We start from the raw sequence: 64,837 nt of genomic DNA, 5'->3' as shown, positions 1-64,837 counted from the left end.
TTCATGTATTTTATTTATTCATTTGCAAGAGCCTGCAGATGAAATCATGAAGAGACGCTGTTGCTGGGAAAAAAATACATGGCTAGCTAAGGGTTATGCTTGTTCGCAGACCTTCCAGAGCTTCAGGGAAGCAAATCTTACTGCTGAAGTCAATGGCTGTCTCTGTGCAGAGCCAGGATCAAGGTCCCTGAGTGGGTTTTCAGCCTGTGCTGGAGTCAGTGGCTCATTCCATGCCTTCCCCAGCAGCTGCATGGGCACAGAGCTTCCAGCTGCAGCTGCCACCACTGTGTCCATGAGATGGGGAAGAGCTTCCTGCCACCAGCAATGCCAACCAGCCTCCCCTGCACTCCTCTTGTGCATATTATTAACCAGGCACCTTATTTGCTTGGATCTCATCTGCAGAGCTGTAATGTGGCTGTGGAAATATTCACTGTTACCATAAGCTGCGAGGGTGGATTCCCTGGTGAGTGTGGTGGTGCAGGTCTTTGCAGGACATGGAAGCGAGGTACGAGAGTACTTCTCCAGAAGATAAAATGGCAAAGCCACACTGGGGTAAGAAGTCAGGAGGAAAATTGCTACTGATTTACATGGAGTTAAAATTTAAGCACTGTTGTGGAAGGCATATTGTAAATTGTGATGGAGCTTTTGTTGTACACATGGTTTAATCAGGTTGTTTGAAAACCAATTCTCGCCAATTCCCTGCTAAAAAGAGCTTGAACACAGAGTGCTCTGTAAGTGGGCTCAAGCAAAAACTGTTTAAACATGACCATTAAGAAATGGTGTTAGTAAGCTGCCAGGCAGGGGGATTGCAGCCCAAGGACTGAAATGCAAACCTGTCACGCTGTCATGGCCAGCAATATTGTTGGGTTAGTAGACTGCTCTGAACACATCACAAGGGATCAGAGGGAGATTATACAGAAATGAGAGCTCCACTCTTGGCATAAAGTTCTCCTTAATGCAACGAGCATCTCAACTTTCCAAAAATGCAGTAGCAGACAGGCCCTGTGAAAAAACTCCTTGTACTGCCTTCTCAGGAGTGACCTAAGCTGAGAAGAGTCTAAAGTGAGGCCATTGACCTGACACAGGCACAGGCCATGAGCTGGGGGCACTGTCTGACCCCCAGTACTGTTTCTGCAAATGGCTAACAGCTGCTTTTTCTTTTCTTTAAGAGAAGGGTTTCAGGTGTCTAAAGAAACTGCACTCACTCTTGTTTTTAGTATTGAGCAGGAAGTTCTTGTAGGTCTCCTAAACTTCTGCATCCGCAATTAAAACACAACACTTCGTAATTGCAGCAGATGGAGTCTTTGAAGGCTTAGAAAGAAGAGGTTTGGTTTAACTTCAGTGGGCATTGGATAAGGGCCCAAAATAAGAATTGTGAAAAACAATTAATGTCTGCCAGTATTTTAGCTCGCTGGAAGTGTATGTGTACATAAATCACACATGGCTCTCTTTGTGGGGCAAGGTTATTGAGCATTCAAAATGGTGGGAATGATGCACCAAACTGTTCGTCTCAGGGGCTTTATTTCAGATTTTCCTTGTGTTGCTTGTGATTAAAAGTCATTACCATCTGCTCAGTAGCTTATTTGAAATGAGATGTTTATCTCCAATGATTCCTAGCCAAGCCAGGATTCACAACAACCAAAAGCATGATTCGAGTTATTGACTTTATTTGCACCCTTAATAAAGTGGCTCGGTAAATGGCTGAAAGGATGATGTTGTTTTGTGCGTAGAACATGACAGGTCTGGTAGAGGCAGGCCAAATCCTCCACTCAGGTCACTGGGACTGCACAAAGCAGTGCCTTGAGGGTCTGGTGCAATTGTACAGAAGAGATAATGGGTAGTAGCTGCTGTACATGCAAACAGCAGATGAGTGCTATTGCAGAAGAGGAGAAATCCTGACTTGTTCATACAGAACAGATGCAGCACTTCCTTCTACCTCCTCCAGCAAGATGTTCCTTGCTCTGTGTGCTTTCAGACTGGCTTCGTATGAGGTAATGCTCACAGACCACTATGCAGAAGAAACTGGTGCTGCATTAGAGCTTTGGAAGCAGATCCAGCAGCAATAGGCTGTTCCTGTGTTTGTGCTCACTTCATGATTCCAGCTTCATCATCTGTACCCAAATCACAGCAAACAACTGCAAGGAGGTCAATCACAGCTCAGGGTCTCCTGTAAAACAAAGAGTTGCAGCTGTTTGGAAGTTCAGGTCACAGTCACGTAAACAGCTCCCTTGTCAGACAGAGGGATTCTGTCTGGAATAGGGACTATCAAAGCCTGAAATACTTAATTTTTTTTCCTCTAACTGCTCCATCTGTTTGGATAGTAAGTTGTAGATAAATAACACCGATTTGTTAGTTCATTTGGTCCCATTCAGACAGACATGAAGCACATCATCCGTCGTGTGTGAGTGGTTCTTCTGAACAAAGGCAGGTTCTTCAGTATCTTGTTGAACTGCAGCAGGTTTGAAAAAAGAATGTCAGCTACTGAATGCAAGGGAAAGATAGAACTACCCACAGCATACACCAATCCTAGGTTTGGCAATTAGTCATTCTCCCCATGAAAAAAGATTCCTAAACTGCAAGTATTTCATGAGCAGATTTTTGCATTTTGTCCAGAAGATCAGTAGTCAATGTTTACACCAGTTTGGAATTTAAGTCTAGACTTATTTATATATAGAAATAGTTTCTTTAGATTTTTATGCTGGATTCTCTGTTATTAGTGGGATTCTTTTTAAATAATTAGACAATAGGAGGTTTTGGTGAGCTGATTTAATGCAGCATTATAGTGCCAATTTGAATTGAACTGGACAGACTATAGTAGGATCCAAATGGTTTTAGCCATTCCTTCTCTATGTGAAATGCAGTTTTGGCAGTCAGCTAAATAAGAAAACAGCAATTTTTCCTGACCACTGGTACATGTAGCAATACAGAAAAATATGATAGTGTTTTCAATTGCTCCTTATGGACCTTTTGTAAACATACTGCACTAGTGAGGACAGATCTGGAAAGTTACTTTTAATCTCTGATACATGCCCATGTCTGTCTGTAATGACAGAGGACTAAGCATGGTCTGGAATCAAGAAGATTCAGTGATGCTGAGGGGAAAAAAAAAGAAAACACATTTTTCAGATCTTTGATTTTTCTGCTAATAAAAGTCTCAGTGGGATTCTCAGTTCTTGTTTAAATTTACACAGTTTCTTGCTACTGTTTCTGTCAAATAAGTAATTTTCCACCAACCTGCATCGTAATTAGGAATGATGAAGAACTCACCAGATGTGCATGTGGAAGAAGGCAACGTATGAGAGATTGTTTATATGGACAATTTAAGTCCAACCTGCCCCTCTGTAAATTCAGAACATAAGGTTAAAAGGATCTAAACACTTTTGCAGCTGAGAAGCTGCTAAATGCCACAGCTAGAAAATAAATTTAGCAATGAGTTGACCTGGAGTATGTTTTCTTAAAAAATATTCAATCTTGATTTGGAGATTCTGGGAGACAGGGAAAAAATAGATCTGTATCTTCACTAGCAGTTCACATTTATACCCGTTTTCTCAACTGGCTTTGTACAATTTCAGCATTCAGATAAATGTGTTAATTATCAGCCCTTTGGCAACTCTCTCTCATCTTGTGAGCACACATACAGACTCTGATTAATGGTTTATGATGAATGTGCAGAAAAGAGCGTACGTGAGCTCCTCAAATGACCTGTTCTCCTCACCTACTCACTCAAGGAAGAGATTGTACCTCCAGAACAAAACCGCCTTCAACATCTACCATTAAAGTCATGTTAAAGTTAAATAAATGTTGTGTAATTTTCTTGGCACAAGAAAGCTGAACTCTGTGAAGCCCCCACCTGGGGAGAATGAAGAGCTTCTCTCCCCAAACACTCCTGCACTTCCAGGTTTGATGGGCTGTCACTGCAGTGGTGGCAGAGCCATCTCCTCTGCACAAACAGAGGCAGCTCAGGTCCCAGTCCCACTGCTGGAAGCCTGAGAAATGGCTGGGGAAACCAGAATGAACACTGCAAGGAGTTTCCTTCTCCCCTTATATGCCCTCCTTGCCCTCCCAGCTTTTTGTGGTCAGCAGCTGGAGGTATTTTTAGCCAAAGCAGGAATGTGGACCATTATATTTGCCCCTTACCCACAGATCTTCTGGCTGTTGTCTAATCTGTGTAATTGCTCTGAAGCCATTAGTACATTCAGCTTTTACTTTCTGCAGTGACTTTTTCAAGTTAGTTGGAGGTTCTGTGAAGGAGTCCTATTTATTTTGGCCTTTATTTTGAGCTACCTTGGCTTGCACTAAGTACTTCCCATTTCTAGTACAATGAAAAATGAAAAATTCACACATTCACTTCCTCCATCTCTCTAATGATTTGAAAGGCCTTAAATCATACCTTGCTCTTCCCCATCTGTCTCTTCTCAATGTGAAGAATCCTATCAATTCTTTCTGAAGCTTCCTATTTAGTCACTCCTTGACAGAGGCTATTTTTTGGCTTATAATATTCACTATGATTGTATGTTCTCCATCTATTTTTAGATTTTACAACATCCTTCTTGATGTGGGGTGGCCAGTATTTTACTAAGCAGTTAAAATCTGGCCATGCTCTGGCTTTATAGCAGGACCTTCTGTTGTGATTTATGTTCCTTCCCAAAATTCTTAACACCCAATTTACTTTTTTGATCTCTTTATGAGGTGCAAAGCTTGACCTCCTGGGCAGAGCTCTCGAGCCTCTTTCTGCACCTGTAAGTTCATGTAGCATCATTAACAGAGCAGGGCACAGATGGTTGCAGTGTCCCTGGCCCTCACCACACTTCCTGACTGCCTGATACTTTCAGGCATTGCAAGGGAAGCTGCCTGATCCCTGATAGCTCTTCTCTTTCTCCCTGCATCCTCCATCTTCCACTTCATAGATGCTCTTAGGGCGACAAACACAAATGATATTATTGGGGGAAAGAATAGTTCTCTGCAGAAGTAGGATATCACACACCATTATTTTTTTAATAAGTCTTTCCTCCCAGACTGCCAAGCCTTCACACTCTTCCTGAGAGCAGCCTGCCCTGGGTGACTCCCAGCAAGGAAGTGAAGCAGCTGAAAAGCATTTCTGCAAAAGGCAGGCAGAGGAAGCACAGAGATGAAAGTTCACTCCACATGAGGGTGCATGAATTACAGCCCAAAATGTAACAATTGCTTAAAAGCTCTGCTCTACCCATATGCTCATAAGAAGAAAGAAATCTCTCTCCTCGCACTGAAGAGGAAGAGCTGTCCAGAAACCCTGCAAAGGGCAATGGTTAAGCATCTCAGGTTCTTCCTGCCAAGAAGAGTGGGATCATAAGTAGATGACCACCCCTCAGACATGACCTCAATGAACAAATCTCTCCAGAGATATCCCCTCAACAGTCATCCCACACATGGGCACAAACTGGACTTTCTCACCCTGACTAACGTGGCAGTTTTACCAAGCCACCTTTTTGGTGTTGTATTCCCTCTAAGTATTCAATCCTTTTGGCCCTCTTTCAAAGAAAGACAGTTCCCATATTCATCTGCTTGATCATTCACCCCTTGCAGCAGCTTCCTACTGTCTGCCCAGCTAAACATCTTTGCTGTGAGAGGCTTGTAAACATCACCAGCAACTACCTAGGATAAGAAAATCAAAGCTGTGAATTTGCTGTCCATTGTCCCAAGAATGAAACTGGAGCTGAGGAAGTGCCTGTTGTGTTCCCTGGCCAGAGGAGTCAGTGGCCATTCCAGCAGGTTTGGCCTGGAAGATACCCTGCTGGCATGTGCCATAGCACACTTCCTCCACCCCCTTTTATTGTCACAATCTCACCCTGAATAAGCGCGAGTTACCACGAATTAGTTACAATTAATTCAGAAGTGCAGGTAAACGAAAGTAGCCATTGCCCAGGGGCAGGGGCAGCAATTGCATCACTAATGAGAACTCCAGGATCAATCATCGAGCAGCTCCAGGCAGTGAAGTGTTACTTCAAATGCATGTTATAATACTGTTGACAGAAATGGTTCCATTTGCCATAAATTATTCAACTTTTAATTGTTTAGGCTTCAGAGTCTGTAAAGATGCTAATTGCCAGCTGTAGGATTAAATTGATAATGCCTGCTTTTTATTTTCATAAAGTTGCACTTAAAATTGCAGCGAGAAGAAAGACTGATTTTACAGGTACCTTGTTAAAAACAAGGAGATCAAAAAGTTGATGAGTTCTGCTTTTCTATTCTGGGTTGCAATCATTAAAATTATGTTCCATATTTATCATGTCTGTGTGAACAAAGTAATAAATATTTTGACCAGCACACATACCTAAATCAATATTCCACTCAGTCTGGCTTATCCCATCCCATATCTTGATCATGCACAATGAGCACCCTGAGACTATATTTTTGCCTGTCATATCTGAAGACCTATACTTTTCTTTGAAATAGGAAAGTAAAGTGGAGTCAAGTATTTCTCAGTTTTCTGACATCTCTTCCAGGTTTTCATGTATTTTTATCATTCTTTCTTTGGCTATTTTATCTTGCAGGATTTCTAAGGATATTGTCTAGACAGCTAGACAAAGAGAAAGTCTGGGGTTTGTAGTAATCACTGTGGGGAAGTAATAATGGAAGTTTATTCAGACATATTTTTGTTTAGGAAAAAACCAATTTACTAGAATTATAAATCTGATAACAACTAGAAAGTCAGTCAGTTTTAACTGTTTTTGTTTAATTTGAATCTCTGTTTAAACTGTTTGATGAAGGAAGGAATTGCTGTTCTGGTATCCTGATTCATATCCCACTTCTGAAAGGAACATCAGTGCATCTAATCTCAGACATACAAAAATAAGCTAAAGAACCTTTTCGTCTGTTAGATGTTGAAAACCCCTTCCTAGAAAGCTGAAAAAAGGCCAAAGTATATTTTTCTTTTAGCTCAGAATTTCCCTTTGAAGCAGTATTCACTTACACAGCTGAAGAGCTTGATCCCAGGAGTGCTATCTGTTGAAGTCAGTGAGAGGTAAAGGATGCTCAAAATCATGCCCTAATTGCTAACTTGGCTTGAAGGTACGTGCTCTGTCCTACTAAGGAGAAGTTTACAGCAATCTCCCTGTGTAGGGGTGAAATCATGGCAGGCTGTGGTGGCTGAGCTTACCAGGGTATAAACACAGCATTTAAAAGAGGCACTAAATGGGGCTACCATGGCAGGGTGTTTTGAAAGAAGATAATCAAGAGGGATGTGCAAAAGATGATCTGCTCGAGTTAGAGCTTCGATGAGGATACTCTGCTGGAGCATCCTTTTGCTTTAAGCCCCATCGTTCATAGGAAGGTCATTAAATTACTTTGTTTCTGGAGTATATTTATTACTTTTAAATCCAGTGCAGTCTATTTAGTCTTTCATGATGCTTCATTGTGAATCATTAATGAGAAGCTCATGCACACAGTCATAGAATTTGTCTGATTACTCCATTCATATTTAATAAGCTTGCTGCTTACACTTCAGAGGAACAACAGAAATTAGATAGTGCAATACTTTAGTCCTGGAGTGCCCCTAAATTTGGCTCTAAATTATTCATTATACTGGCTGAAGGCAAGAGAACTGTTGTAACCCTAAATTTAGCTAAATCGTACATTGTCTAATCTGTGCCTCTTTGTTGTTATTCTCACTTTAAAAAATAACTAATTTTTATTGCAACTGAAAACATCTAGTTTTTGTCTGTTGCAGATTTATCATCATTCTTTGCAAAAGCACTGCAGTCAGCTAAAAACAAAGATCATTTAGTTGGATTTCAGCTATATAGATAAAATGTGAGCCCTGCAATCAAGTAGGACTGTGAAGATGTGTTTTGTTAAAGCAGGCATTGTATTTTCTAATTAAGACAGTATTTTTTTTAAACTGTCAATTAGACAAGAACACAGAGATTAACCAGCTGCACTCCCACATTTTTAGAGTTTTATTTTTTCATTCTATAAACTAAATGTCTCTTTTGTATGGGTTATATCTAGAAACACACTATCAATGTAATATTTTTAAGGTCTTTAAAATAAATAAACCTTGTAAGATAAAAGGTCTAATCTAAGCCTAGGTGGGCCCTCAAGCTGAGTCTAAAATCATAATGTAAACATTGATGGGCTCATAACCTATTTACCAAAACAGATGGAATCTGCTATACTTTCAGATTTATCACTCTGAATGTTCCATTCTTAACAGTCATATCTGAAAACTGGACTACAAAATATGTACCCCAAATTCGACAAAAGCAGAAATTTCATATGAACAGGTCACGTAAGGAGACTTGTGTCCTCTGACCCCATCTTCTAGTAGGGATTTCCTGTTCTCATGGGAATCATTTATGAACCACTTCTAGGTTTAAACCTTTAATGAATTACGTACAAATGCTCAGCATCCAAATGGATCAGGTACTTATGGCACTGGCTTTGAAGTTTGTCTCTCAGTGTTACTAAAGTCCAGCTGGCTGTCTAACACTTTGGCAAAAACAGGCTTATGGGGAGGGGTACTGAGCATCACAGAAATACCAGCTCCTCCCAAAACATCTTGGAGGAAAATAAATATGGAAAATAAAGTGAGGTTTAACTAAATTACACACAACCAAGAAGCAGTGCAGCTACCCCCACTTCTTCCTCAATGCCTGCACTGCTGAGTGAAATGGCCCCTCTGTGGAAAGCCCGGATTAGTGGCAGCACAAAAACTAATCATTCATCTCACACCTCAGCTAGACCAAACAAGCTGGTCTAATAGGCCAAAATGAGGGAATAGCATAGAAAATGTTGTTACACTGTTCCTAAAATGCACTAAGTCTGCATTAGAAGGTTGGAACCTCTTTGTACTCATTGCCTTTAAAGTGACGTGCATCATAAATGTGTCATTATCATCACCTGGTCTTAAGAAATGAAGTAACACATGTAAGAATTGGAGGCATTTAATCACATCTCAAGTGCAGTCTCAGTGGAACACTCACAGAGACAGATTGCATATCCTGACAGCAGTCCAAGGGGGAAAAAACAACTTTGGGAAGGCAGCACAATCTAAATTTCTTAGAGTTGAGCCAACAGACAGATGGCAGGAACTAAACGTCCTTAAAAAAATCCCAAGGCCGTGGCTATCCTGGCATCAGTCTGATACTCTGCCAGAGTGAGAGCCCCAATGAATGAACTGCAAAGAGCTTACAGTTGTTTCAGTCCAAAAGAGTTTAAGGGGTAAGAGTTGGAATAGATGAACTGCTGCAAATGACAGCAACTCAGAAACTTAATGTGGGAACCTGCCTATTCAATACTGGCAATGGGAGAAAGGGACTCTGAAAGAAATCTGTGATTTGACAGTCAAATTAATAAGTTACTTTTCAGCAATAGTGGATTAGTTACTGTAACTGCTCCATGGCCAGCAGCTCCAGCTGCTGGAAGCTTACCTCTTGTGCAGAAAACAAGGACAAGGCTTTTCCTCGCTTAAATCCTCAAAAATAAAGCTTAAATTAGATTTGTCTTGGATATAGCAGAGGCAGATTTATGGAATGGCAGCCTCTCTGCTCTTCACTCCCCAGGACTGTCTGCACAGAACACACTCCTGAGCAGGTACCAGTCATGCAGGTCCCCCAGCCACCCCTGCTTCTAACACCATAGCAGAGCTTAAAGATTTCTCTTTCAGAGAAATCCCATTTAATAATGCCTTAGCTTTCCCCTGTGTCTTGCAGAGTGGGAAATACCAGCTGGGGGAGGAATGAAATCTAGAACAGCAGCTTGAATTAAACAAGACTTTTGAGACCTTTCCCTCATTCTTTTAAGTACAGCTTAATGGTTCAGACACTAAAAGGATCTGCTTTCCTCCTCAGAAGCATTCATCTGGATTTAGCTTCAAAGTCCAACAGTTTTAACACTGAAAACTGTGGGTTTGTGAGATTCAGCAGCACAGTACACTTGCTTTTTCCCCAGGGAGCTCCACAGTGTCTGACCGTCATAAAATGAGAATGGAGCCAGAGGAGCTGCTCACAGCAAGATATTTACGTGTCAGAGAATCACCATCATGGCTCCAAAATCAGCTGTGCTTTGTGCTTGGGGTCAGCAGCCAAAACAACAGCCTTGTATGATGCTGGTAGGCCATGCTTCAGTTCATAGGCAGACACTTCCAAATGTTTCTGAAAATCTTCTGAGTTCATTCAGAGGTTTCATGGGGCAGGGAACAGATAGAAAAGATGACCTTCCCTCAGAAGTCCTTCCTTCAATGGGTAGACTTGGCAATGTCTCTCCATCTGTCCTCTCATTGAAGGATGAGGGTGAAAACATGCCTGGGGGAAGGCTGGCCACAGAGCTATTATTGGTTTTCACTGCATCATTGCTGTCCAAAGTGAAGGAGACATCCTGGCCAGTGGCAGGCGGGCAGAAGGGGCTGCAAACACTTACAAACCACTGAGCTGATTAAACTTCCTTTGATCATCACAGTAATTCTGCATCAAAGATGCTGTGTGGCAAATCGCTGCATTGCACAGATCACTGTGCTGGAGCCATTCCTGGGTGAATGTTTTTCTCCCCAGTGCCTGAAAATGGGCTCTTTATTCCACAGTAAAAAGGAAAAGATTGAAGCAAACTATGAGTAGAATGAGCAAGCTGCAGGGTCTTCTCATTTCCACTGGGGCCAGCCTTACACAGCCTGTCCAGGCTCAGGGAGCAAAGAGGACACTTAAAGCCACTTTTCTTCTTCCTGGTTTTGATTTCTGTGTGCTTCTTGCCTGCGGATCCAGGCCTTTGCTGTTCTGTTTACCCTTCCCAGAAGTGCACTTAGCCATTAATGGAAGATTCGAATTCAGGCATTCACTCTGGGGAAAACGTAGGTTACAATAAATAATGGTCATAGGTTAAGTCATCCAGGTATTGTGTATACTCTTAATGGGTATCTGAGAAAAAATATGACATCATGCTTGCAAATAAATTTCCCCCATCACACCACCATCCATTTTAACTTATATCTCTTGAGAGTTTTCAGCTATTTTCTTTGCTTTCAAACACAGCTTCCCTGTGTGTCTCCAACTCTGAAGTAGAGAGCTGAATTCAAACTGCAGAGAAATCTGTTAGAAGATGCCTGGAGGTATATGTGGCACAAAGACACGAGAACTTTATCTTCTTTTCTGGCTGCTCTGAACTGATTGTGGGGATTAATGATTTATCTCTCTTTAAAGAACTCCTTGGAGCTACATAGTCTCAAATCAGATAACGTATATACTATTCCTCAATCAGGCACCTGCCAATTTAGGTTCAGGCTTTAATCTGGGCAGTTGTAATTTTACAAAGATTTGACTTCAAGAAAAGTTTCCTGAGTGATATCATCAGTGTTCATCACTTTTCCAAAACCTGTATGATATTCCTTCTGTTAGCCTGGAATGATTATGAGAAGAAAGGAGAAATAGCAGAAATCTACCTTTCTGCTGAGAACAATGCACAGCCACACCGCTGTCCTGGGTAAATCCCTTGAACAGTGTGTAGGGCTTGAGCTGGCTTCTGACACAAGGACAAATGTTGCCTTGGAGAGTATCACAGACACATTTCCTCCAGTGTTGGTTACCAGCAGGTGCAGGGAAAGCAGGGAGCTCCCTCATCCAACCAGTTCCAGTTTGCTGCAAATTTACGTATCTGTGCAAAAAGGGAGCAAGGGATTAGTCAGAAGCAGAAATACACCATATTGGTCCATAGACAAGTGTTTAAGAGCTCAGTACAGGTGTTTGTGGAAATGCACCAGAGACAATGTGGCTCAGTGACATTAAATCTGATTATTGACTCCCTTGTAACAAAGTCAATGGGAGTCATCTTGTTGAAAGCATGTTTGGTCTAGATACTTGTCTGATTCATGTCCTTATTTATATGAATCCAGAGTGGGATTTTCTGGGTAAAAAAGTGGGATCTGGGGTAAAAAAGAAAATGAGCCATTTATCCACACATACAATAAAAGAGAATTCACACACAGTCAGAGGTCTGCCAAATGCAAGACAGCTCCAGAGAAAAATGGCATTGTAAACCACTTCATGGCTTAAAAGAAAATAAGCTGGGTGTACAACAAGGTAGGAACCATCTGCTTGGCTTCAGTGGGAATTTCCCCAGAGTAATCATTGCAGGGGTGGATAGATCATGAAATAAAGGCATTTTTTCTCTCTCTGGTAATTAAATTTACTGGGTTTCCGCAGAACAGTTCCTGGCACAGAGTAAGACATGTAGATGTAATACCTTATCATTGTAAAGCTACGTAATTACAGTGATAAACAAGCCCATTTAGTTTAGCAGAGTTTCACATTTTGTCTGACTGAGAGACCTGAATTTGTGACAGATCATAAATCCATTTTTTGTAGTCATGTCAGATTTCCCATTCAGCCACTGCTCCATGCACCAAAATGTCTTTCCTTCTCACAGCATCCAAGACAAATATCTGCTTGATGTAGTACCAGATCTAGGAAGCTAAAATTTGAAGGGGTGACCCTATTTGCTTCATTCTTCTTCATGACATTCAGACTAAGCAGTTGACCTTTACACAGGTCTTCTGTAAAGCTGGGAGCTGAGAACATGAATCAAGGAGGTGGAGGTCTGTATGACCTTGTAATAAATTAATATTTTCCTTAGACTTGATGCTTTTGATCCTGCACCATAAATTCTTGATCAGGATGGAAGTTCAGACCTACTCCTGGTTTGCTTCTGCTGCAGAATCTGGAATTAATATTGCAGGTAGTGATTCTGTTATAATGCAATTGGAATTAAATATTGCTGTCAATCCAAGTACATTTAATTAAGCAATATTTACAGAGCAGCTGGATGCTCCAAGGACTACGATATAGCGGCCTGGAATTCTTCAAGCCTTCTTTTTCTTTCTTTTGTATTTCCATACTTCTGCATTTCAGCTTCTTTTGCCCTGGTAATTTAACACTGTGTCACATCCTCACAGCTGACCTTTAGAGGACAAGAAGCTGGGACTGTTGTGTTGGTTCTGTGCTTTTCCCCTACAGTTTCATATAATACATATTAGATTGACTTTTATTTTCTATGTGAAATGAAACCAATCTCAAGTGCTACACAGTGTCAGAAATAATATTTTGTTGAGTATTTTTGAATATGCTAAGATTTACCTTTCCAGCTTCTGTGCTAAGTGGAAAAGGCCAAAAGAAGTAACAATAATTATCCAGTGTTGTCTGTATTATTAATTAAAAATTAATAAATTACATGTTGAAACAAAGATGAATAATTTGTCTCCAAGGAAAATCCACATCCTGGCCATATTTTCTCAAAATACTTGAAATACAGAAAGTAATTATGTCCCATCAAAGAGTTTAAAATTATATTGATTATGTATCTGAAATGTAAATATTATGAGTTTACAGAAAAAAAACAGAAATAAGGAAATAATTTTAGAATAGATGCTTCTTGTATCTTTTGGAATGTTTGATTGACTTTCTACTGTGCTGTTTAGCAGTATCATTCTGAGTAATCAGAATCAGAGGAAAAATTATCAATGAGCAAGAAACCAGCTTTTCTAAAATGCCCTGTACTCCACGAGCAAAGTTGTTGAACCTCAGGGCTCTGGCAGCATTTTTCCCTCCAGGAGCACAACGAGGATTTTTTGCCTCGTGGGTGCAGGGCTGAGATTCACTGGGGCTGTCTGAGCTCTGAAGGGCACAAGAGGAACCTGCAAGTCCTCAGACAAACCCAGAACTCGAGATTTTGCTCCACTTCTTTTTCTCTAGGCATCCTGATTGTTGCACATTTACAAAACATAAATGTTAGCTGAATTGAGTTGGACTGTGAACAACCTGCTTATTTCCAGGGCAGTCCCACTGCTTGAATCCATCCACAGAGAATTCCCAAGCTGACATATACCCTAACCCACACAGCTTGAATGGTTTAAAGATGCTTCTGTGTACACAATATTTGGGTCTGACATGACTTTCAGGGTGACTTTCAGCCCACAGTCTTTAGTAATTTCCTGAGCTCTTTATCAGTGTTTACAAACACAGTGTTTTGCACTAGGAGGCTGCTTAAGAGACTCAGAGTCCAGCTCCCGTTAGAATTCAGCAAGGCAGAGATGTTCCCACCTTCTCAGAAAGCTGAAAGCTCGGGCTGTCTGTCCTGCAGTGTAACACGGCTGTGCTACAGTTCTGCAGGATGTACCAGATGTATTCAGGGCAGGAGCTGGCCTGGGAACCAAGGGAGGTGAGGAGCAGATGCATCATCCCCTTCTGTCGCGTCTGCTCTGGGGAGAGATAAGCCGGGAGCTGTGGGGGGAGAGCAGCCTCTTGAAGCAGCGCAGCAGAAACCCCCAGGGAACACTGAATCTGTGCTTTGGATCCTTAGGGCAAGGTGTTGCAGATTTTTTTCTCTGTAATGCGCATTTTGAGATAAATACCAGTTGCAGTGAAGCGTTTTCTATGAACCAGTCTGTTAGAAAAGGGTCAAACTGCTGATGTGCCCATTACCATGATAACCCAGGGCTGGGCAGCGGCCACGCAGCCATGTGGAACACGAGCCGCCTCAATTACCGGGGAACACTCCGAGTCGCAAGGGGCTGGCTTTAACAGCAGCAGAACGGCCTGGGCAGGGAACGGGGCTGGCAGCCCCTGACTGATGATGAACTGGCTGTGCAAGCTTTAATTAGCCAGCGACAAGGCAGAATTACAAGCACTGTTTTACTAGCGCAAAGTAAATACTTGCTCTCCTGCTTTGCCCATCCCTGAAATTTATGAGGCACTTGGATGTGTCCCTGCCTCAGAGCCAGGGAGGCAGATGCTGGGGGAGTGAGAAGACGCTTTTGCAACCTGACCCCTCAGGAGGAATAGCTGCAGCCAAGCCTTTTATGCTGGAACATTTTTCTGAAATATTTATGCCTGATCACCCGTTGTTGTTTACCTCAGTGCCTCCTCTCCTCGCTCACCCAGGGCTGCCTTATCAGACAGTCTTTGCGATTTAGGAAGCAGAGAAAAACAGGAGTCTGAAATTAGAGAACAACCTTTTTGGCACACACTGAAGCTTCCTCTAAGACACCTGTGGGGAATTAATTGTCAGGCAGGAAAGGCTGGGAGCGGGGACTGGTGGGTGCCCCAGCAGTGTCATGGAATCATGTGAAGGGCAGAATTCCCTCATCTCGGCAGGCCCGACTGCTGTGGATTTAGGTAGGAACTGCTTTTCAGGACCAGCTAGTGTTATTTCACCCAATCCATGCTGGATGCCTTCCCCTTGGCTGCTTGCAGAAAGGGCAGCTGCAGCCTCAGCAGCAACTACAGCAGCCACCCACAGCAGGGACACAGGGAAAAGCCTCAGAGCAGGAGGCAGAAAGTAGGTTAACCTGAAAGATGAGAGGGGAAACACTGCTCTTATAGACATCTTTCTTATAGAGTTTGGTATACTCACTTTTTAGTGGCTCAGAAGCAGAGGGCGTTGCTTTGCATTGTCTGTGAGGAGGGAGCTGAACTCCCTCCCTTCATGCTCCCCTCTGTGACCTGTCTGATTGCTGTAGAAGGGACGCCCAAAGAAAGTCAATATGGATAAAACCCTGTTGAATCCTGGTATTGGTCAAATTGCTGGTGGAAGGGTACAGCCTCCCTCGGGTCACAGATTTAGCTGAGAATAGCAGATTTGTCCTTTTCAACAATTTTGCAAGATGAGGTGCTCTTGCTGTGGGATTTTGGGGTTGCTTTGATCAGTTTTGGGTTTGTTTTTTTTTTTTCTGTGTCTAGATCCAGGGTGCCTGAAGGTAATCATGTTTGCCAGTGATCAGTGAAATGGGAATTTGACCTTGAAATATGCTGAATTCACAGGCTATATAAATTACAGTATTTTGTATAATTGCTCTAAATCCAGACAGCCAGAGAGCTGATGGTACATTTCCCCACTGCAAACACATCTGCTGAAAAGCATGAACCTTGATTTAAAGGAAAGCCACCATTGCTGATTGTGTGTCATATCTTAGATGGGCAGTGGAAGGAGAATTGAGATCAAACACACTTTATTGACTTTATTCCTTCCTTAACTAACAGGCGAACTTCTGAAAATGTGCACAGTAGCCTTTTTATGAAATATGAAAGCGAGCACTAAATTACAATCCTCAAATCACCAATTCGGAGCCCACAGAAATATTTTTTTTCCATTTCTTCATCTATAATTTCCGGGCTGAAGCTCTAGCCATTAATAGCAGCTACATCATTACAGTGCTTGACACTTCAGCAGCACCCTCATCCATTTCAGTCATTGATCCACTAATGTGCGCCGGATGAGAAAGGAAAAGGGCGGCTCATTCATCCTCCCCCTCCTTCCTTCTCCTCTCACCAGGTGGCAACCATTCACCCATTGCTTTAAATCCCTATCAGATTTCAGAGGCTCAGTGTTAATTGTCCCTGTACAGGGACTGACCCCAGACAGTGAAACTAAAATTAAAGTAACGGGGCCATGGAGTGGGTGAGGTGCTACAGGAGGAGATGGATCTGCACCTGCTTTCCTTGGCCCACAGACTGCAGACAGCACTGGAAATCACAACAGAGCTGGAGCTGCAAAGTGCACTGGCAGGCATTGGGTTCTTCCTGGAATATGAAGCCAAACAAGGAAAAGAGTAGGAAAAAAGCTAAAGAATTTAGGCAATAAGATTAAAGGTGTAGCAAAAGAATGGTACTTTGAGTAGCATAAGCTGCACAAGTAATTCTGTAATTCCAGTTGCATATGGAGCAAAAAAATATCCTTCCCATGGATATCCATATTGCAGCCCTGTGTTTGAGTGTTCTTCTGACTTACAGAGATACTGAGCTGGAAGATACATTGCTTACGCCTGTAGCTTGATGCATTTTTCTAATCCAGAAACCTGATTTTTAAAATTTTTTAAAATCTATCCAACTAATCTGTAGACACATTCTTGCTTTCCCTTTCCACTCTTTGCTTGGTACAGATATTCTTTTGCTCTGATATTCGTTATCTCTATATTGCTCATTTTGGGGATCAAAGGGCAAAGGAAATAAAAACCCTGTTATTTTTCAAAGGTCCACACAGCAGTAGATAATTGGTTTCCAATCAAGCCCAGACATCTTTGATCTCCAGTCCTCACAAAGAACATTTTGCTAAGACACAAGCATGTGTTTGGTAGCACTACCAGGAGATCTAATTCTGAAAGTCTGCAATTACCTGAGCAGTGACACTTACAAAGATGATAGGGACTGATAACAATGCTGTGTTTTTATACCATCTTTCATTATACTTGCATTAATGACACATAACTACACCCTTCTGAGGAAATACTTTCAGTAATATTTCTCTCATGCTGTAGTAACAGAGGTGATGGGTCATGCAGCAGGGTCAGGAACAAAAACCAGCCTCTTCCAGCTCCCCAGGCCATGGCCCAGGCACATGAGCACCCTTCCTTTTCAGAGATTGCTGCTCTTTCCAGTTCTGCTCCATGGAGACAAATGGAAATGTGGTGCCCATTCCCACCCTGGTTCACATTTCCACCTCTGTGCAGCAGTTTATAACTTTGCCTGTGCTGGTTGAACTTTCTGGGCTGTGGTGCAATGACCAGTGTAATGTTGTTTATATAACACAATGCCCAGCAGCTAAGGATATGAACTTTTGAAAACCAGCTCTGCCACCAGAAAAACTGTGATGTGAAACTATGCCCGTGTTCATCTTAACAAGGACTTAATCTATTCTGTCACTTTGAATCTTGGTGACCTTCACCTCAACTTCCCTTATTCACTAAATGCCCTTCTCTCTCCACCCACTCTTATACCCAACAAAATATGAGTGGGGGTTGGTCTTTTCTCCCAGGTGACGAGAGGAAATGGCCTCAAGTTGCACCAAGGAAGGTTTAGATTAGATGTTAGGAAAAATTTCTTCACAAAAGGCTGGTCAGGCATTGGAACAGGCTGCCCAGGGAAGTGCTAGAGTCACCATCCCTGGCTGGACGTAAAAGACACGTAGATGTGGCACTTGGGGACATGGTTTAGTGGTGGCCTTGACAGTGCTGGGTTAATGGTTGGACTTCATGATCTTAGAGGTCCTTTGCAACTTAAATGATTCTGTGATTCTGTATGAAAAAGCAAAATATGTTCATGCCACAAAAACATGAGATATGGTAAAATGACTCATCTTCGGTTTGTAGGAATCTGTTTTTTCTTTTCCCCTTTATCTTTTCTTCTCCTTTTTTCTTTTTTCTTTTTTTTTCTTTTTCTTTTTTCTTTCCTAGTCTTCATGCCAGGGCTGCCCAGAAACAAAAGTGTTTTCTATGTATCAAGGCAGCATTATTTTGTACAATCTGGAGAGGCAGAGCACACAAGATGCACAGGTGTATACTTGTGCATGCATACCAAAATCTGTAACTGACTCTTCTTCTTTAAACAAAGAGAATACATTCATTTAACTTAAAATAGGACTCCTGTCAAGCTCCTGCCCAAGAGCAACTACCAACTGCACTGTCAAAATCACTCTCTGTGGTTCTGAATAGGTTTCTTAATGAAAGAGCAACATTAGGTCTTTAGAACATTTTGTCCCTGAAGGATGCAGCAGCAACAGCCACAGAATGATTTCTGTCTCAGACATGCTTATAAATGGTAGAAAACATAATGGTTTAAGTGATTATCAGCTCCCTGGAAATGCTTCACAACAATGATTCAGGGAACCGAGAGACAAATGGATGCTAAGAATGGTACCCACTGATGAGAGCTTTGTTTCCCACATGCACACTGACCCCCTCAAGAACAATTATGGTGCTAGTATTTTGTCACTGAAACAATGCAAAAACCAGGGAATGAAATTATTTGCGACCAAATCCAAAGAAAAATATGTTCTGGTGAAATGAAATTTTAATATTTGCTGGATTAAATAATGATGAACATCTGAATGAAATTCTGTGTTTCCATTTTAGCAGTCTGGTCATACCGACTGTCACAGTAGCAATTTTTTATTCTGGATAAACCTGGAGGCAGTAGCAGAGTAGAATATTGCTCAAGTAGATATGTGTATATTCAAACCAAAGAAAAGCAGCTTTTCTTATAAAATGCATGGTTGGAAACAGGACTTAGGTGTTCTCTTGTTTCTTTAATAGGGATGGTGTGGCTGCACTCAGCTAAAGTCTCCCAAATGGAGCTACAGCACCATTTAAATGTTGAAGAGTGGTATTTACCAACAGCTTCATGCATATCCCCAGTCTGGGCTCCAGACAGATTTCAGATCAAATGTCACTGTTCTCATGCAGGAAAAGCCCTCAAGCAGCTTTTCCACAGCATGGAGTGTATCAGGATCAAAACCAACAACAAAACAGATGACATTTTTCCAGAAGATAGAAGTATCTGTCCCTGCTTTGCCAGAGTCTTCTCCCTGGCAGCAGGAGACTAAACTTTTCCTGGTGCATTTGATCCTCTTACCTCCTATACCTGTAGTCTGTTCCAGGAGCCACTACCAGCCCAGATACAATTATCACAGAAAGAAGCAGCTGTGTCTAGGCACAAAAAATTTCAATGCTAATAATAAAACAGTTAAAAGTGCTCTTCCTACTTTTTCCCCCATTTTCTGATGTTGTGGTCCTTTTCCCTGCTCCTCAGGGCTATGCAGTCCAGGCTGTCATGGTGGTGGTGGTGGTGCTGAAGGTCACTGGTGTCTTTCACTGGGGAGCCTTTCCCCAGGACTGTGATGATCATGGTGATAGTTTTGTCTCAGTCTAACACCCTTTTGGGTTCATTGATATGTTTGCTAACCCATTTCATACCTTGCAAACTCAGCACTAAACTTATGGCCCATTACTTATGATGGCAATACAATACAACAGAGAGACATGGCTACATTATTATGCTATTTTAAAGTTTCTCATTTGTTTCTCATCCAACTCAGACCCTGCTAATACATTGCTCAAGGTAGGGGATCAGCAGAACATCAGGAGTTAACTTAATGAAAGCCAGCTCATTCCATACTGCACTCAGGATTGGTGTCTCCTTGGCTGTTTATAAAATTCCATGGAGCATCTGGAATAAACGGTACTGAATTAATACAAAGCTATAAATAGGTTAATCAGGTGGAATCTTCAGCTGCTGAAATAGTAGAGTTACACAATTATACTGACCTTGGCTCATTATGGTGCAAGTTTTCATTATCAAATTTCAGTTCCAGCCCGGAGAACTTCTCTGTCTGGCATCTGGGTCAGTTTGCTCTTGTAGTCCACACTTTTCCACTGATGTAATAAACGAGGCCAATGTTGGAGCAATTTGTTAGTGGTTTGTTCATATAGTCACAGAAAGTTTATCTAGAAAACTGAGTCAAGACTAAAAAGTCAAGCCCCTTCCACCAAACAGTTAATACCTGAAGAGCTGAAAAGATGAATTTCACCTATACAGCTCACACTTTAAAAATGTAAATTAAGTCTATACATGTAATTCTTCTGTGACAGCTTCCTCTATTAACAGACTAAGTCATCCATCTGTCACAGTAAGAAAAAAACCTATTTGCCAGTCAAAACCACAAACTCAACAAAATTGCTCAGAATACTCAGCATCACCTCAGTGCATGGTTAGTAAGTAAACTGCTTAAAAAGAACTAAACAATTGGCAGCACCAGACAGTGATCAGGGCTAAAGAGCAAAATGTGCCTTGAAATGGCATCAACTGCTGCAGATGCTGGCTGGGATTATTAGCATGGCATTATTTACAGTTCCCACAACTTTGCTTCTTCCCAGAACAAAACGAAATATAAAAATAATGGTTTTCAGGATAAGTATATATATGTCGTAATCCCAAAGTATCCATCATGATATATTTCCATCTTCTACCCCAGAAGTAAAAGGTAGAAACTTTTTATATTGCAACTTTCCCCTCTTAGACAAGACCAGCCAGAACAGTCCTTGCCAGAATCTCACTTGAGAGACATAAACTGAAGAGAGAGGAAGCCGTGGGCCTGTCCCACTGGTGACCAGATCACATTTAATCACATCAAGGCATCTATTTTTTCATCATTCTGTTTGGTTGATATTTAGAAACAAAAAGGCAACCCCATTTTAGAAATTTGGCAATTAGAATTATATTAGTAGATCAAATTGACATTTGGAATTAATTATAAAAGGGGGAAAAAGGGGTTGTGCTCCCTCTTGGTCTTTTAGGATGTAAAGATACAGTGTGATAAGCATATTTGCCATCTTGGAAATATCAAGGTTTATTGTGATTTATTGGCTGCTATTAAACCAACTCCTTATTTAATGATCTAAGTTGAGATCATGGCTCCAGAGAAGAAGACATTTAACATATATATATAAATAGCATGAAACTGCTCACACAATTTTGATGCATGATTTAGCCAGTATTACCACTACTTTTCCTAAGTTTTGGCGAAAAGTCAGGGAACAGCAGAGTTCTAAGCTGTTAATGGAAGGTCTTCTTTACCAACAGCAAAGCAGCTTTCTGGTGGATGGCTCTGAGAGGGCAATGCTTCAGTTATACTGGCTGGAGTATGTATCATATATGATCCTAGTAAGTTTTTGCCAATGTAAATGAGGATGGGTGTGTGTTATTTCCATTCCAAGTTCTTCAGGCTTCAGTTCCTTAGTAATTTGTGTTTGATTGTTGGAACAAAGAAACAGCATAAAATAGAAAATTTTTGAGCAATTGGAAATATTATAGATATGAAATATGTATTTACATCTATAATATATATGACATACATTATATAAATATATATGAAATATGTTTCTTCTCTCACTGGTTTATCTTTACATCCATGGTAACTCTTTAAAATGCCCTCTGAGGGTTACAAACTGTTGTATTTCCCTTGGTCCCAGACAAGTTGTCCCACACATGCCAGTGCTGATCCAGGTCCTGTTCCTGTGCTGAGCTGGTACCAAACACAGCTGTTGGGAAGCTCAGAACTGCTCCCAGGTCAGTAGAAGACTCCTGTTTAGGTGTCTTTCTTTTAAACATGTCCAGGCTATCCAGTTTTCTTCAGTAACCGCTTTTTTCTTAATTTTCATTCCTTTTTTTCCTTCTGAAAAAAACATTATCAGAAATGCCAAGACGAGTTTGCAAAGCAGAGTGAAAACTGTGTGCATTTCTAGTGACAGCAAAACTTCCATCGATTTCAGTGTGTCCAGGTTTTCCTTCTGACCACTCCACCACGTTTGCTACGCAGATGGGATTTCCTCCTGTACAGATCCTGCAGCTGGACCTGGGCGGGCAGAAACAGCTCTGATTTTATCCATGCTGTCCACAACCCTCCCTGCCTGCTGAGCTGCACAAACTGCTGACTACTGAATCCTCAAGGTGAAGGACAAGACAAAAAACGTTTTCAGATTTGAAAGGATGGAATTAACAAGGCAGGAGAATGTGAGTCTAAAAGCCAGGATAAACAATACAAAGATTTCTTTTCCCTTTCAGGAAGCTGAAAGGAAAATTGTCTGGAAATGTGCAGTGTTGATGGACAGCCTGCTAACAATAAAAATAGGAGTCTCTGAAAACGCTAGGAAATAAAAATTCATGACCCAAATTAAGAAATACGAACTTGACAGGTGCTTCCTGTGGATGTGGAGATGAGGGAAGTAGAGGTGGGTTTCTCAAGTAAAGGATAATGACGACGCACAGAACAGGTAATTTGTTTCTCCTCTCCAAGGCAGCTCAGCATGGGGCGATCCTGCCCCGCTAATCAAGGCGTGCCCCCGCTGCGTGCGATGGGTGCTGCATCTGCAGAGGGGCTGTTGTGTGAGTGGCAGTCGGAAAAGCTGAAAATTTCTTTCCTCAGATTGCAGCAACTTCCCTCATTTACAGGAGATGCTCAAGTGGATCAGTCCACCTCCCTGCTTTCTAGCAGAACAACCCCAAGTCATGCTGGAATTGTTCATTAGCTGGGAGTCTGAGGATGTAAATACGTGTTTGCCTCACCTCCTCACCAACACAGGCTGGTTCCCTTGTGAAACATTCCATGTTTTGTCCAGTCTGGCTTTAAAAGTGTGAGGTTACAGGCTCTTTCCACTTCTGTTCTAGCAACATTCAAGGTCAGGAAGTTTTCACTGACAATGAATTTCAGTTTGCCTCAATGATATTACTTCATTCATAATTGCATTCTCATAAATTAAGGTTTCATAATTCTTTCAGTCTTGCTGCTTAGGTCTTCCAAATCTTTTTATTGGGAACTAATGTTCCTCTAACCCTAAGCCATAATTTAGCTATGCTAAACTTAGTTATCTCTGTTGCTCTCCTCTCTAAAATAAGATCTTTTGCTATTTTCTGCAGAACTTCCTGTATCCTGTATCTTGTTACATGTATTACACAGCACGAAGACTTACATTTTAACCTGCTTCATCTCTCCAAGCTGAAATTGGGATCCTACACACCTTCAAACATGTAACACAATGTCACATTTCTGCCATGCTCAGGGCAAACTGCTGAAGCAGGTTTATCCTCACTGTCTAGGGCTCCCTGTGGAGGATCCCCTCCCTCTTTTCAGAAGCGAACCATTCACTTTAGAAAATGAGTTTCACCTTTTTGAAAATTAAAGTGATTAAGAGAATATGTTCCTACAGCCTAGCACAGAAACAGGGTTCTCTCTTTCATGTGTTTCCTTATTTTTTAGCCTGTAAAGTGTATTACCAGAGGAAGGGGACACCATACAACCCCCTACTGAGTTATGATGCTGTAGAGCAGAAAGGCAAAGCCAATGAGGTGTGTCTACTTCTTCTGTTGAAGTTACAAGACACTGGCAAAGTTGTGAGTTTTCCACAGCACTGCTGTGGCAATTTTATACCAGCAGCAGCATTAACTGTAATAACCAACAGGAGTTCAATGAAGCATAGTTCAGAATGTATGTGCCATCCTAGCAAGGGCAATCAAGTAGCCCAGTGAGATACCATGTGCCAAGGTGCACCTTTTTATCCTCACAGATCTGACTCCAAAGGCAACCAGTCCAAACATGTGAAATTTAAAATTTCACACTCTCTTTTTTTGGCATTCCCAAGAAGCTTATGACACCTGACCATTTTAATCCACCATATGCTTCACTTGATTCCTGAATTGCTCCATAGTTCTTTCTCTCACCATTCAAAGGGAACCTCGGCTGATAAAGGATGCACCAGAAACACAGTTTAGGCTGAAAGGGCTCATACAACCTGGGACAGAGTCACTTCACTGAGCAATAATCCACTTTAATCCAAATGGATCACATACCAAGCCAGCAAAATCCTTGCGGCTTCGACAGCACCAGTTCTGCTGATATTTAAAGGTTAACAAAGTCAGTAGATCCTGTGCTACTTGTATCTGCACTGAGAATCTGTACAATGAGTTAATGAATATGAACTAGAGACCACACACTGATAGCACTCTTTTTTTTTTCCCCAACAGGACAGAGACCCCCAAAATATTGTATGAGAATTTAAGTGCCATAAGATAACCATGCTTCAGTAACTCAGTCATTTCAAGAATATCAGAGAAAAATATAAGAAGATGCAAAACGTTCCATTTTGATACAACTTCCTCACTGCTTGAGAAAGCAAAGTCTCCCTAAATCTCTGAATGCCTCATGCAGACACAGCAGATAAATGATCTGGGGTGGGAGATGACAATCTCTGAGACCCAAGAGCATGGGAGAAAGATGCAGAGAGCTATAATGAAAGCTGTCAAGTGCATCATCTTGCTGTAGCACCGTTCCTGTTAAAGATGTAAGAGCACTTGCAGATGTTAAATGCCGAAGAGGAACAGCTTAACATCCAAGTGCAGCCCTCAGTGGGGATCCTACAGAGCAAAAAAGGATTTTTAAAAGGCTCATGAAAACTAGAAGGAAACCAAAAGTAGAAAAAACACACAATATACACAATTTAAAAGTATATAAAAACATATATAAACTCCTGTTTATAAAAGCCTTCCTCAAAGGCCCTGAAGGAAGAAATGATGCTCAGTCACCCCTATGACATTTGTCTCCAACAAACCAATGTTGTGACTGATACACTGCACTCAAATGCAATAAAAAACCAAGACCTTGACCAGCTGCAGCCTTTCTGGAAAGGTATCAGGACTCCCAGGAAAGAGCAGATCTGTGCCCAGGATGGCTCCATCCTGCCCATTTCCCTAGGCTTCCCATTTTCCTGGGCAAGAGCAGGCTGATTCACTCCAAGCCCTGCACAGCACAGTACAGGAAGCATGTTTATCCCAGAAGATGCTGTAGTGACAGACTCAAAATAAATGAGGACTTCAGGATCAAAGGCACGATGTAAAATGTTAGAACATTTTCTGTCTCAAGGTCACCCATACAAAAATTATTACGGATTCTGTAATAATAGAAGCAGTCGCTTCACTGAAATTAATTTATTTTGAGAATATCCCTTTTAATCCTCCATGCATTTTTTAGCACAAAAAGTTGAGTTTTATCACAACCTCCTTCATAAAACTTAGTATTGTATGTCTGGTAATGTAGCTGTTTCAACAATTCCTCATTGGAAATTCCCACATCTGTGAAACCTTGGCAACACTGTTAGTAAGTGACCTACACAAAGTTTAATAGAAAATTTTTACTGAATATCCTCTGTTTAATGTAAACAAGGCAGGAGGCAAAACAAGGAGTATATATTTTATATAATTACACTATTTTACAGGGCACAGAAAGCATTGAGGACATGGTTTGAAAACCCTGTACGATATGCAATATCAGATATGGATTTTCCATATAGCCCCAGGTCTACTCCAGGACCCTTCAATCTTACCAAGTACTTTGAGTTAGTATTTTTCCTAGCAAGACAAAGAGCACTAATAAAATGTCACCTGTGAGACTGCACAGCAGGTTATGGTAGAAATTACCATGCATTTACAAAGCCATTCCATGATTACTTGTGCCCTGTAAAATAAAGTGTGGCAATCTTTACACTAATCATAGTGTAAGCAAGCTCGGGATTCTGGTCCTTTTTTATATATATATATATGTATATATATACATAGGTGATGTACAACCAGACTCAAGCTGTGCATCAAATCACAGCTTTTATATTGCACAGACAAATATATAGTAAGAACATGGCACAGACAGGATCTGAATACCAGGAATATTACAGTCATATGAGAAACTAAGGACAAACTTGTTCTACCAGAGCTAGCACATGGCTTATTACAAAATTTTCTAAATCAGTCTAAATCAAATACATACTCTAAATGAAAAAAAACGTAAAAAAATGCTTCTATTTACACACATGTGCATCAAGATTAAAATGTGGTTTGGATCTGCTTTTTGAAATAAAAATTTTTCTAGTATCCCATCTCAAGTATTTCAGTCTAATCCCAGCGGCCCCATTCTCTAAGGTGATGAGCCCTTGCCTTTTCCTTCTGACATCTGGAGGATCTGTTAAGCCATGAACTCTTCAGGCCATGTATTTTCTCAGGTGTCCCTCCTGGGTAATAAATAACCACATACAAACACACGCACACAGAAACAAAAGGGGCTCCTCAATGACATGCATAGATCAAAAGGTGAAAACATGGACCTGAACTAACTTCTAATCATTTAAAAAAAAAAAAAAAAAAAAAAGTGCATGAAAAATATCACCACAAAAAATAATTCAATGAGTTCCATCTCTTAAGAAAGATTAAATCACTTTTACAAAAATAAAGGTCATTGTCATCAGGTATGGTCATTAAGGGTTTGTAGGCAGCACTCACAAAAGCAGTTTAGGCTAAAGCAACTTTAAGGATTGCTTCACTTGTGTGAGGATGGATCCGTGTCTTCTAAATTCATCAACTAAATAACATCTGGTTTGCAAGAACATCACCAATGTCACTGGAGACTGAACAATCATTGCCTGAATTTAAGAGTGATTATAGTTCTATCTACTTATTTTTCTCATGGACAAGCTTAAGGAGCTGTGTTTGCAGCTCTGCAGTGTTTTGCATTAAAACAGCACAGAGGCTGCAGCCTTTCAGGGTAATGAGCTCAGGTATCAGTGAAAACAGCAAAACAAAGGAGGTGATGCTAATGCTTTCCTTGGAGATCAGGCAACTCTTGAATGGCTTTATCAATTCTTAAATTACTTGGAATGCTCTTGCAAGTTTTGTTTAACATTTCTCTCACTTTCATTTATAGTAGTATTATCACTTCCAATTTCCACTGAAATTGGGACATTAAAAATATTCTGGAGCATATGCTTTAAAAAAAATAAATAAAATAGACAATTTGAGGAAAAAGTAATTAAGCTCAAGCAAAACCAACAAAGACCCAAAGTCAGTAAAGCATCAGCATTTCTGCTCAACAGCTTAACTTTGTTTATGTAGAAGATTGTGATTTAAGGAAAAATACTTGAAATTAAGCTTATGTTTAACTGTTTTGCTGAATTGGGACCTTATAAATAATAAATGTATGTATTGAACATCACTCTGCATAGACATCAACATGTTCTAAACGGTGTGTCAGGTATTAAGGAAGCTTCTAACGTGGACTGTCTGCAATACAGGTCACTAAAAATGACTTGCTACATTCCAGGTATGTTTCTAAAGAAGAAAGATGAACTATGTGTATTTTTTTCAAACTTTATCCTACTACGCTACTTGGACCTGAAAACACTTTGGAGCTAAATTCAGAAAAAAACCCTCAAACAGGTGAAGAAGTAAAACGTGCTTCTGTTTGCCAGAGAAATGCAACACTTTTGTAAAAAGTGTCCCAGTACAGGGAGCGACTGAATACAGGTTTTACCTGCCAAAATGTTTCCCCAGTTCCAGAACTGCTTTCTCCAGATGAACCTGTACTGGAAGCTTTTACAGCAGGATGCTCTTCACTGGTGACAAGAATAAATTTAGCCCATTAACTGTGACATTGGTCTAATTAACCTGCTAACTTAGAAGGCCTCTTAACATCCAGCTTCCATAAATATTAAAAAACAAGACCTCAAAGGCATGAATAGAGAGCAGAATCTGATTCGAGGTACAGTCATGTAAATCCAGAAAAATTCTAGTGACTGAATAAATTAGTCCATGTTTGTATGTTAGCAATGACATCTGAAATGGGCATTAGCTGTGCAAACAGGGGGGCAGGAAAGACAAACGAGGAAAGACAATGTAAACTGAAGGAGCTGAGCTCTACCTTGCCTTGTTCAAAGGAGGGGAAAGAGGTGCTACCCATGAGCATGGAGAGCAGGACAGGTCACTGGGTCTGACTGCGAGGTCCAGCACAGCCACCTGCCAGTGCACAGGGTGCTGGCAGTGAGGATCCTCTGCAGGGCAGAAGCAAGGCACTCTGCAGTCGCTCTGCCAACACCTGCCCTGGCTGATGGCATTCACATGGAAAAGGAGTCACTGAAAGGGGTTCCTGCATCCCAGCACTGTGAAAAGCAGGTGTGAGTTTTGGTCCTATATAAGTTATCAATACTTTAACTGAGTTGGCATCACTGTGATGGTTAGATAAGCAATAAAAATCTCTCTCAAAATAACAGAATGTTAATGCTGCTGATTTTCAAGGCACAAAAGATTCTTAAACCAATTCAGACTAACACCAATTCAAAAGAAATTAAAAATACTGTTTCAGCAACAACTACTGATGACCTATAATTAACCCATAACGTAAAGGTGACATGAGTCAAACAACGGGAGTTCCCACGTAAAAAGATAAAGCAAATCTAGTTACACAGATGACCTGGAGATCAATCACTTGGAATGACAGAGACAAACATGCTACAAACATGTACACTTCAGATGTATTTGTTATGGATGTGATGCCGAATCAGGATTGATTTCTTTAGTATTGATTTTAGACTAATATATCTCTTGGAGTAATCCACTGAGGAATCAAGCTCAGAGTTGTACTTAAGATCTACCAAAAGCAAAATGATCCTCATTGACATATTCTGTTGTATATGCATTGGTGGATTCTTCATTTTTAGTACCACACATTGCAACTATAGGTGTATTTTTCTTTCATATATCCAACTGAAAAGAAAAAGAATTAAGACATAAAAATGTTATAAAATTAATTTGCTTTTTAAAAAGTAGCATGGTCAGGAAGAGCAAATTGGTGCATGTGAGCCCCAGGACATACAAGAGCCCAAACTCTCTAAACATTGTCATCAGAATAACCAAGGTCTGATGTCTGTGGTTCTTCATGCAGCTTTTGCAGCTCTTCACACAGTGGCTAGGAATGCTGTGTATTGGTTTCTCCCCAAATGCCTTCGCTCATATTCCAACTCCATTTGCAATCTCGACATCTGGTGAAAGGAACTTCCAAACATCCCCTGCCACTTTGCCAGGAGGCACCACCTTCTCTCTGGGTGTTATCAGTGGTCCTCTGGCCGAGGCCAGCCCGGAGCCGGGGGTGGCTCGGCCCGGGGCTGCTCAGGGCGTGGCTGAGGCGTGGTACTTCACAAAGGCGATCGCCGCCAGCTCCTTGCAGAACTCCTCCAGCACAATCACGCCCTCTAGTAACGTCATGTGGTCAATACTGGGACAGGAAGAAAAATGCAGGCAATCAGGACTGGCACACACAAACCCAGCCACGCGTCCTGGAGAACGTGCAATGCGTTTACTCACATGGGCCCTTCCGGCTCCAAGCCCAGCAGGCGTTTTCTGACCAGCAGAAGTTTGGGAGTGAAATCTGGGATGCGTTGGATTCTAACCATGAGGTCCCCGACGACCTGTAAAGCCCAGGTCATCAACACACAAAGTTAACACCTGTGCAGAGCGCCTGGCAGCAAGGTGCAGTGGCAGCTTCAGTGCCCAGGGACAGACCCACTTCAGCATCCTTGCAGGCTCAAAGAACAACCTGCAGAGAGGCTGCTCTGCCCAAAAAGAGGGTGAGGAGGTGCAGAAAGTAAAGAAATACAAAAGCCTTACTTGCTCTTGTCACAAATTAATTATGTCAGTGATTAATTTGTCTTATTAAATGCTGACACAGGCAATTGACTAGTGAATTCCTGGGCCTGGGGAAAGCACGTGGGGAGATAGTGAAGACTGTATTTTAGAACAGGGAGGGCTGCCGGGAGAAAGGGAGCCAAGCCCTCTGTTACTGTTGGGCAAGCATCATTAACAGGCTCCTGACCAGCTCAGTAACAGCTGGTGCGTGGGGAAAGAGAGGGATTCTGACTGAGGACACTGCAGTGTGACAGGCACCCAGCCAGCACTTCTAGCATGCAGGTCTGGCAGGAAGAGATGGAACTGGAGAGGAAGGGGACTTTTGATAAATCCAGAACTTAATTGTCAGGAACAGCCCTCATTAGAAAAAAAAAAAGAGCATGAGCAGAGATACCATCTAGGCCCAATCTTGATTCAAAATCAGGACTTTCAATGCTTTCAATGACAAACATTTACCAACTTAAACTACCCAGCAACTACTACCACTAACTACAAAGTTATTAAATATATTACTGCTGTACAGCCATGTGTAATTAGTAATGGTGTGTTTACTCACCCTGACAATCACAGAGAAGAGAGATTTGCAGCCAGAGGCGAGGTTGACGTAAGGATCCAAAAGGTATTCATGTATATGAGGATGGGGAAACAGGGACAGTTTGGATAACACTGACGTAACTTGCAAATTTACATCATAGGGCTGCAAAAGGAGGGAAACAGTGCTTAGTTATTTTCATGCTGGCTTCTTTTCATCCACCTCATCTTTATTTAACTACTAGAACCTTATACACAGGGTTATGAATAAATAAAGATAAAAATGTTATATTAGAAGACAGGCCCAACCTCTGCTTTTCACAGCAGCAGTGCTGTGAATATCGCAGTTGGGCATTAGATGTTATTATCTGCATCGCTGCTACAACCACTTGAAGCTTTTGCACACTTGTTTATTGCAGGGTAAGTCCTCTTCCCGTAAAACATTTCTTCAGCTAAAGAAATAGCATGGAATCAGCCTAGATTAAACATCTGCTTGCTTCTCCTGGGAAACTGTAAAGTGTACGAGCTCAGGAAATTGCCAGAGACAAATCCATGTTTACAGCTAACACGTTATTTCTCTTCTCCTTTATTTTTTTCTGGGAAAGAACCGTTGCAGAAGGCTTGACCATCTTGTGGCAGCAACCTACAGACCAGTCCTGGAGTGGGAAAGCAGCAGGAAATTCTGAGCTTCTTGTCTACCTCCCTTCCCCAAATTAACTAAATGGGAGAGGCAACACTGTCAGATGCTGGAAAATGCTTATCTGTCATAAGGAAAAAAATAGTACCTGATCTTCTCGGAAAAAAATAGTGCCTAGTTTAAAAGATTTGTTCATTCTAGTAAGAAACCTATTTCCATAAAAGCAAGCATTTTCACCATGGCTTCTTTATGTTCCAAAACTTTTTTTCCATCTTTGATTTTCTCGTCTTTCAGTGAAAACAAGCTGACATTTTAATTCTTCAGCTCAGAATTTGCAAACGAGTAGAATTTCCTTCCATTTCTTCAGCGGCAGAACAGACTAGGTTGACAACACAGGGACAGACATTCCTTTGGTACACCTCTTGTTGATCTAAGTGCATTACAGGACCCTCATTCAACCTCTAACTGCATATTGGCAGTAACACTCTCACTGGCATAATCACACCTAAAAGAGGAGGAATTAATGACCTCAAATTCTCATCTTTATGCTCTCAAGTTACCATCCCACTGAAGAATTAGGGAACAGAATCTTCCCCTTTTCAGGTCTGGAAGATTTGGATTAATTCAGCCTCAGATTAAGACAGATATATTTAGCCATGTCTATATGTCTAAGCTCTCATTAGGTGACTCAACAGAGATCTGACACTTGATACACCTGCCCACACACAAACATCTCCTGCCATCTCAGATGCTCCCAAGCATCTGCTGGTCTCTTGATGGTTCCACAGAGGGTGGATTCTGCAAGATCTGTGTTGGAAACACAAACTTCTGGGAATATCCTGGGCATCGCAAAAATGGCAACAAATACCTGAGCTCAGGCACCTGAGTCAGGCTTTCACACAGTCCAGGAAACAGAGCTGGTAATTCACTCTGCACTAAAAGAGACACCTGCTTGCCTGTCAGCCTAGGAGCCCCAGGGACTACTGGGACTGCTCTGACTAAATTTCCACTGACTACATGTGTACACATAAGTAATATTTAGGTATCTTATTCTTGAATTTGTTACCACACACTGTTGCATTGCAAAGTTGCCTCATAAATCTTCTGAAATGAAAGCACTTATTTCTTCCAGTCAGTGGAAGTTATTTCTGTACTTGGCACTCCAGCAATAGATTCATCCCAATCTCCTAACAAATGAAGCTTTCAGCCCCTGGACCACAGACGTTACAGGTAAAAGAGATCACTACATTTTGAGTTATTATAGCAGAGCTACTCTGCAGAGAGACAAAAATTCCTTCCATAAATCCATTCACTGCCTACCTAGCTGCACTGTAGGAGAAGGTCTTTAGAGCTGTTTGAGTCAGCCAATTCATTAGGAAGCTTTGAAGGCATGAGCATTATCTGGTGTTCACAAGAGGAGAAGGAAACAAAGGAGTAACACGTGCTGCATTGTTCAGACAGATAGCTGTTGTGATTCCAACTAATTGAGAGCATTAAAGAAAGCTGCTTCTTCACACAGAGCTTTTATTTCTGTCCATATGTCAGCAGACTCAGTAAAATGGCCCCATATCAGATAAATCCTAAAAAAATTCGCTGTAGCTAAAAAGATTAAACCCAGAAAATTTTACAGTTCAGGAAATTAAAAAAAAATTCTTAGGGTACAGTCAGTTCTACAGAAATTTGTAATATCAGCAGGAAGAAGAAGGTAGTGTCTAGTACCTGAGGTATTTGAAACCAGTTACTTCACTTGTGTGCCTGAGCTATCTTCTGTCAGAAACAAGGTTAGTGAGAGCTACCACCTCTGCAAAGCCTTCTGATATCACAGATTCATATCAGAATGTTCCCAGGAACACTCACAGAGCTGACCTAGAGGCTACTCCTGGCTTCCTGCACATGTTCCCAGTGCATTTATTTGTGCAAGTGGCTCTTGTCCTGCTTATGACCAGGAAATGGGACATTGCACAATAATATGACACTATACTAGAAAGTGATGGGAATCCCCAGGACCTGATGGAGATCAGCTCTTTACAAGTGATAAAAGTATCAGAAATGGAATTCTTAACTTGTTTTTTCTTACCTGATCAAGAATCCTGCCCATTCTTTCAAACAGGACTTTCAGGAAGTGTCCTTCAAAAAATGACGCTTCTAAATTGCACTTTTCCAAAGGTCTGGGAGATCCGGGCCACTCCCACCGCAAGCAAATGACACAATAATCCCGGAACTACAAAAAAGTCATGAGGAAAACAGACTTTAATCTCCATGGAACCCTTTTCATTTCCTCTGACAGTCCATACACCTTAAAACCATAATCCGTACCTAAATGATAAAGCTATGCTCAGAAAGATCAGTCATTCTAGAGTAAACACTATCAGTAAAAACACTATCAGCAGGCACCTCATTTTCCTGGGGACATTCCTGCTACTAGGGTAGTTTGAGAAACAGTGAGTGGAGAACAGAGCTCCCAAAAAGCAGCTGGGGCCAAAACACAAAGCAAAGCCAACACTACACATCTGAATCAGGGTTCTTCTGAAGCAGGAATTGCATTCTTATACATCTTCTTGAGAGTACATTAACATACTTCCACTGCATTATGTGTAGCTGATCTTGCTATCCAAACCATTCTGCTTCCTAATTCCCAGGACAGGAAGGGCACGTGTATATGTAGAACATACAAACTAAAAGCGTTTCAGGGCTTCCTCTTCCCTCTCTTTGTTTCCTAACACCCCTGGCTTTCTCTACCTTGCCCTATATTTGCTGGATGCTGCCTGATGTCTCACTTGCAAGGAATTACACCTTGAAAGGAGCACAAATTACAGCAGAGAAAATAAGGAACACAGGAAGAAACAGAAGCAAAAGAAAACAAACTAAGAAATTCTGCATTGATTGTAGCTTACTTGCTTGTGCAGGCTTCCAGGAATAGAAATAAGGAAGCAGAACAGCTATTTGGATGTAATAACAGCAACAGGCAGGGCTGCTCTTAGGGGGGAAATATTTTAACAGTAGCCATATCATCGTCAGGAAGTGACAGAAACCAATTCTGCTCTCTAATAAGTCCCAGTACACTCTTTTTCCCAAGGCATAAAAGAAAGACAAAGATGATAAGTGGTTTCTAGCATCCAAGAATAGAACATAGGGGAATTTTACATCAACCTTTGTTTCCTTATTCTCTATTTTCTATTCCCTTTCTTTTCAGGTGAGACTACAGATGAAGCAGCAGCTGATAACGTAATTCCAAGGTTATGGAATTTTTGAATTACCTACTAAGTACAGCTCTCAGTTACTCTGCTCCTTTGCATAAATTTTGCTATTCTAGAAAATTCACAGGGTTTCAATAAGAAAGCTGCAACAGTGACTGTCCTCTGACCAAGGAAACTTTATGTTTATAAAAGCAAAACTTGCATTTATTTCTAAACAGTAAATCATAAAGCTTTCCCTGCCTACCCAACCTCCCAACTTCAAACCTGAATGCCTGAGGCTGTGCATTCCCTGTGATGAGCCTTTATTTGCAAAGTCCCAGATTGCATAACTCCTATGCAGCATTTTAATTTCTCTTTAGTTCTTTCAAACAGCTTGGCAGGCAATTCTCCAAGAGAATGCAGATAAATGCAGAAGCAAATTAAGAATCTATCTGCAGTTCAGGTTTTCTCTCACTGTATTTGTTATATGAATATTAATGCATTTAATGTCATCCATTATTCCCACCAGAGCAATACAAGGTGAATTCATCATTGAAAGATCTCCAAAGGTAAGTTTTCATTAAAAACGAAAATTGAATTTTCCCATCTTCCATTACCAAAAGATGCATTTAATAGGACTATTTACAGAACCATTTGTATATTCTCACCAGCATTTCAAATTCTCAAGGACAAAGGAAGAGTTCACTGACTTACTTGTCTGTGGGCATCTCTGAGGTAAGTATCATAACCTGTACCCTCCACATGGTATGATGACTTTGCTTCATCAGGTACAAGACAGAGAAAACTGAAGAGAGAAAAAGTACATTAATGACTATATTCCACAGAGCACCAGATCAATATTTTCCCATCATCTGTAACACTGTACACACAATGCTGAACTGTCTGGCCAATTAATCCACGGACTCACCATAACTTTATGTGAAGAACAGAGAACACAAAATCTATTTAAGCCTATCTATTCCAACTACTGTTTGCAATAAAAAGATGTATTGTTTTTGAGAGGTTTTGTATCTAGCACTAGAGGTAAAGTCATCAGTGGAAGCATTTTCTGAGAATCAGCAGACAGAATATTCATAAATAGGGAATATTCATAAATAGGTCAAGTATTTGCGAAAGGTCAGACTCCATCTTACTAGAGCTAAAACAAAATATACTTAGGAATAAACGAGCCAAAAGAGAAGAAGAATTACAGTTAACCTACTTCACAGATAGTTTTATTTACTGGTTTGTTGTGGCAAAAAAATGAACATCTAAGACACAGAGGAGTATTTGCATATAAATGTCCCAGTTACAACTATAATTGCCTTTGCCAGGTGTGTAGTCAAATACTCTATGTCCTTATTACTTCACCAATGTCTGACCTAAAATGCATTAGGAAATTCTGAATAATACTAATAACTGTCTTTAAAACATGTAAATTAAACCCACTGAAATTTCTAGACAGCAAAATAAAACCCAGTCTTTGGAACCTGATTCCAAATTTCAGCCTTCACCATACCCCAAGAACTGCTGGACACTCCTGTAGAATTTACATGCAGAAATATGCAGTAGCTGACTTTTCATGTGGAGCTCATCTTATCTCAAAAAACACAAATTTGCAGAACACTGCAAATCAGAAAACATTTCTATTCCCTGATGGAGATTAAAAGAGGTGAATTTAGGAGAGTGTTCTTTGTGTCTTTGCTCCAAACCACGTCCACCATAAACTATAAATAGTGACACTGGGGGAAAGAGGGCAAGAAGTGATGATGCCACTCTGTCCTGGCTGTCCTTGGGCTGCTTGCTTCCTTTGGCTAACACCTCTGATTATTTCTGGGCAAGCAGATAGGTCAGCACTGACACACCAGTGCTGCTCTGCTACCAAGTCTTAACAGAGCAAACAGCCCTCGTCCTAATATTAGTTCCTAAGAGAATTACCATCACTAAGTTGCTTAGAGCAGAGCTTGTCCTCTTTGTGATATCCAATTTGCAGTGAGTCCAACAGGCGCTGAGGTATGTCACAGGTAACACAGATGCCACGATTTTCAGGGAACAGAAGGTTATCTCTAGCATGGCATTTATTTACTTTTATTTATGTGTTTAAAGAACTTTGAAGTTCTAAGGAAGTTTGAGGGTTTTTTTCCCCTGGAAGGCTTATGGCAAGACTCCCCAGACTTGTCCAGGAAGGTCAAGTCCTGTAACAGCATTTTAAGTACAGCAAATATTTCTGCAAAAAGCAACTTTTATAGCCAACAAGGCTTTCATCCTGAATTCTGAGTATTCAACCATTAGCTGCTAAGTTCTTCTGTTTTTCTCATTTATGTTGAATTAATGCAAGTTCTAATCTTTCAGAAGTAGCTTTCTGATAAAATGCCACATAATTTCCTTCAGTGGAGTAATTTTCCCAGCTGGCACAGAATAACATCCATTACAGAGTACACATTTAATTTGCACAGTGTGTGCAGACACCCACACATTCAGACATTTCCTTAAGTCTTTGTTTCAACTCACCTATTTACAATTTTATGAACTTCAGTCTTCCCATCGTTTTTTGGATGTTCTGGACTGACAGGTGGAGAAGCACTGAGCCACTCCTGAGCTGACAATGTGTTATCTGGAGACAGATCAGTAAATAATGGATCTTCCTCCAGATCTCTGTGAAATTACATTAGACAAAAACATAATCATTGACAGAATGTTATGGAAGGCAGGAAAATCTCTGGGTCACGAGGCAGGCTGTCTTCCTTCTCTGAACAACTAGGATGTTTTCCAGAACATTGCAATATCCACATTGTATTACCTAATTAATATGCAGAAATACCAACCTTTGCAAATACCCAACAATCTGAACAACAGACTAGACATTTTTGACTTGTACAAAATTACTGCATCAGGTCACTTAAAAACTTCTTAGCTACATTTTCCACATGAGAGCTATACTCCAGGACATATTTAAATTATTCTAGATGACTAAAACAGTTTGTGTGGCCAGTCCTTACCTGTCCTATTGAGTTACAAGAGTCAGACCTAGCATATTTAAAAGGATTTTATGTAGTGCTTCAGAAATATTCTTCCATCAAAAATGACTAGGAACATAAATGTAAGCAAGACACTGAAGTGACTGACTTCAAGAATATTCTCACTTCAAGAATATTATTCATTTTATTGCAATAAAGTATGCATAGATTTCAGCTAGGTAGATGTATAAATAAATTGAGACATGAAGACTTCTGAGTGTCTATTGTTCTGGAAAGAGCTTTGTGGTAATTTTAGATTTTCTGTTCCTGTTCTAAGAGTTTCCGTAAGTTGCTGATGTAGGAATTTCTGCATCACTTTACGGATATGGATGAATACATAGAGCACTCAAGTGCTCTCCAGGTTCACTTTTCTTTCAATTACTGGTAAAAAAAACCCCATTTTGTTCTAAAAATAAGGATCCAACTTTACTGTTGTGAAAACTTCCCTTAAAAATGAAACTTACACTGCTCCAGCAATCTGTCCATTCTCTACCACATCTTTATCTTCTTGACAGAGAGGCTTGTATTCCATGTAGTTTCTTTCTTCCAAATTTCTCAGAACCAAATTATAAAGAATGTGCTCATTGGGTTTTTGCAAAAGGTGCTCAAACATTCGTAAAGTCATTATGCTGATCTGCAATAGAAAGAGTAAAAGTTCAAGAAACTTATGCACTGCTGCCCTGTGCTTTTTGCCTTTCATCTGCTTTGTCCATCCTAGAACATTGCAAGCACTTATTGACATTATGGAAGGTAACAAAAATCATAAGAAAAATTAGGAAATTGTGATGCTACATGTGGTATAAACATGGATGAAGAGTTCATAAATATTTGAAAATCAATATGGGAATGTATTTTTTTTTTCTGTAAAACAAAAACTGTTCTGAAAACTGTCAAAAATGCCAAGAACATACAGAGAACTCAAAATTTAGCTTACTGTTTTACAGTCAGATCCATGCTGGAAGATGGTTATCATTGTGCAAATGAGACACACAATAGGACTTAAAAGTTAGTAATAAACACCCAGAATAAAAGAAAGTAATACTGGGATATTGCGACTAGATCTATAGGCTAAGATTTTTACAGAGAGATGTCATGTAGGCTTTTAAAAGAACACTGGCTTGAAGCAATACAAAGAATTTTTCAAGACTGCTTGAGAGTGCTTAGCTTTGCAAAGATAACTAATTTACAGAGAAAACTCATTTTGACAGGGTGAGCAGGTAAGCATACTGAAAAAACTGATATGACAAAGCACAGATCTGTCTTTCAGGCAAGCTTGGTTTCTATTTGAAAAAGTAGAGCGTTGAGGTTGTTTAATGGAAAATGTGAAGCAAGCAGCTTCTGAGGAGGGATTTTACTGAAGTAAATTATTTTAACTATGCTTACTGTATGTACAGAGCTTAAAGTTATAACATCATCTTTTAATTGGCATTGCATATATTCTCCAACCACACTTAGTTCATATAAACCCCAAATTTTTATCTGTATCTTATATGATAATAAGACAGAATTGACTCAACATGGAAAATAACAGCAACACAATATAAAGCACAAATTAAAACACAATTACAAAAACTCAGTTCATTCTATCTTACAGATGAGCAAGTCTAACTGGATATGCATAGGGAGCATGCAAATTCACCAAAGAATCTTTAGCAAAGTAAAAAGAAATATGCTTAGTGGAGAAAACAGCTTCATTTTCTAAAGGGAATTTGTAAAGCTGGGAGTCAGAATTCTCTTTCTTGGCAAAAAACATTACGTGACACAAATATGAAAAGTCCTCCCGACAGTGTCTTTGCAGACTCTCCACACTCCAGAACTGGCCAGCAGACATTCCTGTATCAGATCACTTCTCACCTCATCAGAAATGTGATCACAGTGCTCGATCAACCTGTGTCGCAATGGGTGCCTGTTGATGTCTGTCAGTGTTTCTGGCTCTCTGTGCTCTCCAAGAATAAAATACACCAGTTCCTGCAGCAGGACATCTGAAGTCACCTGACGAACAATGCGGTGCAATAGTGCAGTTGATGTGAGGATTCCGATCTCTGAACTGAACAAAACATTTTCATATCAGATATGGAGTGGATTTCTGCCCCCAAAAAAATCAGCTTGATTCAGATTCTGTTCTGCTGTGTCTTGTAGGATGCTACTCACGTTTGCATCAGCTGAGGTTCCATAACATCAATGAAGAATCGTTCCCGCACAGCTTTTGCCATAGCAACAGCAGTTGTCTGAAACAAAAGTACAAAATGGTGTGTCTCAAATTCAGAAGCTAAGAAACAACTGGAACTACTTATTTGCTGAATATATTTGTATCATCTGAACACATGTCAAACCTTTTGTGCTTCTTTGATGAGCTGATCACAGTAGTCAAACCAAGAAAGAAATGAAATCAATGCTCTTTTCCCTGGAAAAGCAGATGCATCTTCTTTGTGACTATAGGAATCCAAACTAGAGAACACAGAGAAGAAATATTTGTTTAGTCTACAAGTAATTGAAGAATCTTGGACTTCATTCTTATTGAACCTAACAGAATAATTAATGACCTACTTGTAATGAAGGGAACATTAAAAAAGCTTTTCTGCTGGTCTCTGTGGATCTGGCAGTGCCATCATTACACAGGTATTCAGTGCATGCTAAAGGATACACAGAATGTACAGCACAGGAACTCTGGTTAAGTGTTTTGGAGTCAGAAGGGAAAACCAATCACCAAGTCTGTCCTCCCAGGAAACACAGACCACAGGAACTGAATCAGTAACTCCTGTAGTCACAGAACCATAAAATGAAGGCAATTGTTCTTCTCTACTCCGTAAGCGACCTCAGGCAAGTCGACCAAAACCACACAGTGTATACCTGAACTAGACTGAATCTTTCAGAAAGAAACATCTATCTCAATTTAAGGGCTCTAAGGAATAACAAATACACCACTTTCTTTCTTTGGTAAAAAACTCCAATATTTATTTATCCCACAATTCAAAGCTGTGAGTTTTCCCCTTCTAATTTCAAACTCCAACCACCAGAAATTTTCCTAGGCATTTTGCAAATACCTACTTTTGTCTCGGTACTAACAGATCAGGAGCAATTCCTAATAATGAAAGCAGAGTGGGGAAGACAGATGTTTTAAGAATCTGAATTACAAGCAGTTAAGGTAACAGGCATGTATCTTTTGCTTCATGCTGATGACTTATGCAGTAACTCTTTCCTTCTTCTTTTTTGCTGCAAAAATTTTGCAACAACTGCCTGTTATCAAATGGACCCTTCCTGCCCCCCGCAGCAGTTTACAATGCCCACTGTGTACAGTGAAAAGTTTGTACTTCCTAAATCCGTGACATCTGCATGAGAATATAATCCATACCTGATACTACAGTGACACCACTACAAACTGCTGACGTAATTCAGTGGAAGAACTTGCCCCCTGAGGAATCTCTGCCAGGGACTGGCAGGCAAACCCGGCCCCAATGTCAGAAATCACAGGTACACTGGACACCCGAAGTGAACCACTGTGCTGCAGCTGTATCTCAGCTCTGCCCTCAAGGCTTCAGCATGTGTGGAGGGGAATATTTTAAACACATTATCTACCTATCAAATTAGTTTCAGGGAAAGGTGTAAAGTCACTTTGGGTATTAAATACAAAAATAAAATTCTTACCCCCAGTTAATTGCCTCCACTGTTTCAATGTCTAAGGGATCCAGTGACTGAGGCAAGGCTTTGTAGAGGGTGGCCAGCCTGTCTGTCAACAATTCACATAAACAAGTGCTTTGAGTCAGGCACTTGGCAGCTGCTGGTTCTGGCAAACTCACCAAAAGCATGAGGCCTTCACAGGCCTTCACTGCTATCCGGCCGTCCTGGCAGAAGGGCATGGAAGAATTAATCAGAGGGTGAATGAAGCTCAGTGGAAATCAAGAAGCAAACACCTCCCAAGTAAAACCATTCCCCCACAGTGAGTGAATGCACTTATTTTTGTTGCCTTTGCAGTCATTAACTCTTGTGAATCTGGATGTTACAAAATAAAGAATCTCACCTGATTTTGTGTCAAATACTAAGAATGCCAGCTGCAACCTTCCAGCTGACAGAACTAAAGCTCTAGGTCAGCTTGAGACCAAGATACTAAATCCTGTAAACTAATCATGTAACAATAACAAGGTACAATGGTAGACTTGGTTTTCTGCTCTCAGCAGTGCTGTAGCAATTACAGGCTTACCCAAACCTCCTCTAAATTTTCTGAAAGAATCTAAGTCTGAATTTGAGGACAAAGCTGGGTAAAACATACAGCAGGCTTTTTAAAAAGAGAACACACCCCTAGAGATAGCCCAGTGCCATTACAAAGAGAGTGCATTTGGTTATGTCAGAACAACTGAAAGTAGTTTTAAAAATAGTCTTTTGTGATATATTTAGCCTTCTGATTATCCTATGTGTCTTTTCTGTGAAACATACAGCACCCTATACAAATGTCTTAAAAAACCCACTTAGATTACCATCAACAAGCTTAGTATTAATTTTCTAAAACAGCATTTTTACTTCAATCTGAATTTGCAAAGAAAATTGCCAATTTACAAAAAGTGCCTGCAAAACCCCTCATTTCACTTTTTATAGCTAAAATACAGTGCATTTATTCACTCCCTCTGCCCACTTCACCCAGCATCCAACTATTTCATTTTATCATACTAAGTGGAAAAAACCCCAAAATCCAAAAAACAACTCACAGGACTTTTAGTGAGGTTTAGTAGAGAATTCACTAAATTATAGTCTTGATTTGGACAAGCAGTGGAGGACTCAGGTGGTGATGTGACATTGAGTTCATCCAGACTGAAAGAGAGATCATCTGCTTGTTGTGGGAGCTCATCCTCCTTCTCCATGCGCTCCGCTCCGGCAGCACCGGGCATTTCCTCAGGCTGGCCAGGCTGCCCCGTGTCTGTTGGCAGGGACTCTTGGTCTTTTATCATGTCTTCTGTGATTACACTTGCTGATCCTTGGAAAGCCATTGCTTTTAACTTACTCTGCAAAGCATTTTTTTGAATTATACAGCTGAAATTTCTGTTCATCCTGAAGCAGGAGTTTACTAAAAGCATTTTTTTTAACATCAACATTTGAAATACTCAAGGCTGGATACAGTAACCATGTAAAACCTAAAGGGCTGTGGGAGCGTGGGTGCTTTATAAACCTAGGACACTTTTAAATCTGCTTAAATTTCTCTTAAGCCCTACACATTTTGCTTCAGGGCTGAATATACCATTTACAAAAGGAGAGCAGCTTTTTCTTTCACCACTGAAGGCACATATTCACTTGATTTGCCCACAATTTGATAGAAGTTTTTAATTTACCTTATGGGTGCACCATTAGAACTTAGCATTTATTATAAAACATTCCTTTCTGTGTCAAGGCCTTACATGCATCTAATGTCTGAAACACTATTTCCAGCTGGAATCACACAAGTAAATTAATTCTAAATTTCTTGAGATTTTACCTTCAACAGGAAGGGGAAAGAAACACCTTTTCTGACAGCAGAGTACTCTCAAATTGTGTTTTCTCAGGAAGAAAAAATTGAGTAGATTGAATGGAGAGAAGATAATAGAAGTTAGCACCGGGCACTGGATACTCTAAGAGGTTGCAGAGAACCTTCTCAGAAGCTCCAAATAATCTCTACTTTGCCTGGAAAAAGGCAACCCATCTGTCTTCCCATAAATCTGTCTCCAGAACATAAAAAGACATTTAAATTTGTGCTCTGTGATACCACCAAGAAACTCACAGAAAGGCAAGAATTCAGTGTTCTTCTGGCACAAGCACAGGTGAAGAATACTTTATTGGAATCATAAATTAGAATGCAGCATAAGACACTTCTTTCAAGTGAGAACTGTAGCGAGATTATAAATCCAAACGGTTCCCTTCTCTATGATAACACCAAAATTATTACAAATATATCTCAAGCATTAATAATTTAAAAGACTAACCATTTGGGGTTAATGGGTTTTAGTACAGACAAACCAGCAGGGACTGAGTACATAAGAGTCAGGCAGCAAACTGGAGAGCTGCTGGGAACACTTGTTTGAGTGCCGTGCATTCATTGTGGGGAATTGGCATGGAGCATTGTGATACACTCACAGAACCAATTCCCCGGAGATGCAAACCAGTGGTAAAAGCAGCACACTGCATGCTATAAAATAAGGATGATATCTGAATGCAGTAGAAAAATTACTGCTTTAATATATGTTTATTTTTTTTGACAGTGTAAAAAGTGCAAGGCTGGCAAAGCAACAAAAACGTGTCTGTCTGAACCGACTCTGTCTGTCCCTAAAGCTTCTACAGTCCTCCAGTATTGTCCCACCTACTACATCAGTACACAGAAATATCTGAATCACAATGGTGATCCTTGCACATAAAGGCTGGAACAGCATTTCAGTCCTGGATTTTACACTGTTGCTCGCACCACTCAAGCAGCAGGCAGGGCTGTTAAAGGGAAAAGCTTTTTTTTTTCCAAAACTGGGCAATATTCTGTAAAACACTCTATTACTTCATGGCTGGATTCTTCTACAATTTGAAAGGCCATTGTTTATTTAGCTAAGGCATTGATGAGAGAACTAACATATATAAATGTATGAATGCCCCTAGAAATGTGTCCACAGCTCATTATTCTTACATTGGCAGGTGACACAAAGCAGTTTGTCCATTGAACAACACACAGGCAGAGTTTTTGTGTGTATTTAAGATTCCTATTGTCTAATCATGCAATTCTGCAGCTCAGCTGCTCACCTGCCTCCTGCAAAGGTGCAAAACAGGATCCTGAATGACCTAATAGAAAAGGTTACATAAAACACATATTCAATGCTTTCTAAACAAAGTACTCGTAGATTCAACATTAACAGAGAGCAGACAATATAAAATTCTGTATTTTCATGATATGTAACCCATCAGTTTCAAAATCTATGGTGGATGATGCCATATCTAAGTTCTGAGGGATTTAAAAGGAGTTCTACGAAAAAAAATCAAGTGATATCACAGCTTATGAGGATCTCTACTTAATTTGTGGTGAGAAATAGGAAGTTGATAATTTGCAGTACTGAAAGTAGAAGTGAATAGTGAAACTACTGTTCATTTTATAAAATGAAGGTACAACTTTTTAGCTACTATATTAGAACTTTATTAAGGTCTCAAGAGGAGAAATTGAAGCACAGAGAATTAAGTGTCCCTTTGCACGAAACAATCAGTTGCAAGGAGTCTCTCATCTAAGATGGGATGAGATGAGGGAAGTTCAGCCTAAAATACGCCTGAGTTAGAGGTGGTAAGTCAAATATTACAGTGTATATTCTTTCTCTCTGCACAAGAACTAGGAAAATCAGTTTTAAAAAAAACATACATTAATGTCAAAATAAAATTAGTACAGGGATTTGAAAGATTTAAAAAAGTAGAATGAAGTTCTTCAAGTTCTTATTTCCACAACAGACATAACTTGCCAAAGTAATACAGTTATGCCATGTAGCCTTACTGGTTAAGCAATATAGGCGAAAGATTTTACTAAAATATAATTTTATATCTATATATTTATTCGTTTATATATAAAATTTAAGATATAAAAGAGCATTCTATCAATATACTATTTGGTATGGAATCATAGAAAGGAAATGCTCGGTTTGTACACACTCAGTTTTTTATGTTCATAAAATCCTGTATAAACTGATCAGAAACAGCCAAAGAAGGAAGCAAAACTAACAGATACAAACACCCTTTGGAGAGATCCATCTGCATTTCATCTTCTAAGTGTTGAAGATTTGAGAGAGAAATGCCACACAGAATTCTGTAAATTTACCCTTTCATGCATTTGAAACAGTGATCAAGTCACAACAATAGCACCTCTAAGAGGCCAAACGTGAACAACCAGAATATTCAATTCTAATGAAGCACAATTCTGCACCCCACATACCCCATCTGGAAACAACCATCACAAGTTGTGAAGACAAATGCTTTGGGCTACAACATGTAGAATAATGCTGTGAAGGAAAGAGGAGCTACAAGAAATGTTTGCCAGCTTGCCTGAACTCCACAGCCAGAATTTTGTGAAACTAGAAATCCTTTTGAAACTTGAAATAACCTATTTCTCCATGTCTGTTTTTTAATATTGGAATCTTGCTATTTTGGGGAAGAACACTAGTAGTGTGGGACGAAACACTTGTGGTTCTTATGACTGGGGTTCTCAGGTTTGACTGAAAGGGCACTATTTGAGTACAAGAGTCCTAAACCATAGAACTCACACAAACAACACTAAAAGTAATACCAGTTTAGAATTCTACCATATTTTGCATGTAATACATGCAGTATTTTGCTTCTGAGTGCTTCTAATGTTTAAACATTACCTTTCAATCCTTACACCATTTCTGCTGCTTCTGCAACTACAGTGGATACAATGGCAATCAGGATAATTCTTAATTAAGGTAAAAATAAACTCAAGATGGATTCTTTACTACTGACATGCAAATGATAATCACATACCTAATGGAAAATAACATCTTTCTGCAGTTTAGCAGCCTTTACTGTCACAGATCTTGTTTGTGGAAAGCTTGTAAAATATTCCTGAAGGAGTATTTTTCAGCAAAGTATTACATACTCAATAGAGACTGTCACCATAGGAAACAGCAAAGTGGGAGCACAAGGCATTTCTAAATGGACTTATATAAACCAAATTTTTTTTATGCTTCTTCTAAATAGGAACAGAAAGTCAGTCTAGAAACTGTTTATCTTCCCACTCTGATTTCATAATGCCACATGTTATAGGAGGCAGTAAAGATACTCGACTTTCTTACAGATAGAAGATGGTGTGGTATTGTAGATTGTGAGCTGGCATTGCAGCTACAAACATATGTGCCACTACCAAATAAGGGCCCAATTCTGCAGAACACTCAGCAGCTTCCAAGGTTTCAGAGCCCCCTGCAATCTGTCTTTTAGTCTTTGTTGGGGTGACAAAAACAACACAAGAAGGCCAAGGTCTCCCTCACACAGTGTTCTACATTGTAATTCATATCCCTACTCTGCAGGCACTTCCACTGCAAAGCAAGAAGACCTTGGGCAGGTGTATTTGTGAGCCCTGAATGAAATTCTAGTGAAAATCAGATGTATAAAGTCTCTGGAAGAAAAAAATTTCCAAACAACAAGACTTCTAATATCACAGGATAAAAAATAATAGATGGAATGAAAACTAAGCTATGAAGCACAATGTGACATCTACAGTTCTCTACTAGATTTTGTATGTGACACAGTAAATACACCTGTGAAGTTTTGAATTGATTTACTCACCTCAAGGAAGAAGTTGACCAGGTATGGATCCTGTTTCAGCTTTGCACACACTATACAGAGAAACTGAATCTCTTCATTTTCTGTTGGTGTTGCCAGAACTTCACCACACAGCCTGATTAATTTCTGTCACATAAAGTGAACAATTAAGACAGAATGTTATTGCTTTTTCTAGGAATAATAGACTGAATTATTTTTCTATATACACACTACAATTATGTATGAGTATTGACTGGAACATTTGCTCTGGATCTAGACTGCTACAAACAAGTTTTCTTTATTTATGACTTGTATTGTAGTAGCAGTTCAAGGCTCTAATCATCAGCACATTAAAACTGATATGGTACCCAAGCAGTTTCTTTAATTCACTTGACAATGGAAGAATTAAAGAAATCATTAGCTACAGCAGAATAAAAGAAACTTGTCATGCAAAAACATAGTTTACTTAAAATCTGAACTGTACCTGCACTGGCCTATGCACATTTATGTGGGGAAGAAGAGGTTGCCGTATTCTTCCAAGAAGTTTTGTATAAAAAGCCAGAACTTGCTGTTTCATTCCTGGAGGACACTGAAACAAAAACAGATGAAAAGTTAAAAAAATATAATAAATGTGGAGAAAAACACAGATGTAAATTTGTCACTTAGAATGGCTAATTAAAGAGCGATAATTTAACCAAAAGTATTTTTAAAAATATCATCATCTGTTAACATATTACTTTTATCAATACTAACAGAGATCAATAAAAAATGTTGCATCTCATTACTGTTTTCTCTTTCAAATTATTCATACTTTCAGTTAACTGCTCTAGGGTAAACTTCTACCAATCTTTCCAGAAAATATTCCATATCATTACAGTGATATGGGGAAATTAACTCAGAATTAATTATAGGTCAGATTTCTTTTAAGGTATTGTGTGACAAAATCCAGCAATTCAGTGAGTCAGTACATACAAATACAGAATGATAAACTATAAAAATCTTAATACCTACAGAAGGTTTCTTGAAGTCATGAGCAATTAACCTTAGCCAGCTAAAGCACTTATAAATGCACAGACGGTCCAGGACAAGAGAAAGCTGTTGCTTTCCCTGAGCAGAATATAAATCCCAAATATCTGTGCAACATGCAGACCCTTGTTCTACCATCCCTCGTGCACCACGTCACATGAAAGTACCTTCCTATCTCCAGGAGATCTGATGGCTTGTGGGCCTTTATGTACCTTTGTTTTTAGTTAAATTCCCCCAAAGTAGCATGTTCGACCACGTTAATAAAATGCTGCTCATTTCAACTCACATAATTTCCCTCATCTGGTTCATTGCACAGCTGAATGGAGCTGAGGTGGCAACAGCCTAACCTGGCTCTCCTTTCTAAGTAATTATCTCTAGATTTTTAATCTCTAATCATTGCTGAGTTGTCAAGCAATCCGTTGAACAGAATGGCAAAATATGTACCATCAGGGCACATCCACAGTAATGTAGTAATTCCAACTGACTGCTGTGAAAAGGAACTACTCATTTTGCACCAGATCTTTGCAACATCTTGCAAGCACTGAACTGTGTGTTTACTTCAGATGTATCAACTCACAAGTGGCAAAGTGTAAAGACAGGCTGTACAAGAATTGCCTGTACAGACGTATTTGTATGAGTACAGAATGACTTCTCTCAACTCTTATGAACACACTCCTAATTACCCGCCTCACATATGTCACCACTTCATCTTGGTTTCTTGACAACATTTAGAGATTACTGAACGAGCTGTATTTCTGAGCAAGTATCTTTAATACAGCAGTGTTGTGGTTTTAAGCCCAGCTGGGGCTGGTATTTCAGCCTGACTGTAGGACAGCTGTTACAGCAACAGGTACTGCAGATCTTTGGTTCTTCCAGAGCAAGGAACGTCTCAGGCTCAGAGAGCCACTGCCCTGCATTGCCTATTTATGTAAAATCAATTAAAAACTCGTGACAATGTGTAGAAGACTGACTGAGAAGGAAACCCTGGAGAGCTCAATTTATCCTTGGAGCAGGATACAGCATGCCTCCCTAACTGCATCTGCAGTGTGATACAAAACATTCTAGCACAAGGGCTGCCAAGCTCCTTCACCCCATGATCCACACATTTTAGCTCAGAAGTCTGCCAAGAAAGACAGCAACAAGGATGGACCAAGACATGAAGGTAACTTCATGTGTGCAACAATGCAGACGTGAAGAACCAGACAACACTGCCAAGGTATGAAAGCTGTCTGGGGATCAATTCAAATGAATGCTTTCTGATATGAAAGTCTTTCTGAGCAATAGCTCATCACACTCAGAAAAATTAACTGAAAATTTGTATTTAACATAGCACTTTCCATCCAAGAATCCCTCAACATTTAACAAAGGACAGAGAGAGATAATACCGTCTTTAGAAGCCAGAGAAACACTAGACTGAAGAAAAATGTTTTTCCTACTTCTAGTTTCACCACTGGTATCATCAGAGTGGTGAGTAACAAATCTCAGGGCTGTGTCTCAGTCAGCATCTCAGGGGTTATCTGAGCCTGATCACGCCTGTAAAAGGCTGTTATTTGTAATATGTTGGTAACATAAGCAAGCAGCTCTTTGCTAGAGTTCAGTGTCCCATACTACCACCTACTGTAGAACTTCAGTCTCTATTGCAACTAGGAGCTCTTACAAGAGATAATCTGCTCTGCTCAGAAATACATACATCAGCTTTTCCTAGTGTGTAGAGGGTCTCCAAAATCTTGTGATGTAGCAAATATTCCATACACGGTCCTGTTTCACCTGACTCCCTCTCATTTTCTTCTTGAACTAGAATATCCAACATCTGTTCCAGGTGAGAAGGAATGTTGGTATCAGTCACAGGAGCTTTGTCATCTAAATAAAAGAAATAGGCAGTTAAGAATGATTTCAAGATTGTCCTCATTTTTAAGTTCAGTTCCAAGTTTAAGACTTATAAACATGACATCCATTTAAAGAACCTTACATACAGTGCAAGTTTTTAACATGTCTTAAATAAAACTTTCAGAACCATATCTGAACAGGTACACTGGAATATGCATTGGGTAGATACCTGACCTTGCAATGGGGAAAAGGTGAAGTGCCAAAATTCAAAATATGCATTAATTACACAGTCAAAAAAGGAACACTTCTACTGCCAGAGAGAAAGCTAAGGGAGAGAAAGGTACAACTCTCAATCTTCTGATTAGTACCCACTATGTCTTGATATTGCAGCACATCAGTTCCTTTATACATTGGATAATTAAAGAAATGGCTTTTCTGATGATAACAACAAAGGAAATTCAAACTCTGTGCTGTTTATTCTCCAAAAGCTTTTAAATTCTTATTTTGTACTTTCTGCATTGAAATACAACTCTGTCAAACTTTATGAAGGAAAGGATAAGACACTGATTCTTTTATATTAAAGTCAGAAACTGCAATGGATTTATGCCACTGGCACTGAGAGATAGCATTCACATGTTGTAGAACATACCCACACATGAAGATTTTCCTCTTTTATTTTTTTCAGCTAAATTCTACTTGAACAACTATCCTGGGGAAATGGTTACTACTGTTTATGCAATAATCTAAAAATAACTTGTCACTTGCATGCAACTGGCAACAAGATCACACAGGGAAACTGCCATGTCAGAGTGATTTTGGTCTCTGCCACAACCTCCAGTTAGCCTGGAGTGTTTTGCTTGAATTTCCTACACATAATTCTGCTCCTACTGCAGCGGACAGAAATAGATCCACTGAGTGGAAACTTGTTTTTCAAAAGACTTCTGAAACTCTGGGAGAGAGGTCAGCTTTTATTCTGCATCACGTCACTGCAGGTGTCAGTTTCCCCTGCCACCCTGTCATTTCCACCTTTGGAAACATCACATAGTGTTCCAAAAGATGGGTATTTAGAAACAAGGGTCACATTGCAGTTTGTACGAGTAAATATTGATATGAACAAGATCATTAGACACAAACACAGATTCAACAGCTCTTCCAGCAGAAGTGCATAACTAATATGCTTGAGGAAAGCATGGCAACATTCACTTTTAAAACATAATTGTTTCATAACTAGGTCCAAAATTAAAAATTTACATGCTGCATAATTGTTTCAAAAAAAACCCCCCAGAAACAGGGAACAGTTTAAGAAAAAGCAACTACAGCCATATTTCGCCATAACATCCGTTTTTTAGAAGAGAAGAATAACATCTGAGTAAGGTTTAACAAAACTTGTTGTCTATGCTATCAAAACCCTTTGCATTGAGACAAGACACTAAAGCAAAAATAACCAATACTGAGCACACAGAATCCATCTATGTCTGGTAAAATCTATGACCACAAAATTACTTTTGTTAAAATCTTGCAAAGAAAAAGAAAATCCCTGATGCAAAGCAATAAAAATGTTAACAGCAGGGACTGCATTTCTGCAGCTGTCTGTTTAGATTAAACAGAGTATGTGAAGGCAGAAACTGGGTCAGATGTAAAAAGGTGCAGCTCTCTACACGGTACTCAGGAAACAAGACTTCAACCATTTTTCATGCCTACTTTTAAGGGGTGCAAGTACATGGTATTTTTAATTACTAGTTATTATTGTTAGTATTTTGATTAAAGACATGACTCATTTTAGTACTTCTTAATCTTTACTTTTAAAAACACTGAAATTGCGAATTCTAGTTTTCACAATAAAAAGGCAAACCCAGAGGGCTTTCTTCTTTTACCTGAGGTCTCTATGTAGTAATGGGTGATTGCTTTCCAGTGGTAAACAAAATCTTCTTGTAATGGAAGGGAAGGTGCGAGCTATGGAGAAAAAAAACCACAACAACAAAAACCGGTCAGAAATGAAATGAACATACTTGCTCACAGATTAAATCGAATTTTATCTTATACTTGGAAGTAAAGTGCTGCAGATAGTGCTACAGTTGTTACTCTCTGCTCTTTTTCCTTTAACAAGGACTATGTTCATTATTCATGGCTGAGCCCTATGCCACACCGCCTGCCTTGTAAACATCAGTAATAATCTCTGTGATGTCTCTATCACCAGACAATCTATTTGAAGCAACAAAAGCAATTGCTTCTACAGCAAAGCAACACTAGAAATGTATGTTTGTATTGTTTAGACCACAGTTTTGTCCTGTAGGAAAAAAATCATGTTATTTTACATCTGCTCTTGATGCCTTCTTCCTTTTCTATACGCGCTGTTCTCTTCTCTCAGTCTGCTCCCCTGGTCCCTTAAAAATACCAATTAGTTGCTTCATCCAGTTTTTGCCATGCCTTTTTTCCTGTTAGCCACAACTTCTTTTAAAAGATCTTTGTTCAGTTTTTAGGCCGGGTTTGTTTTTGCTTTTTTTTTTTTTCCGCATTTTTGTTTTGGTTTTTTTTAGGCCCATAACCAGAGCTTGGCGGGTTGTTCTTTTTTTTAAACAAATATGTTTCTTATTTCATTTCTGCAAGAAAAGGAAGTTTCTTCTTTCCTGAAGGAGTTTGGGATGGCTGGCTGGGTGTGAGCAGCATCCAGGAATAACATCCTGCAAGAAGGAAACACAGCCCCCCACCCAGTCTCTATCAGTACTGCTCCTTCCCCGCTGAGACACAGGTGGCCTGTGGCCCACTACACCACAGGCAGCCTGTGAAAAAGGACTACAATCATTTCACCACTCTGCTCTCCAAAGTGAGAGCTGAGACAAGCACTGAATTTGTGCCCACCGATGTTTTGAGCTGGTAAAATCAGGAATCCTATAGGGAAAACCCCAATCATTCAATAGGTCACAGGAGGATCTGCTGTTATTAAGGCCTAATCCTACTTGCTTGAGGCTTTTTTTTTTTCTTGGACCATCAAGTCCTCAAGTCACTCTTTTACAGGCCATCCTGAAATAGACGATTATCACTTCACATGATGGCAGCAATGAGCCCTGTGGGAAAACAGAAAGAATCCCAAGTATGAACTGGTGGGTCTGTTTTGGAAGGGTAAGGAGTTGAACCATCCTGACAAGCTACAGAGTCCAGTCCTTCACAGAATCTCAGAGCGGCTGAAGTTGGAAGGGGCCTCTGGAGATGATCCAGTTTAGCCCCGCTGCTCCAGCTCACTCACCTAGAGCTGGCTGCTCAGGAGCATGTCCAGATGGCTTTTGAATATATCAAAGGATGGAGACTCCACAACCTCTCCAGGAATCTGTGCCAGGGTTCAGTTAACCTCACAGAGAAAGGTTAACTGAAGGAAGTTTTCTCCCCAAGAGCTACATATACCACATTTGAGACTAATAACTCTGAACTCCTCTAGTGTCTCCCCATAGGGTCTCAAATGTGCTGAGCTGCCTCAGGTCTTGGGCAAACATAAGCACAGGGCTCACATATAGTCCAGTACAGTACAGGCTCATATAGCCTTTACTGGGTGCTGTTGGTTTCTTTGAAAAAGCCCTGGATGTTTCCCGCATCAGTCTTTTCTTTGCCTTGAATTTCATGACACTTAAATTTATCTTGGTAAAGTTGTAAAGCCCAGTATATGACCAGTATGCCATGCCAAGGTAAGTGCAATGCTAATTGTTAATGGCCCTTTGCACACAGGACTTTGAAATGCAAGACTCTGGAAAAGTAGTGGTGCTTGGCAACTATCTCTGCCTGCATCCTGGGCGGAAATGTGCCCTTGGAAATGGCAACTAGGAAATCAAACTGAGCGCTTATCCTCTCCCTCACAGGCTGTGCACTCACTGAGTCTTCCACGGCTGGGCACTCAGAGCAGCACATTAGCACGGCAGCTACCACAGAGTAAGTATCTGAATGCCCCACACTGCACAAAACTAGTTTATTTTGCTGTGACATTTACTAGGTTATTGAAATTCAGAAGAATAACCAAACAAACTGAAGACTGAGTGTATGATACTGTATCGTGCTCTGTATGTCACATTTGCTGCTCTAGATGCGTATTTCAACCAATGTAACGATCATTTTCTGCAAAAAAAAGCTGTATCCAAACCTCAACACCAGCTGATGAATAACCCAGAGACAACTTTTGAGAAATACAGGCCTTTCAGACCACTCTATTTCCAAAGTAACACATGATGGATAACATTAAAGATTTATCCTTGGCTGATGTGATTTTCCTCTCCACTTCTTCTCGTCTCATCTGCCTCAAGATGAATTTAGTGCCTCTGAGCAGTGCCAGGAAAAGGATTTCACTTCTCAGCACTGTCAATAATTTATCCACCATGGGAGAGAACTGTGGATATAGACATTCTCCCTCCCAACAAATGCCTCTAGGGACTCTCCTCAGAGGTGAAAAAATAATTCAGGGACAGGTCCTGCCCTTTCAAATTAAAATACCCAGTGATTTCAGAGTCTTCTCTGATCAGGACTGCAAGCCAGACATAGCAAACAGAGATACCATTAGCATGTGTGTGCCCCTGTGCAGTGCAGCCTATTGGGAACATACCATCAGCATTGCCACCAGCTGGACATGTAACCCCAGCAACATTATTCTGAGATAGGTGTTTTACTGGTCAAAAACCCACAAGAAAACAAGCAAGCAAACAAACAAAAATAAAATAAAAAAAACCCCAAGCAATCCTCCTAACTTAAGTATTCAGACAGGAAATCAAGGCAAAGACCAAGACCAAGATACAAAGCCAAGCACTGGAAAGCATTAGGAAACTGTAACACTTGGTTGACATGCTTTAACCCTACTAGGACAGGTAGTACTAATATGAGGTTGTAGTTTCTATTTTAGGATGGATTACTAGCTATCAGCTGAGATGGAACACGTTACAGTTGCCAGCCAGAAAACCACTCTATTGTGTATGGAGATTCTGAAGCAAACCAGAATTCCTTGTGAAGGCCATTAATTCCTGCTACTTGTCTAATTTGAAGGAGTTACCTTAAAAATGCAGTTATTTATCACCACTACATCAGCTGGTTAGAGCATGGTGCTAATAACACCAAGGTTGTAAGTTTGATCCCTGTATGAGCCATTCACTTAAGAGCTGGACTCAATGATCCCTATGGGTCCCTTCCAACTCAGAATATTCTGTGACTCTCTAATTAATCTTGATGTAATTACACATGTGCTTAGTGATTCCTAATCTCAAAGTGAAGTTCTCCTCCTCTGGGGAAAAAAAACCCCATGATCTTCAAGCCTGCAGTAGGTCTTGGTACATGAAATAGCTAAAATTCACCGAACACCACTGAACTGCAGCCCATTGGAGCAGCCATGGATTAGCTCTTCCATCGGTGCCCAGCTCCTGCAGTTGGGCTTCCTGGGAGTGAGCTGAACTTACCACATGCTGCCTTATCATTCTGGTAACAATACATAACCAATGATCAAAGCCCACTCCTTGAAAAGTGCTGTTCTCAGGAGAGCCACAGATCTTTGACCAGAACTACAGTCTGCTCATGACAAAACCTGTCCAAAATACAATTCCACGTCGTTCTCCAAAGCATACAGAATTCGTGTTTAGGCAGGAAAAAAAACAACATAAAGAGCAGAGAAACTTATATCCATGCAGTATTTAACAGCAATTCTTTTGTGCATGTAAAAATCATTGCCAAATTTTTCATGTATGATTTTCAGAAGTGCAATTCAGTACTGGAAAGGATGGAAACATCAGAAGCTGGTGATATGCCTCAGTATCTTTCGGACAAGTTCATAAAGTAAAGAGAACATTGTATAAAAAAATAACAGGTACTGTCTGCTCAGATGCCAGAGTAAAAAAAGAGAGCAGAAACTGGGTCAAAGAGAAGGGAAGGGGAAGTGCATGCACACTGCCCTGACTGACACAGTCACTTGATGTTTTTCTTCAGTCTTACTACTGAACCAGTGTGAATGGTCTGAGAGAAAATGTGAAAAAGGATTAATGCTTGAAGGTTTACTCAATCCTCAGTTGATGAATGCACAGTTTATAATGGCCACTGCTCTCCCATATAAAATTAAGACTGGACATGCTTGCAAGCCATGCATTAAATTTTGTCGTCTAATTTGTTAATACCAGCACAACATTAAAACAACAAGTAATGTAAGGTCATTACATCAAATAAAGTGGGTTCAAGAAGAATAAATTATGTTCTGGTCAGTTATGTAGTTCATCATTTTGGTGCACTGCCTGTACCAAATGACTTGGTTTCTTTCAAAGCTGAATTTTGCTTCAAAATATGAACAAAAGCTACTTGAAAGTACAGTGATGTACCAGTGTAACAGATACTGTGGAATAACAGGCTGGTAGAGAGGGGGTCTCAAGAATGTGCAGCAGACATCAAAATCTTCATTCATTCAATTGAGTGATACAAATATTCCTGTTTGACAGCAAATTGCAAAATTCAAACCAACCAAAATTATATTTTTCCTGCACAGTACACAGCTCAAAAACATCCCTCTCACCTATTAAGGTGAAACATCCAAAAGCCCATATGAAACACAAACGAAAGTCCTTTGAACACCGAGCAGTCACTTCACAGACAAGCTATTTTGTCTAGGGAAACATGAGTGAAGAGCACAAGATAAGAGAAAAATAAGTCTACATTGCTCCTTTGTTATTGTACACTACACTTTGTTGTTGCTGACAATGTAGTGCTCATGGGTAGCCCTTTGGGATGAAAGTATATCAGAAATGCATAGCAAAGAGAAAACATCTTGAGGACAAGCCATATATAAACTGTCACAGATCTAATAATATGAACCCCATGAAGCAACAGCATTTCTATTCTGCCCTGAAGTAATAGAACAAAGACAGCAGTCCTATCCACTATTCTCACCAACACATCCAACTCAATTTAAGGATGCTCTGTTGGCAGGATAACACAGTGGTGCTTGCTCATCTGGATGCTGCACAGAAATCCAAAAAGGGAAAACATATCTAAAATATTGGCAGGATTGACATAAGATGTGGCAAAAAAACTAGAATTCAATGGTAATGAAAATCAGGAATATAGTTTTAAACATTTGGAAAATTTAGGCAGAAAAGACCGAAAGTTCTGAGTTATTCAAGCAGAACTACAGGATCATAGACAGGTTTGGGTTGGAAGGGACTTTAAAAGACCACCTAGTTCCAACCCTGCTGCCATGGGCAGGAAATTTTCTACTAGGCCATGTTGTTTTCAGCCCCATCCAGGCTAGTCTTGAACACCACCACAACCTGTCTGGGAAACAAACCTTGGTAGGAAAAAATCTTAGTAAAAAGCAACTGACCCCTTATGTTTGCCTCAGCAGCAACTCAGTCCTGTCACTAGGGCAGTCAGTTCAAGAGTCATACACTCACAACAAGTAAAAGGCAAATACTGCCATGTCTATCAGACTGTCAACCTTTGGAACTCCTCGTCAGAGTTCAGAGGGATGGCATATTGAGGGTAAGATAACAACGATTATCTAATAGCATAGGAACTCTTACTGTTAAAATGAATCTCTCTAAAGTCCGCAGGCCTGTGGGCCCTGAGGCAGGGCAGGAGCATTATGTAAGTGATGTGCAGGAGAAAGGACAGGGCAGAAGGGCTACCCAAAACACTCTGATTTAAAGAAGTCCCACCCGTGAAAGCTAAACCCAGGCTCTTCAAGTGCATTTAAGTGTCCAGCTCAGCTAAAAACTGTACAGCTGCAACTCTATCTACTTTGGAGTAAGCACCCAAGGCACCCAAAACCTTTGAGAACTGATATCTTAATTACTAGTTCTATTGCTGATATTCAGGGTTTAGAATCCACTTGAGGCTGCCCAAGTTAAACTTGCTCCCCAGCAAAAACAGCAAGGAGAAATGATGTTCCAAATTCTGTTGGTTCTGAAAACAGCAGGCAGCATCAAAGTGGACTTCGCTAACATTTAAGATTTATAAAAGTTTTCATTTCCCCCATAGCAAAGCTAAGCAGACCACATCTTTTTACCACAGGGAGAATGAAACAACTTAAAGCCACATACGGCCCCCAAAGTGGTTAAAAATTTCTATTTCTCAGTTTTGTCTTTGTATTAGTGGGTCAAACTTATAAAGTAAGAAACATTCTTAGTATCTTCCTGCAATTCCCTGTTTCATTCCCAGTGTGTGGTGCTTGGTATTTGTCACAACCCTGTAAATACAACAGTGCAGTATTTACCAGGAGATCCACCATGGTGGGGGTAGCAGGATGAGGCAATTCTAAATTCAACACCAGAGTTGAGCAAGGCCAAACAGCATGTTGCTTGATAGCACTCACTTGCAAAAGGATGGTATCAATCTGTTTCTGGATTTTGGTTTGGTTTTTTATTACCAAAAAAGAGCATCTAGTCCCTACTATCTCAGCTTTTCTCCTTTTCCATTCAGCTGATTCATTTTTCCTATTTTTTTAATCGGATCTCAAATAAATGCAGTTTGTTTATTTTTTGCACACATCAATAGTGTAAACACTCTTCTAAGAAATAACTTCTATTGGATCTCTCAAAATGGTAGGCCTGAAACAATATCTTCTCCACTCCTGCATCTCTCAGTCATCCACTCTTATTCCTGTTATTCAAAATGTGGCACAGCTCACCACAACAAGCTTTCTTTAGTCAGGCAGGCACTAATTTCTGTTTCCTCTCCAATGAAAGTACTGTCTATTGAAGGCATTCATATGTGGTTAGAATGTGTTCAAATAAAACATTTCATCATTATTTAAAACATTTCTTTCCAAATGCCACTACACCACTAAAAGACCAAAGCAGGAACCTGCAATTAGTGAATACATGCTTAACTTTTAAACCTCAATACTCCTGCAGAACTACAGGCTCACACAAAGACAGGCATATGCTCAAGTGCAGCATCGAAGCATCCATTAATGCACAAAGGCTGCCCCTCAGATGAGGCAGGATTTGTCAAGCAGGCTCTTATTTCAATCATTTGGATTTGGCCTGCAAGCTCTTTTTTCAACCATTTGAACAATTTTTCTTCAACACTTTCCACCTCCACAGCCGTATTTCACTGCCAATTTTTAGCAGCTCTTCACACTCAAGTCTCCTAGGTGTGCTGGCTTACTGGGAGAGGCCCCGAAAGGCCCCTGCCTATACTACCAGGACCCCGCCCCACTGAAAACCAAAAAATAAATGGTGTGTCCAGGCACTGCCGATCGCGGCCTGCAGCAATGGCAGCTCCCCAACAGGCCCCGTTTCCTCTGCCCTGTACCGCTGTGCGAGTCCCCGTGCGGGAACCTCCCTGCACACACAGCCCCGCGTCCCCCGGCCAACCTCACCACCCCACACAATCACAAAATAAACCAGGGATGGAAAACGTCGCTTTGGAACTGACAACATCCCGCAGAAGCACCGGAGACGGCGACTATTGTCTGCTGGTCACGACGAGATGGAAATCCTGTGGAGTTTCCTGATTCTCCTCCTTTATTGTTTGTCTCGCTGTAACAGCCGGGTGAGGGCCGGGCCGGGGCTACCCCTCAGGCCCGGCGCGGGGCACCGGGGCCGGCAGTGCCCGGCGGTGACAGCCGGAGGCTGTGCCGGGGCCGCCCGGGCTGCAGCCGCTCCCTCCTCCCCCGGCACCCCCGAGCCTCCACGGCGGCGCTGGGGCGATTCGTTCCCTTCCCGTGCTCCCTGCGGGGCCCGCCCGGGCAGCTCGGCCTCCGCCTTCCCAGCCCGCGGCAGGGCCGAGCCGGGAGCGGGTGCGCGCCCTGCGGGGCCCCGCCGGCAGCAGCCCCGGGGGGCAGCGGGGAAGGGGCGCCGGGCCCGATCCGAGCCCCCGCCCCGCGCTCGGCGCTAGGCCCGGATCGCATCCCCGGCGCGGAGTGGCCGGGCCCACCGGCGGCCTTACCGCCTCCACGGCGTGCTGCAGGATGGAGGTGAACTTGGAGAACATCCTGTCCCGCGACTGCAGCAGCCGCTGCCGGGAGGACCTCGAGAGCTCCTCGATCCGCCGCCGCCGCCGCTCCAGGGTGAGGGCTGCATGCGGGGGCCTGGCCGCTGGGATCGGGCGGGCGGGCGCCGGCGCTGCCTCTCGCTCCCCGGCGGACACCGTGGCACTGACACCGCCGGGCGCGCGGCGGCGGCTGCCGAGGCTCCGGGTGTCCTGCAGGGGCCGCCACCCCCCGCACGCAGCTGGGCCCAGCTCTGCCCGCCCCGCTCCGCTCCGCCCGGCCCCGGGCGCTGCCAGCCGGGAGCGCCGCGTTCCCGGCCGGTCGGGCCGCTGGTACCGGCCCCAAGGTGCAGGCGGGGCGGGACACGGGCGGGGCGCGACACTGCCGGGCTGCGAGCGCGCCAGTGCTGTGCCCCGAGCCACCCCCCGCTTCTGCGGGTACCTCCCGGGCAGAGAAGTGAATAACAGTCACAGAATCACTTAGGTTGGAAAAGAACTCTGGGATCATCGAGTCCAACCTACGACCGAACACCACCATGTCAACCAGACCATGGCACTGAGTGCCATGTCCAGTTTTTCCTTAAACACCTCCAGGAATGGTGACTCCACCACCTCCCTGGGCAGTCTATTTCAATGTCCAATCACCTTCCGTGTGAAGAAATTCTTCCTAATGACCAACCCAAACTTCCCTGGCACAGCTTAAAACTATGTCCTCTTCTGTTGCTGGTTGCCTGGGAGCAGAGCCTGACCCCCACATGGCCACAACCTTCTGCCAGGGAGTTACAGAGAATGATAAGGTCTTCCATGAGCCTCCTTTTCTCCAGGCTAAACAGCCCCCATGCCCTCAGCCACTCCTCACAGGACATGTGCTCCAGACCCTTCCCCAGTTTCTTTGCCCTTCCCTGGACTTATTCCAGCACCTCAATGTCCTTCCTGAATTGAGGGGCCCAGCACTCAAGGTGTGGCCTCACTAGTACTCAGTACAGAAGGACAGTCACTTGCCTGGTCCTGCTGGCCACATTATTCCTGAGATAGGCCAGGATGCCATTGGCCTTCTTGCCCACCTGGGCATAGACTGTCTCAGGCAAGGGGAAGGGGTGCCCACCTCCACAGTCCCTGTGCCCAGAGGCTGCCATCAGGCTCCCACAAAGGTCTCTGGGGTCCCTCAGAATCGTGAGGGTGGGGAGACAACTGCCTCCACCCTCCTGCCAGCATAGCATGAATATGGAGCAGCTCTGGCATGTATGGCAAAAAGCCCAGCTTGCTTTCTGCTGAGACATTTTGGGTCTGTCATCATCCACAGGGCCAATGACATCCTCAAGGAAATAACTCTTCACAAAGCAGTGTAAGGGTGATGAGCTCAGAAAGTCAGTGGCAAGTGGTGGAATCACCATTCCTGAAAGTGTTCAAAAAACGAGTTGATATGACACTTTGTGATATGGTTTACTGGGCATGGTGGCATTAGGTCAAAGGTCGGACTTGACAGTCTTGGAGGTCTTTTCCAACCTTAAATGATCCTATCTTGTTGTTGCTGGGTGAGAGGCTGGTGGCGTGCGTGGCATGGTTCTTGCAGGGTACTACAGTTGAGATGGCTTGTGGCAATGTGCACATTGCCCATTTCACTGTTTGTTTGTTGTTTTTTTCCCACACAGAGAGAAGAGGGCTTTATTTCACCTTCGAATCAAATACGTCAGAGAAAAAGATCATCCCTCCCATTTTACAGTGCCACAGGAAAAGCAGAGGTAAAGTGGGGTGAGCAGAAGTTATAGATGTAGCTGGCAAGGATTATGATGGTTTGGAAAATGTTTGGACACTGTGAAATAGAAGTAGGAGAACAGGATTGCTTTGGTACTGGGTAGCAGAGTGAAATGCTGAGGAGGTGACAGACCAGTATGGGAAAGGGAGGAGAATCTTTAGTACTAAATCAAGAAAAGTTTCCACATTAATTTTTGGAGGTGAATGAACACCAGCTTCCTCATAGGCTTAGGAGCAAGCAGAGAGAGATGAATCAAAAGACAGGACAAAACTACTATTTAATTGCTGTTCTTTAAATTGTGTCATCTGGGAAGTCTGACTATGACTTGATGCTGTGATGAAGTCTTAGTAATGATTCTGCTGTACTGATTGCTGTTACTACCCCTGTGCTTTGCAGGCATGGAGAGCTACAGACCAAGTACCTGGTGGAAGTAAATACTAGTTGTATGTGGACACCTTTGTTGCAGTTGCTAAGGAGCAGAGCTATTTTCCTTCTCAAAATCCAAAAATCCAGATATGTCAATATCAATTTAAAAGACAATTATGTTGGGGTTTTAAAAATTTGCTTATTCTCTTCTTGTCAAGTCATATTCTATAGATGTTCCTAGGAAATGTAAATTTTCTATGTGGGTAGTCACATGATGAAACATCTCTGTGTTCAGGTGATTATTAACTGGACAGGTGCTGCATTTGGAAGGTGTCTCCCTATCTGTTTCTAAGAGAATGTGGTCATTTAAGATGCTTTTGCAATCTGCTTTTTCCTGCAAAAATGTCTTTTGAGCGTGCTTGGGCTTTCCGATCTCTGAGCAGCAGAATGAATAAAGAAACAGCAAGATATCATGAAGATATAAAAAGAGACAGTTTTATAACCATGAGAGTATTCCTAATTGTACTTAACAATTTATGAAGTCATAAATCACAGAATCACAGATGGTGAGGTAAAGCTTTTGTAATGCTTGAGGGCTTCTTATTATTCTAAGAGTGACTGATGTATATAAACGCATTATTATTTAAACAGAACAGTTCATTGTGGTTGAAATTAAGATTTTGGTTGTAAAGTGACTTCTTATTAGGACTTCTCAATGTGAAATGCCTTGCAGTAAAGGAAAAAAAAAAGAAAATATTACATGTAAATGATTATTCCTAAGCTTATTAAACAAATTGAGTGTCTGCATATAGCCCTGCATTTACCAGCCAATAGATTGGGCTTGAATTTGTAGCCATAGCGCAGAATCCAGTCTTTGGTGCTTATATGTCTTGCAAATTGTAGATATATTTTTTTAATGTTCTTTTAAAGTAGTCTCCAATTTCTCAACCGTATGTATGGATTTCTCACTGCTGGGAATACTGGATAAATACTGACAAACCAGTAGTAATGCAAATCAGTGGAAACTAATGGAAAAATTGTTTCACCAGTGTCAGTGCAGAAGAACTCAGCTAAGGTTACATTTTGTTTGGATACTTCTTGTTCTCATTAGGAATGATTCAATTGGAGATGATGCAGTTATGGATGGGCTACCAATGTCATGTCATGTGCAACAATACATCTTCACCTGCTCATGCTTGATGTTGTTTCCACTGAAATAAACACAAGTATTACTACCTATTTTAGTACCCTTGAGAGCACAGTTCTACTGGCTTGGGGTTGGGGTTGTTTTTTTTTTTTGGCAAGGTAGTTCTTTTTTTGGAGTAGTACGTGCAGTGAGTTAGTGTTTTGCATGAATGTGAGAAGTGAAAGTGTGAAAATGAGACCATTCTAATTGATATAGCTTTTGGGAACTCTCTTCTTTCTCACAAATTAATGAAATTGTCTAGATTAAATCAATTTAGATGGTATGTGACAGTGAGATAATGTGCTGGCCTTTCCATCTGAAAATCTCTCTGCTATTTGGATTGATGGCACCATGCCAGTGTCTAATGGATGCATTTGTCTACATTACAGAAGAAGTTCCTGCAGTCTGGACTTTTGCTTCAGAGAGCCTGAAGATTTGGGGAATTTTTTTACCCTAGGATTAAATTTTCCTGTTAGAGCTATGCCCAATATCTGTTGATATTCTGTGCAGGATTTTGTTGTGTTTACAATAATCAGATTGACATCTATGTTTGCAGTGACTACTTGGATGAAATAAAGAATGAAGTTTTAGCAGCTCAGCATGATCTCTGCTTTTGAGGAGGGCTAAGGAGATATTTAACGTCATCTTCATAACCTTTCTGATGGTGGGCTTTATTACAGAAAGCAAGCATCCTGTGCATTGCATACTGAAGAGCATGCAGTGGAATTGAAATAATTTTCTGTCAGGAACTTTCTGGTTCTGTGCTCTCAGCTGTGTACATCACCTCCCTCCTTGCTGATTCGCTAGCAGCTCCATGTAATCAGCTCATGCAGTATTTCATAAATCCCATTTTCAGGCATTTCCTGGCCTGTGCATTCTGTTCCACATCTGCACATCTGCTTCTTCTGTGGAGACATTAATTTGTCTTCTGCTAGGTTACAAACTTCCCAGTCGTTCATCTATTGTCTGCCTGCTTACCTGTCACATCTGCAAGAGTCTCCTGACACCAGCACTCATTGCTACTTTGGAGGACACAACACTGGGCAAATATTGCATGCCCAGCAGCTGCTCCTTGTTTGTGCTTCAATTACACTCTCTGTACCACCCTGCTTTGCCTTATGTAATGGCTTGTAAAGGAGACCACGAGGAAGTCAGAAGTACATGTTGTCAGTGAAATCAGACATTTCTTTTCCAATCACATAATGTTTTCCTCAAATATTTCTATTCCACTGAAAGCACCAAAATCCAGTCTTTCCTCTATAAGTAAATATATGGATGTTCTGCCAGTATCTGCAAGTGCTAGCATAACATAAATTATTGAAAGCAGATAAAATACACTCAGATGTGATCAGTTAGAGCTTAGCCAACTTCACTGCAGTCTGCAGGCTGGCAGGAGCATGAGGATATTTTTCTTGTGGTAGTGGAAGCTGAAGAAGGAGATTAAAGATAAACTACTGGGTTTGTGGTATATTGCAACTGTAATGAATGCAAGGGTCTGAATGTGGTATAAATAAACATAAAACTGGATTTTGCCCTAAAATACTGGGAAAAAATTGAGTGGTCTACCTGATATAAACTGGTTCCCTCAATCTTTCGTCTGAGTACTTGCAGAGAGGGAAGTCTGGAAGCCAGAATCTGTGTGTGTTTCTGGGGACAATTTAGGTGCTTAGCCTTGACCCTACTAAGAGATTTCTGAGTCATTTTCAGATCAGCTCTGACTGCATTGTTTGTTTTCTAATGCATAATAAGATTTCATTGTTACTTACATCTTTGGATTAAGGACTATAATCTGTTGATCCCTAAAATGTCATCAGATAATCTGTTTAATCATAAGCAAAAGCTGATCTTGATAGTCCATATGAGTTATGCAAATTAATTCAGGCACATTACTACCGTGCAAGTATAGAAGCTTTCAGCAGAGCTCTCTTTCTCATTAATTCATAATTAAAAGTAGGTTTTTGTCAGACTTTAAATTCACATATCTTTGTCTTGCGGTATAATTGAAATATCTCGTGGAGCCTGACATTAAATTTTGGCATTGTAAAACATCATAATTTTGAAGCAAGTGTCTAAAATATTTATGACGCAAGGCACTCGGTAGTGGCTTCATGATTAATTTTAAATTATTGATAGCACAATTATCTAGGCAGGCCCAAACTGTAGTGCCACAACGCGCTCCAGCGTTCACAATCCATGGAGTTGCAGGAGAGAATTCCAGCGATGTTCTCCATGGGTTACACCGGGAAGAGGCCACTGCCTCCCGCCAGTTCCAGCTCTCGACAGCAGAGGGCGCAGCTGACCCGGCCTCACCTCTGGGACAGGCAGCAGGAGGATTCAG

General features: G+C 40.9%; 1 protein-coding gene across 3 annotated transcripts; it reads right to left on the bottom strand.

The window, feature by feature from the left end:
- Window positions 1–25,253: 25,253 nt before the first annotated feature.
- Window positions 25,254–59,232, bottom strand: FHIP2A (FHF complex subunit HOOK interacting protein 2A). 3 transcript variants are annotated; one of them, XM_042019398.1, is made up of 18 exons: window positions 59,150–59,232; window positions 51,127–51,205; window positions 49,116–49,285; window positions 46,884–46,988; window positions 46,424–46,546; window positions 43,889–43,927; window positions 41,845–42,138; window positions 40,790–40,986; window positions 39,478–39,592; window positions 39,296–39,372; window positions 38,999–39,191; window positions 37,609–37,778; window positions 36,639–36,782; window positions 34,842–34,932; window positions 33,029–33,172; window positions 30,340–30,480; window positions 29,463–29,566; window positions 25,254–29,373 (listed from the first exon to the last, which is right to left on the bottom strand). In XM_042019398.1, the coding sequence occupies exons 1-18, from the start codon at window positions 59,192–59,194 to the stop codon at window positions 29,268–29,270; spliced, it is 2,337 nt and encodes a 778-aa protein (XP_041875332.1). In that variant the 5' UTR covers window positions 59,195–59,232; the 3' UTR covers window positions 25,254–29,267. The 3 variants fall into 3 exon arrangements, with proteins under 3 accessions (XP_041875332.1, XP_041875334.1, XP_041875333.1); XM_042019400.1 differs by lacking the exon at window positions 59,150–59,232 and adding an exon at window positions 58,637–58,729; XM_042019399.1 differs by lacking the exon at window positions 43,889–43,927.
- Window positions 59,233–64,837: the final 5,605 nt, after the last annotated feature.

Source organism: Corvus kubaryi, unplaced genomic scaffold (genome assembly GCF_017639235.1).
Source record: "Corvus kubaryi isolate FWS band 111438036 unplaced genomic scaffold, C.kubaryi_AGA036_p1.0 138, whole genome shotgun sequence".
Taxonomy (NCBI): domain Eukaryota; kingdom Metazoa; phylum Chordata; class Aves; order Passeriformes; family Corvidae; genus Corvus; species Corvus kubaryi.
The sequence above is the reverse complement of the archived record's forward strand: the minus strand, read 5'-3'. Positions and strand labels throughout refer to the sequence as shown.

Excerpts from the sequence above, each read along its gene's own strand:
- FHIP2A (XM_042019398.1), bottom strand. The coding sequence starts at position 59,194 with ATGTTCTCCAAGTTCACCTCCATCCTGCAGCACGCCGTGGAGGCG. Across the intron at positions 39,593-40,789 it reads GTGGAGGCAATTAACTGGGG|TTTGGATTCCTATAGTCACA; the intron begins GTAAGAATTTTA and ends TGTGTTCTCTAG. Across the intron at positions 39,192-39,295 it reads GAACCTCAGCTGATGCAAAC|TTCAGAGATCGGAATCCTCA; the intron begins GTGAGTAGCATC and ends TGTTTTGTTCAG.